The sequence below is a fragment of the Melozone crissalis genome, unplaced genomic scaffold (assembly GCF_028551555.1).
Source record: "Melozone crissalis strain CALT ecotype California unplaced genomic scaffold, PUWL_Pcris_2 ptg000006l_1, whole genome shotgun sequence".
Classification (NCBI taxonomy): Eukaryota; Metazoa; Chordata; class Aves; order Passeriformes; family Passerellidae; genus Melozone; species Melozone crissalis.
The window spans coordinates 19,893,954-19,954,901 of record NW_026535784.1 but is presented as its reverse complement, the minus strand read 5'-3'; the positions used below and the strand labels follow the sequence as shown (position 1 = coordinate 19,954,901).

At 37.0% G+C, this 60,948-nt stretch overlaps 1 protein-coding gene across 2 annotated transcripts; it reads left to right on the top strand.

Moving 5' to 3' along the window:
- Window positions 1–1,579: 1,579 nt before the first annotated feature.
- Window positions 1,580–59,974, top strand: GABRA2 (gamma-aminobutyric acid type A receptor subunit alpha2). 2 transcript variants are annotated; one of them, XM_054295996.1, is made up of 10 exons: window positions 1,580–1,601; window positions 2,219–2,307; window positions 4,801–4,916; window positions 27,636–27,703; window positions 40,223–40,443; window positions 42,751–42,833; window positions 45,761–45,904; window positions 46,720–46,872; window positions 54,842–55,044; window positions 59,134–59,974. In XM_054295996.1, the coding sequence occupies exons 2-10, from the start codon at window positions 2,237–2,239 to the stop codon at window positions 59,440–59,442; spliced, it is 1,368 nt and encodes a 455-aa protein (XP_054151971.1). In that variant the 5' UTR covers window positions 1,580–1,601; window positions 2,219–2,236; the 3' UTR covers window positions 59,443–59,974. The 2 variants fall into 2 exon arrangements, with proteins under 2 accessions (XP_054151971.1, XP_054151970.1); XM_054295995.1 differs by lacking the exon at window positions 1,580–1,601 and adding an exon at window positions 1,863–2,120.
- The last annotated feature ends 974 nt before the right edge of the window (window positions 59,975–60,948 follow it).

The window sequence follows — 60,948 nt, the reverse complement described above, 5'->3', positions numbered from 1 at the left end:
AGAGTGTTTTTCAGATTTCAGCTTTTGCTCCTCTGTCCTTATCTTTGTCGTTTTCCATAGTTTGGGCTGTCATTTTACACGTTATTCTAAAACAAAGACATTGAGCTCTCTCTCTTCTCAGTCTTACTCCAAGTTACAAAATATCTCTAAGTTGGAAGGAGCAAATTGTCTTGATTGCCCAAGTTTTTTCCTTCCTTTTTCTGTTTTTCATCCTCTACTGTGGAGTCATTAAACCATGAAAGGAGAAGGAAACAAGGACACCACCAATTGCAAACTGCAACAATTAGGAAGCAGGAACACCCCAATTCAATAGGTAACCTAAGAATTTTTTTCTTATTTTTTTCCTACTTCTCCTTCCCTCCTATTTCCCTCTCCTCCCTCCTTGCCCCCCCCTCCCTCTGTCCCCTTACATGTCTGTGCATCCTATTTCACATGTTCATGTTGGGACTGGTATTGATTCAGGACCAAACTTCATCAGAATAATTTCAGTTAAACACAATAAGCAGGCCAGTGACATTAAGAGAGGATAATTAAGATGGTGCTTTGGGCAGTTTAGAGATTGAAAGGAAAGGAGATAGGTGAGGATTGGTTTAAAATGCAAGAAAAGGGCTGAAATATTATTGCCAGCGTTATTTAATTATTTCCGAGTTAACAATGCAAAATGAGGGTACACTAAATATAAACCCTTATCTTTAATTATTAAGCCTGTCCTGTTCTACTTGTACTGGAAAACCTGAAATCAGTGGGAATGAATCCCAGCAGCGATCCAGTTACTATCAGAGAAGGACTGCATATACGAAAGGAGGGCAGCGTGCTTTAAAAGATAATACAACAGAAAGTAATGCAATTTGAGGCGGAAAAAGGGAAAAAAATACAAGCGAGGTTTGTTTCCTTGTCTGCCTTCATCCTGAGCTCACATTAAACGATAGACTTTTCTTCTCTCTGCATTCCAATTAGACTGTGCCAGTGGGCAAGCGGGGAAGGGAATGTTAATGAGGCAGCGGGAGCGGGCTGGGAGCCGGGGCTGGCGGCTCCCGCTCCCGCCGCAGTCCGGGGCAGCGCGGCGGCTCCGGGGCTGTGCCCCGCCTAACGCGCGCTTGGCCCGAGGTGACCGAGGCTGAGGAGGGAGGGCTACGGAAAATGTCTTGTACCGCTCCGGGGACCGCTTTCCGCCCCGTTTCTCGTTCGCGCACCGGCAACGCTGCCGCGCCCGCCCGCTCCGGGCTCCGAGGCCGCGGCAGCCGCCCCGGGCCGGTGCCGGTGCCGATGCCCCCCGGCGGGGACCCCGCGCCCGCCGTGTCCCGTGAGGGCCGAGCCGCGGGGGCGGCGGGCGCGGCCCCGTGACGGCCACCAGGGCAGCCCCGCGCCCCGGCACGAGCGGGCACGCGCGCGCGCCCCCGCCGCTCGGTCCCCGCTCGGTCCCGGCCGCGCTCGGTCCCGGCCGCGCCCGCCGCCGCCGCCCCGCGCTCCCCGCCGCTCCCCGCCGCCGCCTGCCCCGCTCGCCGGCGGCACCCGCCTCCCCTCCCTCCCGCTTCCCTCCCTCCCTCTCCCCTCCCTCCCCGCCTCGGCCGCCAGCCCGCCCGCCCGCCCGCTGCTCCCAGGTAGGGTCCCCGGGGGTCCCCAGCTGCGGCGGCAGCGCCCGCCCGTGTCGGGGGCTCTGCTGCGCTCCGCAACTTGTCAGCCGGCGGGGCTGCCCCCGCCGCCGCCCCGCGCCCCCCGCGCTCCCCGGCGGCGCTCCGCCGAGCAGCTGTCAAACGTGCCGGGCGCTCGGCGGCGGCGGGGGGCGGCTCGCCCGCGCTCGGTCCCCGCACCGAGCCCCGGCGAATGGCATGACTCTGCCTGCCGCCCGCCCCCCCGCCCCCCCGGCTGCGGTGTGCCGTAGTGAGGCGAGGGGTGGTTAAACCCCCATCCTCCCATACATACGGCTTTTATTTTTTGTTCCTTTTCGTCTCGGGGCTTTCACATCACGGAACAGGAAAGCATCTGATGCGCCGGCTCACATGCCACTTCTGATCATACATTGCCTCCTTGCACAGAGCAGGATCGTTGGGAAAGATGGAGATACAATAAGTTGCTAGTACCGAAAAGTGCTGCGGAAATCCAGTGGTTTCCTTTCTACAGTGAAGTGACATATTTTCCTCGGGTTTAAGTTGAAAGCACTGCTTGGCGGAGACTGACTGTGGCTGAGAGTGGGTTTGTGTTTTTCTTGCACCGTTAGGTTTTGCAAAGAGCAGCGATGAAGAAGAAGCTGGCACTCTCCGAGATGCAGTTGGTTCTTCTCGTTTTATTGGTGTGGCTACCAACGAGGTGAGAGGATATTTAGTTTCGTTGTTCAGTGCGAACATGCATGTTACAATCTGCTAAGGGTAAGCTTGTGTGAGGGGCTATAAAAGTACAGTATGTAGCAACGTAATAAAAAAATCTTTCTTAGGTGTTTGAATGCAGTATTACATAGTTTCCAGAGCAAATGCAGTAGAATGTAGTTTAAGGACCATAAAAGCCTGATCTCTTGTCCTTAAACGGTTTGTGAATTGATGCTTTATTCCACCATTAAAATAACAATTTCTTTAAATGCCTTTTTGGATCTTAAAGACTTGAGTTACTTCATGACTGTGATTCTGTACCATACAAAATGGGGAAATAGATTTTTATGAAGTCTCACTGCAAATCACTGTTCTTAAAATAATGCTCATATATTTATTAATATGGCCATGCCTTTTTTTTTTCCCTTGATTTTTTTTTTTTTTTTTGGTCAAACATAATAGAATTCAAAATGATGCTTAAGCCTAAAACCTCTAGGTGGAGATAGCATACAACTTCACAATCACATATAATAAAACAATAGCATCATTTATTAATCAACTTTTCTTATGTTGTGTAAAGTTCTCAATTTCTAAAGCGACAGCATAAGAGCAAGTAATTTTTACTACATTATACTTTTGTGTTGCTCACAGTCCCTAAACACAATAATTAATTGTAGTTTGTAACTTTGATTCACTTGCTTTGGTTGTGGCTGCAGTAGGTCTTGTCCTAATATGGTAAAGATTGGATGCTATATAATGCAAGTTTCCTATGATTTAACATGTCTCCAATATTTTTGTTTGTTTCCCAGTGAACAAAATATTTTCCGAAACAATATTTTCTATTTCACTTTATACCTAACTATGGTGCAGTAATAGTTGAGTCACAGTGGGCCAGATCCTGCAAACCCTACTCAAGTGAGTAATCTCACTGACGTCAAAGAGACTATAAGCGTTATTAAAGACTTTATGCCTGAGTAAAGTTTGCAAGATTCGACACTGATTTGATGTAATTATATTGATCTAATATTTTTAGTGGAATTTTGAGTTCAAAAACTGTTATATCTCAAAAAGAAGCTTAAAAATGGCAGAGATGTACTCTGGTAGTCCATGAGTACAACGATGCATTTTACAAACCGAGAAGGAACCATCCAGTAATTGCAACTAAGAAAAAACTGACCCATGAGTAAAATCACACACGACATTTTCATGGGTTCTTTATAAGTTATCTGATTTGGGTCGATTCTATGGTTTATATGATGGAAAGCACAGACTGCAATGATTTACATTTAAATACTTCTTTATGCCATTGAGCTGGAGACCAACATACAGCCTTGTCTTTAATCCTTTTATAGCTTTCTTTAGAGAAAATATCACCCAAATCTACTTTTGGTTTGGAGGAGGAAGAAAACAATGCTTGCTATTATGGCATTCAGAATACCTTCATTTCAAGATGATTGATACTCAAACATTTAGGGTTAAAAATTTAGGTACCTGAAAAAGATATAAATGGTAATGTGCGTAGCACATGATGCTTTACTTCCTTGATACCAATGTGCTGGTTTTAAGTAGTTAAGACTGATGAGCTCCTGTATTTCACATGCATGGTGCTTAAAATTGTTGGCACGGTAACATTTGCATGTGTAAGGCTTTCTGTGGTCTGGGTGCCCAGGTTCCAGACCACTGTGGGGCACCACAGCTGGCTGGGCAGCAGGTTCATATTCCAGCCCCTATAGCGTGTCCCACAGAGATTTGATCCATAAAGGCTGTAATGTCTCTTTCTTTATTGGGGAACTTTGAAACCGTCAGTGGTCTACAGATTCTTCTTGACACTTCATTTGTGATTCCTTTTTCCATCCAACATTTATAAGGTTTGTCTGCATCTGATGGAGTATCAGACAGCTGACAGTGTCCACAGCTACCCTGCAGCTTGCTAGTCAGCGCTGGTGTTCCCTCCCACCACCTGCTGGCGTCAGAGGACTCCCTGAGCATGATCGCTGGAGTTTTCCCTCATGTTAGTTCTTCTGGTCATGTACATTACATGACCATTGGGTGGAGGCAAATCCACAGGATTTATCCAGAGATAGAGTATGCCTAAGTGAGGACAGATAAGATAGAGCTAGAAGGAGATGGGTTTGTGCATGGGAACCCGGGTTATCAGCCCAGGAGTGACATGCCACCAAAGCCTGGGAGGCTCTTCAGAGTTTTGCACCAGTGCAGCCTCCACTAACAGTGTTTGGGGAGCTGGAAGCAGCAGTCACAGTAATGCAATGATGCATGCAAGTACAGACTACTGGAAAATGACTTCTTGGGTATTTTAAGTAGTATTCTGTTGACCCTTATATGTCTGAACTTGTTATATAGAAATTCTGTTTTTGCATACTGTAAATAATCCTTTCCTGTTGGAATGCAGCAAGTAATGGCCAGTCCGAAAAAAATGCATGTTGAGTGTATGTTAAAACATACTTAGCACCTTCTAAAATGTAAAATATCCATTTAGATCGGTGCTGGCTGACTCCCTGGAAGACGAAGCTAAGAATAACATCACCATCTTTACAAGAATTCTAGACAGACTTCTGGATGGTTATGATAATCGCCTCAGACCTGGATTAGGAGGTAATACAACCAATTAAAGATTGATTTTAAAAAATCAATTTTAATGTTCAGATTTTATGCAGTGATATTCTTCCTTCAGGGTTTTTTTTCCCCTAACAACTGGTATGCATCTTGATAAATTATTTATAACTACATTCACCCAGATGAATCATTTGAAGTTTGAGGAAGATAACATCTATGAATGGAAAGAAGGCATTTTCACACATTTATCTTAAGTAAAAAGGAAAAATCTGGTGTTTTAACATAGTAAAACAGAATGTGAACAAAAATAACATCTAAAGCTGTTATTCCAGTCAGGGAATTTTGGTTGAACAAGGAATCCAGGCTTAATTCCCTGCAATCTGATAGGGGCATGTTTTCAGAAATCTGCACAAGTGTTTTGTGCGATGCGTATAAATTTCACATTTGAGATTCGTTCCTTGGCCCAGTAAATTCAGTGAAAATGTTGTGATTTTGACTTCTTTGGAATTGGGGTGTCACTGGTAATATACATTTAATTTCTGGGCACCTTGCACTTATTTGAGCATTTGGAAAAAAAAATAGAGAAAAAGAGAATATTGAAGGACAGAGGTCTCTGCACTCTTGTGCCATGACTGTCAGTTATTTTTCAAAATGTCAGTTCACATTTTGATTTTAAAGCTGTATGCCATCTTTTGTCAGTATGTGTTATATTGGCAAGAAATTTAAATAATTTTTGTGGTGTTGAAAATATTACTGTGTACAGAAAAATATCTATGACATAGGGAGGGGCTGAATATCTCAGTTTTGACAATATTTTGTCTACTGCTATTGTTTATCTGTATTTATACTATCTAACATTAACATGTATGATTCAAATATACACTTCTACTGCCATTATTTTTATTTGTAACAGTTTTGGTAATTGTAATTTTCAACGGGGAGACTGTTTCAGCTTGGTGAAGCTAATTCCAGTACAAAATCCTTGGGAGCCATTCCTGTTCCTGTTGATTTCAGGAAGATCAGGCCCAAAGCTAGAGACACACTCCAACTTCCATGGAAATTACAATAACAGCTCTGATCAAATTAGGCATTAGCTAAAGCTCAGAGTTTTTATCCAACACTATTCCATCCTGACCTGTGGCTCTGTTGCTGTTCTGGTCCTGGGGAACTGTGGCTTGAATCTGACACAGCAGAAAGTGGGAGCTGACGCTGACTGAAACAGATTTCTCACTATGCGTTGCTTTTAAACTAGGATGTCTTTTCATTTCCATTTTTGGCCTCTGTACAGTGAAAGCTTGTGAAATATTTTATATTCAAAGATTTCTTAATTTGGATGATACAGGGGACCCATAGCACTGTTGATGCCAGAATTTATATAGTAATTTTTTTACGTGGAGTTTTGATTTCTGTTCAAAATACTCAAATTTAAGAATTTACGCATAGTATAAACATACAATGACTTGCAGAAACATTTCATATCACCAAACTCGTGTTGAATTGAGAGGGCTTTTAAAATAATGCCTTTTATTAGAAAAATAGTCAAAGGTTTCTTGCTTACAAGGGATGAGCCATTTAATGAGAACAGTCTGCAGTTCCTTTGCATATCAAGCATTTTTTTTAATATTGAAATAATATTTTTGAGAACATGAAATACAGATCTAATGGATTTTTCTATTTTTCACTAAATTTGCTTCAAAATAACCTCCCCCTTTTTCTTTATAAAGCCTCATAGATAATTAAAACATACTCTGAAAACAAAAAATTAAAGAATTAACATCTGTTTGATATTGGTATACATGGCAATCAACCCATGCAGAATATGTGTGAAATGAAACTGTGTCATGCATATTAAACCGTGGTGATTCATGACACATTACTCTTAATCCTCAAGAATACTTCAGTTGTGGATGGATGGATTCTTACAGTTTAAAAGAACACTTGTAAATGGCAGTTGTGATAATTCATGATACAAAACATACCAAACAAGGCTTTTGTACATAGTGCTTAGTAATTATCTAGCTTCATATTTCAGGAATTTTCTAGCAGTTTATTCCTTTTTCTATACTGACCTGTAGTCTGAAAAGAGATGTGGAAATAATTAACCTTCTTTTTTTTAACACTATGTGCCTAGTAAGCCTGGGAATTTCTAAAAGTGTTTTTGCAAGAGATTACTGCATTCTGACCATACCACACATCATTAATTTAAGATACCTAGTCTCAGTTTTGTTTCACTTCCCTTTGTATGAATCTGAAATAGCTCATTTGAATGCAGCAGAATGTTTACTTTGGCATAGCAGTTTGCATTGTCGTGCATATATCACTGCTATGACTGGGATCACAATCTGGCCTAACATGCTACAACAGAAATAGTCCAGGGTCTGAGATCCTTCTGAAGTCGTCTGAAAGCAAGAGCTGTTCATCAGCCCACTTTCACTTGCTGTGAAAGACATTTTCAGAGATGTCTTACAGCAAGAATTTAGCTCATTGTAAAAAACTGCTCCTTTAGTAATGAAATGTTTTGGGTTGATATTACCATTTTATCCAGTTATTGACCAACAAAAGGGAAATGTACAGGCTTCTTGAAAGTCTGTATATTAAATTCAGCTAAATAAATGTCTGATTTGGAGGTTGTTCTTGAATTAAGGGATAGATTTGTAATTCATTTTACTGGGACACAGTCTGACTACTGACAGTATGTAACTTGATGCTTTACTGATGCAATTCAAAACAGAGTACTATTTTCTATAAGCTGTTGAGGAAGGTTTAACTTTTACTGGTGGTACACCTCGGTCAGATAAACAGGTTTTGGCTGTTGGCTGTTGGCTATCCTAGCAGCTGGGATCCTTGAGTGATGTAGGAACACTACAATGATGAAATGACCTGCAAAATGGGTGTGGGCAGGGGGAAGATGACACTGCACCATGCCCTGAAGCCAGAGACATCTCATATGACTTAGCTATATACCCCAGCCTGCTGTATTCATAGACATGAGCATGGGTTTATTTGAGGGGAGATAATATTTTCTCTGTACTCATTTTATGCTAAGCACAGGATTGCAGCTGGAACACTCTTGACTGTACTTTCAGCTCTGAAGTGAACCATTTTACCCAAACATTCCATGCCATTTCTGTTTAGTCATCAAAATAAATTACAAGTTTGACTTCAAACCAAATTTTCCTGTATCATTAGCATTAATTTATATGAAATATATTCATGCAAATGGCAAGTCATACAGACCTTCATTGTTTATGACTTTCTACAAGTAAAGAAGGTATTTTCTTCTTTTTATTTGCTGTAATGTTTGCAATGCACTTAGGCTAACATTTTTTCATGAATCTTTTTCTTTTTATTAGCATGTAGAAAAGCAAATCCACACATTAATGGGCACTAAAACTAAGCAAGGAACCAAAATATCTGTAAGTGATTGAATTATCTGTCTGCTCTCCTCTGCCCCATGAACAGACATGATCATGCTGGATACTTCAGTATTGTGACTATCTCCATAAGTTATTCAGCCTTCTTTACTTTCTCACTTCTGAAATTAGCCTTTCCAACAGCTAAAGAACTTCTGTCTTTTCTACTCTCAGAAACTTATAAAACAGAACTGAATAGAAAACTAAAATGTTGGAGAAAAGAAACAAACAAACAACAAAGCAAAAGAAAAGGGAAGTTACAAGGGCAGAAGACTGGACTTCATAGCCTAAAGTTTCAAGTGCCATATTGATATTGAAAAGATCTATGGAAATGTCAGGATCCTTCTGCAAACTGTGGTCAGTCTCATCAGCTTCAGGAATGGTATTCTTATTGTAACCAAAGAGTTGAATGATGGTTGTTAAAAAAAGAGGAAGATAAGACAGTAGGTGGGTGAAAATTAAATGCACTGTGAATCTATTTTGAAGGAACCATCTCTGCTTTCAAATGTCCTGATTGCTTTAAGCAAACATCTGCATTGCATTTCTCACACAGACAGACCAAATCCTCTTTTTTTCCCAACATTTTGTAAATCAATTGAACAGGAAAACTGAAAAGAATTGAAGGGAATTCTTGCTGACTATTCCTATCAGAGAAATGGTCAGCAATGAGCGCTCGCAGGTGTGATCTTTCATCTTTGGAGAACTGGATATTTCATTGCATAGATTCAGTGTAATGGTGTAGAATATCAGACTTGGTGATTAAAAGTTTTGTGATGTGCTCACCAATATGAGCACAAGGGAAACTAATTTTTTCAGAGATTACCTTTGTCTCTTGCCCAGATCAGGAGAGCTGTATCCATATATATGTGTCTGTGTGTGTGTGTGTGTGTGTGTGTTTATCAAATAGTTGGAGGTTTTCAGTTGCCAGGAAACACAGCCATGGTCATATGCTGATAATCTGGAATATGTTGCATTTAGGGCGCTGTATTTATATATCACTGTGATTCAGAGTTTTTAATGAGCTTTGGAAGAGTTTGTAGCTATAGCAGTCCCTAGCTGGGGGACCCTAGTCCCCTAGCCAAACCTAGTGGTGTTTGTCAGCCCCAAACATGCTTAATGCAAATTCAGAGTATCATAAAGGAAGGTTCTTTGTCTATTTTTTTTTTTCTGCAGAGCACTACTAGAAATCTTCCACTACTGTTTTTAAAGGGAAAAAGTGCAGCTCCCCATCTCAGTTCTGGTTGCTTCCTTAGGCTTCCTTTGATCTAGGTTAATATTTTGGAAATGGCAATATCTCTCTGCCAGTGCTAGTGCAGAGAAATTCAGAGCAGCACTTGCATCTTCTAAAAGCCCACTGTCCTTGTAGCTATGCTGGGACACAAAGGGATAAACTACTGTATGTATGCTCCCCTTTTGGGCATACCTGGAAGGGCCACATGGAATCTGCCCATAATGGTGCTTTCAGAGGAGTCAGTGAGAAACTTGTGTTAGAGCTGTGGATAATGTATATTGGCAAAAAGCATTCCTTGTAAAAAATGGAGAAGCGATAGAGAACAGGATATGATCATCTCATTAATAACCTATCCAGGGCATGCAGACAGTGCTAAGATGCGAGAACAGAACTAACTCAGTAGCTATAAGCATTCCAGGGAATGATTCATTAGGAAAGTGGAAGGATAAGAAACCTACAGAAACCTCTTTGATACTTAAGAACAAACCAGAAAACTTGTCTAGTATAGGATAGGGCTGAGTAGCTAGACAGAGGTTATTTGGTTATTTATTTATTGAAGTCTGTGAATAAACCAACAGTGAAGACATAAAAATAAAATGAATGCTACAGCTGTGCAGGGTAGTGCAATTGGGGGAAGTGTTGCACAGAATCACAAAATAAGCTGATTTGGAAGGGACCCACAAGGATCATTGAACCCAACTCCAGGGCCTGAACAGCACCATCCCAAAGAGTCAAATGCTCTGCCTCAGATGAGTTAACAGAAATGCAGGTACTGTACAGTAGTTACATGTGCCCATAGAGGAGCTGGTCTGCTTACTTTTGTCTTATCTGCAAGGAAGCTGTGAAAGCAGATACTGCAGATTTCTCTGTAGCTCATTGGTGCTCAATGTAAATCAGACCAATGGGGTGCTAACATTTCTTTCAGGCAGATTTGATAAACAAAGAAATCAAAACCATCCAAATCCAAACTTTTTATCTGTGATGCAGTTATTCTGGGTTATTTAGGAAAGGGTTGAGAAGCAGTGGTCTTGTTGGTATCCAAGGTATTCTATTATTGACTGCTTTCCAGTAAGGCCTTTTATCTTATTAAATCTTGCAATGATTTTTTTCTATCTCAAATATACAACTACTTCTCATTCAGGCTGACTAGTTTAAATAGCTAAGTACCAAAGGAATGCAATATCATAGTTCCAAAGTTTTTATTACCCTTGTGTAATGATACAATTTGCATAAAGCTACCTGAATTGGAAATACAATTATTATTTAAATAATCTAACTCTAAAACATTTTCAGAGATATTTAAGCGCATTAGAAATTCATCCAGGATAACTTTGGGTATTTTAATGGATTTCATGGGTTTTTACTAGTGGATTTTAACCAAGCAAAAAGTTAATTTAAAATGTAGTAATCAATGTATATGTTGCTTACAATGAAAAAATTGTTATTCAATCTTTAGAAATGAAGAGATCCTGTAATACAAAATTAATAGTATTTTGGGTTGCACTTATAAAGAATATCAGGGAAATCCTTTCATGTTTACTGCTGTGATGCACCCATGGAGTACCCAGTTTTGTATATTCTTTTTATAGGAGACACACAGAGAATTACATTTCAAATATTTTCTTAAGGAAGATATACCAAAAAAAAGAGTGCCAATTAAGAGTGTCAGAAGGAAGCTATAGAGATCTCTTTTTCAGTTATATAATTACCTAAAGATATTCTGAAAATTTTGGTGAACACCTATTAAATCAATTATTATTTTATCTATTATAAAAGCATTGATGGTCTTTGACATTTTGGGTTTAGATGCATAGGATGCAGACAATATTTGGAATACACTGCCCTCCACAAAGGTGAAAAAAGTGGACCTTGGAAGATGGTTGATTTAAGGAAAAATGGCAATTATATCACTGTGGTATGACTGGCATCACTATTTAGTGATGTTCATTTCTACTTGTGTGACAACAACCAATATTTAAACAAATAGTGAAGCATAACTTTCAGGACAATTAATTGGCAAATTTTGACATTTTATTTTCAATGAAAACTAAAAACTTGGGATTAAATGGGCATGTATAACTCCTTCAGCTTGTTTGTGTAGAAAAGATTGGGACTTTTGTAACCTTTGTTCTTGAGCCCTGTAATGGTAAATATACATTTAAATATATTTTCCCTATTTTAGCACCTCTAAAGAAAAAACTGCCACAAGACATTCGTTCTGCATAGCAGATTGGTCTCCTGCTACATTCAAGGCCTGATTGTGGCAAAACAGTGTAACAATACTGGGTCTTTATGAGACATAATCTAAAAGGACCAAAAAAAGAGAAGAATTATTTTCTTCCCCTCCTTAGCTTTACTGGGCAAACTCGTAACTGTTATAGTTATATTATAACTCATTACTATTATGCCAATGCTGATGATTTTCAACAGTTACAGAGATAATGACTCCTCAGAGTTGTGGTGGAATTTCCATCTTTGTGAAGACCCTCACAATTTGACAGAATATGACTTGGGTAACTTGCTGTGTTTTTAGAGATTGCTCTGCCTTGGACCTTCCAAAGGTTCTTTTTAAACTCAGTTGTTCTAAGATTCTTTAACTGACAGCCAGCAAGACATTGAAATAATGGCTGCAGCTTTCCATCTTACTTGGAAAAAGTGAAAAGAATTTAGTATATTAGATCTTGAAGATATAGCTGAAGGAAAAGTCTGTGTAAATGAAAGTTTTAAACTGCTTCAGAACAGCAGGATGCACAGTGTTGCATAACTCTTGAGCTTATTATTCATAAAGAGCCCACTGAAAAATATAAGATTTTGGGTAGACAGGATCTGCAAAAATGAAGAGGAAATATCCTTGTTTATAGTCTTATCCACATTTTTCCTACTATCACCTTATGCTGAAGTCCTGAAAAGGGTTAAATATGTGAAAAGACAGTATTTTAAAGGACAGGCACTATATTTAATCAAATCCTTTTCAGGTTATTTCAGCAGTGTACAGGGAAGTGAAAAGCTGCACAACACCGTGCATCCTAGAGATCAACACCTCCTCAGGAGGCATCCAGGAACCTCTAATCACCACCCTTCTGAAGTGCCCCAAGATACCTTCCAAGGCTCCTCCTGTTTCATTCTTCTGTTTTTACATTGCCTTTTTCTTTTCTGAATACCTGTCTATTTTGTCCATTCTTATTAAAAATGCCCAACTGTCTTTTTTGACCAAAATTTGATGAATTTATCCAATTCCATCTAAATATAGAGTTAGCTAAGTCCAGGTGAGACCTGCCATGTAGATGTAATACAGCTGCTGACATCCAGCTGCCTGAAAGATTTCTTATCCAGTGGAACTGGATGGAGGAGGTTGAAATGACGTGAAGACAGGCTCCTAGGTGGGTAGAAAGCAAAAGCTATCCTTACCCACAGAAAAAATGGTTTTCCTGTTGTGCCAGCACAGTTCTCTGGTGCTGTTGACTGGTCTGAGACAGATCTGTTGCTTCTGGCAGTTCCCCTGACTGCATATTCCTGTTTCTGTTTTCTTGCAATGCTACCATTTCATGACTGTCTTTTAGAATAACCTTTTCAATGCACAATCTAGTGCATCCAATGTTTAGAATTAATAGTGTGGAGAGAGAGATAGAGGTATTTCATCAGAAAGGATCATAGAGGAGGACATTGTAATTGTCTATATATAAATACAGCACATGCTATTATTTTTTTTCCCAGTATTTTGGTCTGTTTTAATTATCATTATTCATGGCTACAATTAATATCTAAAAGTAGCTTCTAAATACTCCAAATAACATATATGAAGTAGAAAAAAAAGCTCTTTTTCAACAACCTAGCATTAGGGTAATACAAGCCAAGGTGAAAAAACACTATGAGCAATAAATATGGGAAAGGGAAGGAGGGCAGAACAAAAGAGATGATGAGTGAAAGAAGATGAAATTGTCATACTAACCATTGACAACTTTAAAAAAAAAAGGCAGATTTAAACAGCTGAATTATCTTTTATTCAAATATCCTTTGGAAGCTTGAAAGTAGAATAGATAAGAAATGTTATCATTATAGTGTATGCATGCATTTAAATTTCTGATATTACAGTTGTTCAACAATGAGTCATCCATCTCAAGAAACAGGTATAGAGGATGTGTTGCTGTACTATTCACCAAACTGCTAAATTAAAGCATCAGCAGAATATTTTGAATTAATACTGTCAAAAGTTTAATAAATTTTATTTATAAGAATCAAAGGACTTTAATATCCCAATATTAATCTTTAAATATATTTTTATATCTGGTTTTTTTACATGTTAATGCTCTAATGAAATTAATCACAAGCTAAAATAAATTTTGTTTACCACTGTCACCCAATTAATAGTTTGCTTTATCATGCAGAGTATTTCACCACTAGTTTGTGGAAATTGTATGTAAATCACAAAAGTATGATTCTGCTAATCTTCCAGAAGTGGTATTGCTATTTGGGAACCATTTATGTGATTACTGTGTAGCACACGGCTCCTGATTTACACTCCTTAATTCCTTGCCATATGTTGAGGGCTATTTTATAATTAGAGCATTTAACACTGTGAAAGAAATGTAAATCAATTCCCCTCTTACCTGGGATTATTGTGCATCAGAGAACATTGAACACTGCAGTGAAGTTGTGCAGCTGCAGTGATTGGATCTAGTCTGACCAAACTGCATTAATTTTTTAATGTATATACATACATACATACATACATAATTGGTCCTCCTCATGAATTTTTTTTTTTTTTTTTGTTAAACCAGTAGAGATCATATGTCCTTATCTAGTTTGTTTGGGAAAACCTGGGTGTCCCATGTTCCATCTGCTTAATCTATGTTTTTCTACAGACTGTAAATTAAGTATTTTACAATCTGGTAGTGTTATGACTAATAGAGTTGATTGAAGATAAAATCCAGTGCTATGGACCACTGACCTTCACATATGGTTCAATAGAAATCATTTAAAAAAGTGGTGTATGCTGTAAAATTTTCAAGACTGCTTGCATTTATGATCTTTGGTGTGAAAGTAGTTTCATGGAGTTACCTATCTTCATTTAGCACCTTCTTCTGTTTTAATTTAAAAAATTGCATACTGTCCATCTCCTGAATAGCAAGATGACATGAAGGCAATGTATGTTCTGACTGAATGATTGCCCTGAATGTTGCTAGTTCTTCTTTGTTTGTCTCAATTACTTGCTGCTGATTCTCTCATCCAAAAGAGATAATTGTCTTCCAACACATTCCCTCTTTTTCTTTCTTGTATACGTTCTTAGTTGTTCTAAGACAATAGGTTCCTCAGACTTTTATCAGGAAATTGGGAAATTTTTTATTATTGTTATTATTATTATTATTATTATTAATAATAATAATAATAATAATAATAATAATAATAATAATGAATTCTTGCAAGTGTGTAAGCCTCCCAGCACAACACCAGAGAGTTGGAAAGGAATGGAACAGGTGAGGAAGTCTGTGTTTATATTCAAGAATTTAGAGATGGGTTCGAGGGACAGTTCCTACCCTTAATACACCAGCATAATGTTCTAGGTGTGTCATTCTGAGTGACAGTCTAAAGGCTACTGTAGATGCCTGTTTATTCTCACTATTTGAAATAATAAGTTAAAGGCTCACTGAACAAGAAGCAGCTGAAGAGAGTTGTATTGTGGTGTATATAAATGAGAAAACCAAAGGTTTTAGTCATAGGTGCAGTGCTGTGTTTATATAACCACTCTGCCATCCTAAGGCATTCCACAGCATTTCATGGACTTGTTTGTGTCAATAGTTTTAACTGAGCATTGAACAGTGAACTTCTTTTTACCAGATCTTTAAATGTGAATTTGGTACTGCATCATCTCATGCAGTTTCTGAAAGGAAAAGGGAAGAGACTTCCACCTGGGAAAAGAAATGAATGAATAAATAAATAAATAAGTAAAGATGAGAAAGGAGCAATATAAATGCCTGTTACTTGAGATAACGAAATGGTGACATTTTTAATAATCCCTTTTCATCTGCTGGGTGCTAAAAGCTGTCAGAGAATTCTTTATGCTTTTACTAGACATTTTGTCTTTAATGACCATTAGAAGAAAAAAAAAGAATAGATAATCTGGTTTGCTACTGCATGATAATGCTATTTTTAAAGTAATTGACTGTTTTAAAATAGTATCTGCAGTAGATATTACCTGCATTTTCACAAATATTTCTGCTTAGAACAATATGCACTTTAAAGAACTGGGTTCTGATTAAACTCATATTAGGCATTGTTTCAAATAAAAAAAAAAAACACTCTATTTTTTAATTTATGCCTGTAAAAATTCCAACCTGTTGATTTAATTTTACAAGCAGATTGCAGTCCCAAATACCCAAATATATAGTCTTTCCACATATAGAAACCTGGTGGATTCTCAAAGTTCCATGGACAGCCAGAGGCAAATTCTCTTGTCATAGGCGAAAATAAAAGACAAATTTGAGGCTGCTTAATCCAAGCTCTGGGAGTATCCTGGGAGTATGTTTTAGAGGAGATTCAGGGAAACACTGTTATCTGTAAAGTAGCTTGGAGACATTCTAGTGACTCAGCTGTGGGACTTTTGAGTGCCACAGTACACTTCTTGTACACACTAAGACCTTTTTTAGTATTAACTGGATAGCAGAAAAATAACTGACAACTCTGTAGCATGTTAAAATGGGAATTAAAAATTGCTTCATTGCTGCCCATGCCAGTATTTTTTGCTTATTTGGGAGATGCTTGTTGAAGTATTAAAATGATTCTCTGTTGGATCAAGCCATGAACTCATTGTTTGTCAGGAGTCCTGTTTAGCAGGAAGCTTATTACCCATGACCATCCCCTGAGTTGTCCTGCCAGGCAAAAAATGTTAATAAAAAATTAAAGGCACCTTGGCAGCCAGTCTGATTTGTGCTGTGTCTTGAAACCATAAGTGTACTCCTTCCTTCCCTGCGTTTCAGCAGCTGTGATGCTCAGGAATGTGTGAGTGAAGTGTGTGTCTACGTGTGCTTAAGCATGCCAGGTATTTAGGGTGTTAACGTGCACACAACCTCTGGGTGATTTTAGTAATTCCTCTGGCTAGCTTTATTGAGAATATAGAGTAGTCTGGACAAACATTAATTTCCTGTCTTTCATAGTTATTTTACCTGGCTTAAAATAGGAAATGCTGCCTGGTTGATAAAAGGATTAGAACACTCTCTAATTTATTTTATTTTTTTTAATAGGGTATCACAGTCTTCTGAAATACTATTATAGAATTTCATACAGCATTACATATGAAAAATATATTTGAGGATCCTGCTGCAAAAAAGATGCATTAAAAGTGCCCACTAATATGCAGCTCTATTAAATAAAGGCACTACCTCCTTCTACCATTCGTTCCTGTCATGGTTGAATGCAAAGTACAAGGCTAGCAAAAGATAAAAGAGCTGCAGCTCCATTTTTAATGACTATACAACCCAGGACTATAATACCCAGACACTAAGCACAGACATTAAAATTAATCTGTCTGAAAGGATCTTCATTTTCAATGCTTTCTTATGTCTGTTGATCTCTAGAGGACATCATCAGACTTTGGGACTTTGAAACATGTGAGTTTCATACTTTGTTCTGATAGCTGCAGGCCTTGGGAAGATGCCAGCTTCTGGTGATGTGAGTGCTTGCCCCAGAACAAGCAAGACAATCCTTCCCAGAGCTTCATCACAGTTTCTGTCAGCTCCAGGGTGGCAACTTTTTTGCTGTGGCTGGCCAGACATAATCCAAAGGCTTCTGCTGAAGCTGGTAGTCAGTAGGCAAAGACTTTTTCACTAACTTCAGTGGGCTCTGCTACCCACATTCCTCATTAAATAATTAACAAGGCTAATAAGCACTGTGACAGTGTCTGTTTCAGCTTAGAGAAAGCAGTGTAGCCAAATAACGAAATGCTCTATGTATATTATATGTATATCTATGCTCTGTGTATATATGATAATGTATTATCACAGTTTCCTGGACAATCCACTGAATTCTGTGGCCATTTTACCAGTGCTTGATGCAGACTTCTGATGTTTTTCCAGGAAATAACAAAAATTTAGGGTTTTTTTAATGTTTAGAGTATGGGAAGGTCCTGAAGGACAGCATCCTTTCATAACTTGTACTTTCACTGGCAAGTTGACATGTTACATTATATATATATATATATATGATATGAACCAAACTGGCTTCTGAAATCTAATTTGGATAAAATCTAGAATGAGTGATCTTGGTTAGAAAAGCAGCTGGGCCTATGTAAGTGATGGGCAAGCAGATAAGCTAACAACAAAAATGAAGTTTTTGAAGAGCCAATAGCCACTATACAATAAAATCACTTGTTAAGAAACCCAGACTTGGCTGCATTATGACTGCAAAGAGAAACTGGAAGTTGCTACTTTTAAAAATTATACTGCTGTTAGGGGTAGATGTGGTTTGAAATGCAGGAGGGACTGTCAGAGTGAGTGTATCAAATGGGATGATTTATAACTGCTATGACTTGGAGTAAAGCACAGAGATTAAGCCTGAAATTAGCTTAGAAGTGTAATGCTGCAGAATTTGCCAAGGTGTTTGATGACTCTAAGTACTGAGGTCATAAAATTCCAACATTTAAAAAAAGAAGAGAGATGAAGACCTCTGAGTATAAGTTTCTGCAATCTGGAATAATTTTGGGAATTTTTCTGCCTTACCTACACGTTATGATTTTCTCTCTAGTAGCACAAATCTCTGAGCAGAGTAGACAGAAATATGGTCTCATGCGGGTAATAACTTTGCCCTCCCTACTTGTGTGATGACAGCAATTCAGGTCAGTTCAAATAATTACTGCTCTACTTTATCAAAGTCTGCTCCCTTTCAGACTTCCAGACTTGTTTGAGTGCTTTTTTTGTCTTCCTCTGTCTAATTCTTTAGAGAGTGTTGGGGCAGTCTGGTTCATTTTAGCTCCATCATGCTCATCCAGTTGATCTAAACAATGCAGCAGTCAAATTTATTACTCAGCCTGGTAATTATAAACACTCCTCATCCTGATGGAAGCTGTAGTGTCTAAAGGGACCAGAGTTAGTGCTGATGTTTTAGTTTTCATTTGTGTGACATGTGGTTTTGGTTTGCTGCCAAATGTGTTGTGTGCTAGCTAAATTCCTCTAACTTCAACATTTAAGTAATCCGTTTCAGCAAGATCACATTTCTTCCAGCCAAACTCAACTATATTTTCAATTTCATGTTTCTGTTGAACATTTTGTGCAACTTTAACTAAAAATTTCTCACACTGGTAGTTTATTTGAGAGCTGTATGCTTTAAAGTTATTTTTATCTTTATTTTTTTTCCTTCATGGTGTGTGAGGATGTAATGAAAAGGGAAGAAGGGAGATTTGGTGGATTTCATGGTAGTCTTATGGGAACAAGTTTATGCCCATGTATTTAGATTGTTCTTCCCAATGATTTAATTTACTTCTTTTCAACATTTTGTCTCTCCCTTTTTAATGGTCAACACTGATGTTCATAATTACCCAGCTTTTACAAGTGTTTATACAACCAAAGCATCCATATTGTATTAATACTTTTACAATGAAGCTGTAAATTGGAGGAATACTCTGTTTAAATGATAGGGAAAAAATCCAAAAAGCTGTCTAGATAGTTAATTGCTTTCTTAATCACTTGGCAGTCAATACCTCTGAGATTGTCAAAATGTTGCCGGAGGTGACAAAAGTCTATGAAGTTCAACAGTAATGAGTGAGAGTAAATATCTTCTTTTCGCAGTGCAAAGAACCAATTAAGTTATGCACTTTTGGGTTGTTTGAAATCTCTTTCATGTTAAAGTAGTGGCAGGATTCAGGCAAGACCCTGGATGGTTGATTGGCCCAATGTGATATGAGCTGCACCAGTCAGTACAGCGCCTTCTCCTCAGGGATAAAGTACATTCAAGATTAAACGTCTTAGTTACTCCCTACCTGATTTGGAAAAGGGTTCTGAATCCATATTTCCCACTTTCCAAACTTTTTTTGTAGGCACGGGGCTTTTGATCATTCCGAGAAAGTGGCTTCTTCCGTTGGAGATGTTTTACTTATTTATTTGTATAAAATAGCTACCTATGTGTCAGAACATGGACTGAGATCTCTTTTTTCCTGCTGCCCTTTAGAGGCATTCATGGCCCCACAAGACTGAGGGCTTAGGTTTGTCAGTTCCCACATCTCCTGGAGCCCAGATAGAGTGGAATTCATTGCTTCCAACAGCTGGGCATCCTATGTGGAACATGAGCAAAGCTGGGCGTGTTGGCACATCTCAGAGATGGTGTTGGCATAACTGTCTACAAATGTGGCTCTTAAAGTTGATAAACTGAGTAGAAATCTGTCAAGCTAAGTAATTAAAAATGCTGAAGAGGAGCAAGCAGCTGAAGCCTTTCCTTACCAACACATGTGAAACAACCAAGTTTGGGTGCGAAAACTTTACCAGTCTCCTTTTCATCTATTCACAGGGGTGTTCCCTCTCATGTCATTCCTCCTTTCCTGAAAAGAGCCATGAGAGAAGCTGATGGTCGGGTTTAATGGAAACTTCTAAAATAGAGAGCAGCTCTTGTCAAGGGCATACTCTAGTTTAAAGCAGAGACATGAACTCAGTTACTGTGTGTCAGGTTCTGTCTTGACCACAAAGGTGAATTTTCTAAGACACAGCATGCTTCCTCAGTCTTTGGAAGGAATTGTTCTGCTTTGTGTAAATAATTAGATCTTGAGTAGAGGCTTCAATTTAAGTCTGCTCTATCCCATGAGTGCTGCTAGGCTGTGGAATCAGTCTCTTGCTTGTTTTCTTGCTTTCTCTCTCAAAATCTTTCTGGCTCAGTAAATTTGTAATTATTTATAGTTTGAGGAACTCGTTGGGACTTGGTTGAGAGCCAGTTCTTTAGGCTGCTTGGCAGCATTGGGATATATTTGCCTTAAGGTGGAAATATAAGCAGCCAGGGAAATTTAGGTACTGACAATGTTAGACAGCAATTTGGGAATAAAGGGGATTCAGACAAATATAAGTGCAAAACTTAGTCATTATGATCTGGACCACAGAGACATTCAGATTAACTTTGATTGATTTAAATGGAAGCTTGGAGCTTAAATAACTTTGTGCAGCTTGTCCAATATACGTTAAGAGATAACTGAGCACCAAAATCAGTCTTTAGCACCATCCTTGAGCACCTTTCTCAAATTTGTGGAGAACGCATAAAATAAAGTTAAAACTGCACCTCAAATGTCACTTATATCCAAAGTTCTTCATTCACAGGACCCTTTGGAAATTTAAATTTGTGATATGAGATAATAAGGTTTGCAAATTAAAGGTCACTTGGGAGAGAGAGAAGAAAATGTAGTAAATATAACGTTTTATGTGTGTGATCTGCACTCTTCTTTTTAACTGAGAGTTAAGCCTCAAATTTGTCATATACATGTGAAAATTATCTTAGTAATGTGTAAATGTTCTCTCAGCACAGAATTTTTTTGTTTTTTCATTTGATATCTGGTAATGATGCTAAGGCAGTTTGCACCAGCATCTTCTACATACAGCACAAAGAGTAAATACTGATTGTGATAATATATCACATTATTTGTGTTTAAGATGTGCCTACATATCATTCTGTGCACATTTTGTGGGTAGCCTACACCTAAAAAAGCTGTTAGTTTAGCTAAAAACATATCTGAGAATGTTTTCACAAGTCATATTTTTTGCTAGAGTAGAGAAGGGTGTTGACAGTTAAGCTAAATTCTTTTTTCCAGGTTAGTGTGTTTTTCTGATGGTCAAAAAGTCTTACTCATCTCTAAAGAAACACTAATGTTTAACTGAATTATTTTCTTATAGCAAATTCTTGTCATTTTGAACAAGTTTTAATTATTTCCGAATAATGAATACTACTTTGCTGAAATAAAAGAGTGGGCTTATATGCAGCCCAAGTATTCTGTTAGTGTAAATGACATAATAGTATTTATGGCACTGCTTCCCATGGCTGCTGAATTTTGTAAGTTCCGAATAGGCCTTTGGAGGGCCCCTGATAGACTTTATATGGAGCTGTCATTAATTTAATAAGTGATATAATATCTGTTAATAGATATCAGCTTTTCAATGGTAAGTCAGTTGGGGTCTCTAAGCCTATTGGCTTTCAACTCCTGTCTTTTCCTCCAGACATTTTCTCCAGAATATATTCTTGTTCCAGTCAACACTATGAGGAATTAAGTACAGTGTCTGATTCTGGTCTTATTTACACCAATGTGAATCAAGAGTGCAGCTGTTGATATGATACTTAGTAGTATTTTACTAGAAGCTCCAGAAGTTAAACTAGTAAGCTTATTCTACATAAGCTTTGTTAAAGATGGAGATTTGAAAGACAATTGAGGCCTATATGAAGAAATTTTCTTGCTGATAGTTCATGGTTAAAGTGAGCCCATTGGAAGTGAAGTGCTGATGTCAAGGGGAGAAATGGATTTTCTCTTCTCACAGATGACTTCAGTTTATAAATTGGAAGTAGTTCTATGTAGGGCATATGTGGCTTTGAGACTGTTGGAATTTAATAGTGGATAATGAATGAAGATGCTGAAGTTGGATAAATAAAATTGTTGCATAAACCACCTAAACCAAAAATAAAGAAATGGCAGAACATGATTTTGAAATATCTGTGTTCCCATGGATTTTGCTGCTGTTACAGCTCCGTGCTGCATTACCTCCTCTGACCCCCATTCCCTGCCAGCCAGTCAGTGTCTTGAGCTGTCAACAGACACACTAAGGAGCTTGTCAGATAAGGGCAGCATGTTGAGTTGGAACAGTGTTTGATGGATTAAGACCCTGGCTGTTTCACCTGTGCAATTTCTGACTTGTATTATGAATGACATTTTCAAGGCCTTTGGGCAACATTGCCAAGCATGCCCCTGGAGACCATATTACAATGTCAGAACAATGTCAATTCCAGATAAATAATTTTTTATAGAAAAATAATTAAATTAACATCAAGCTTTTGACAGCATTTCCACAAAAACTCAGAAATCCTCACTGAAGTTTCCCATAGCACTGCAACTTGACCTCCTTTTTTTGTTGCTGTTGACATATTTATTTAAAGAGCAGTATTTTATTTTTGCTTTTTTTTTTTTTCTATGCTTTAGCAGCCTTTCAGTTACAGCCTTGCAGTGTTCTCACAGGCACTATTATTTCTACATTTAAAATAATGTTTGTCTGAATATTTTTTATAGTATACATTAGAACTGCATAGGTATACTTTAAAAGTTCTATGCCACCAAGAAGACTTTTGATGGTTTTTGATTACCTCAAAGAGATTGTCTTCTATTTTATCTGCCCAAAACCTGTATTTACAGCTTTACTGAATAAAAATTGAAATTAAAAATAATAAAAAGCCCAACCCAATCTTTCAGGCCTGTTTTCTTCTGAAAACAGCCTTGACACATTAATCAATAATATAGCCAGTTTCATGCAAACAAACATCTGGAACCTTTCTGAAGATTTTGCAGTGATCACACTCCTTTCTTCTCTTCTTTTAAACATACCTAGAGTGAGCCATGCATGTTTTGTCCCTACCCTCTGTGAAGAAAGGAATCTAGATTATTTTGGTGAGGGGGGGGGGGGAATGAATAATACTCAGGTCATTCTCAATACTCAGGTCATTCTCAAATATGGGAAATACTCTGAAAATTTATTTCAATAAATGTGATGCCTTCTCAGCATTCTGCGGGAGAGGGGGAGCTCTCAGGTATGCAGAATCCTGCATGTCCATCACAGACTGGAACTCTGTGTACCCTGTCAGGGATGCAGGCAACTGAGAAGGGACATATGAAAGAACTCGAAAAAATTTTGAAAACTGCTGTCAGACAGCAGACCAAAGGAACTCATTGAAAATTTAAATGCCCCTGTGGAATCTTAGCATTTTGACAAACTGGTAAATGCTCCTGAGGAGCCTTTTCGTCTGACTTTTCTGATCATCTCCATTACTCAGCCTGGATTGGTTTAGACTTCAGCCACTGCAAATTCCCTGCCAAGCAGCCTGCTTCAGCTGAGCCAGCTCTTCTGCTGAGGGACAAGTCAGCAGGATTTCAGACCATCAGAAAGGGTATCCCAACAGCTGGAGAGTTGGCATAAAGGAATTGGTGATGCCACTGATACCAACTCCACCTAAGTGCTGAACCACTTTTCTAATTTTTTGACAAGTCAATGATGTTGACATTTTCCAGTGTGGTTACTTAGTGTTGGACAGCTGTAACCAGACTTGGCAAACACCTGTGCTTCACCTTACTTGCACATAACTTAATCCTTCTGCCTCAGCTTCCCAAGGAAAATTGAGGATAATAAAATTGTTATCTTCATAGAGGAGTTGCTGTAATTAACATTTTTTCTTTTTAAATCCTAAATGTAATTAAAATACACAGCAAACATTCCAGCTAAGGACAGATAAGGATGTATAAATTTTCTACAATTTGTTATATGTATTGCTTTTTCTTCCTTTCTGTTTTTTGTTTTCCCCAGTAATAATACCATGTCAGTTCAAGTATGGAAGGGGAATCAGAAGAAACCAGTGCTTGAGAACCATGTGCAATGTGATCTTAATAATTACTGGGGGGTTTTTTTACTTCCATGGGATGTGCTTTTCTTCCTTCCTTTATCATTAATTTTATTGACTACATTTTGTCAGTTTTCCCTTGACTTCCATCATCTGAGAAACTGGTCTGATCTAAGTCAGATCGGGAATTTTTTTAACATTTATGACCAAAGTAAGTTAGAAATGGTGCTGTAATAGCCTTTGCAGCTACTTGTTTTAGAGTATGTCATGTGATGGTGGCAGCTACTTGTTTTATTCTTTGCCTGAGATTTTTTTCCCCTAAAAGAAGCATCCTAAATAGAAATTATATCCTTACCCTTTGCTGTTCCCATTTCTTTGTATAACTTTCAAAAGCAGTGATTCAGAATAACTTAAGAGCCCACAAGTATAAATGAATCTGCCCCTCTTCCTCCCAACAGAGGATTCTTTAAAATCTAGACTGTTTTTCAATATGGGCCTCCATTGATTTCGGCACTTTTGAAAATCAGGCCTTTTAGTTACATGCATACGTGTCACTTGAGGAAACAAATTTTATAATCCCAGTGGGAAAAGCTTGTCCTTTTCTCAAAAAAACAAGCTAGATTTTTATGCAAACACATGTTGCATTGAACATCTTTTAGCTGACTATATTCCTTGGCTTTTCCACAAGAACTGATGATCCAGAACTGTTTGAATCTCTGGTGGGCTAAGTATGATGACTGGTGCTGTTCTTGACAGAATATGAGTTATAAAAAGCCTGTAACTGTGACGCCTGCTGGATGAATTTTGATTAGAGAGCCCATTTGAAACTATGCTTTGTGCTTCTGAATTGTTTGTTTGACAAGTACATACTTCTTCAAAGCAGTAGGTACAATATTTGTTGTAAAAAAGGATGATGTATTTTTTGTTTTTGTAGATGTTGATTCAGAACCCTCAAGTTCAAAATTTTAATTCAGAGATACCTTTATTTTAGCACTATGTAAAGTAACAAGGAAGAAACAAACACAAGATTCAGGCTGCTAACACAAATGGTAACAGGAGTAATTCAAGATTTATTACATTTCAGCTTCTTTTGTCTTTAAGGACTTGTTTTCTTTAGGGTAGGGTATGAATAGAAACTTCTTAACTATGCAGAATTTGGAAAATAAGAGGTAAAAATATAAAAAACTGCCATTTCTTCCTTAGTGTACTTTTTTTAACACAAACCAACAGGGAGGATCGATAGACTGTTCTAATAGCATAAGTTGTGGTCAATATGTTTGTTCTCCTCTCTGTCTTCTCTACTCATTTCTGATGGAAAAATAGATCCAGAAGAGTTTAGCAATCATATAACAGAATATGGGAATTTTTTTAAAAATTAAAACTTGGAATGCAAGGCAAGCTTGAAGATTCCATGTCCTGTAGTTCATTCTATGCAAATATTAAAACCATTCCTCTGTGTCAAATAAAAAAATCACATACATATAACTGGTAGCATTAGAGTGAGTTTACAAGAGGACCATGTTTCCAAGCATTTGGTGGGTGGGGAGCATGCAGGTAAAGATTTGCCAAGTGACTTTGTTGCCTATAGTAGGGTTCCTTCAAGTTATACAAGTATATTTGAATTTAGCCTTGATACTCTGCTGTTGGGATACTTGATTGTCAGTCATATTTTTGTAACACCAGTGCTTTTCTTGGAATTTTAATTAATATTTTGTATTGTCATCAGTACAGGCCAAATTTCACAATTAGTCCCTGCAGCTCCTTTTTACCTCCTGAAGAGTAGCTCTCTTGTCACTCTCTTATTTCATTCTAGTCTGTGCCAGGTAACCATTTGGAGATAATAATCTTTTTTTTTTTCTGGAGAGTCTCCTACAGGCAGCATGAAGCCTCTATACCTCTGAAATGTACCTGTGGCTCCTGTAGGATACTTCAGCCATACCTCTACTTTATCTATGTTGAACAGTAAGGGCTGTGCAGACTCAGCGCCTTTTCTGTCCACTGACTTAAAATTTGTTTGTAAGAAGTTTGGAGTAGAAATCAACTTAGCTTGTATAAGGATGCTTCATAATGCATTTCAGAAGTCTCTATCATACAACTAAACTTATCTCAGGACGTGCAGAGGAATTTTAGGAGTCAATCTTTATTTATTTGCTTAAAAAGTAGACATGATCCTGGGAAAAAGATTCTTTTTGGTAGGAAGGGCTTTTTGGAGTCCGATATTTCTAGCATTTGGCTGAAAAAGGAAGTTTCCCTGCAGATGAGAGCAGATGAATATTCCTTGTCCATGTCCGGAAGTTGTCTGAAATCACTGTATCTTTGCATCTACATCCCTTTGAAAATGCACTGCTACCCATGCAGCTGCTCATGGATCAGTCCTGGCCTTTCCCTGGTGCCTGGTAGAGACTCTGCTGTCATGAGTGAGCACCACTGGTTTCTCCCAGTGAGGAGCAGGGATTGAACTGTTGGCCTCCATATAATTAGAAGTTAAATTGGCTTGTATCATGTATTTGTTAAAAGGCAGCTTTCAGGAAAACAGAAACTATTAGCTACCCACATTTAATAATGATTAAATATGGAAGTATAATCGTAATACAACAGCAGGATCACTTATACAACAGGCAGTTGTATTATTTTTGGGAATGGGAAATTCTGCAATGAGTCAAATTGCAGAATTGTTATATTCAAATTTTTCTTTTCCAATCAGCAGCTGGCTTTAAGGCAGAGAATTCCTTGTGTTGACTGTCTAGAATGCTGACTGTGTGTCTAGAATGCAGATTGTGGCTGGCAACTGCTGTTAAGAAATTTCCTGTGCATACTACCCCTCTTAGTGAATATCATTCTATTTTGAGCCTAATTGAAAACTGAAGATAGAAAACTAAGCAGTTATTTTTCCCTGCAGTACAATATCTAATATTCTGATTTCATGGCTGTCTGACTGCAATGATTGGGAAGGACATTTTCTCAAAGTGTTCACAGTACCACAGCAATGTGTCATGAGCATTGCCTATCAAGGAAAGGAACTGTTATATTAAAATATGTGCCACTTAAAAACATACCCAACTGAAAAGTAGGATGTTGTTGTGTTACATTTGGTACAGTCAATAACTGCCTTTTCTTGTCTTTTTCTTTGAAAAAGCTATTAAGAATGTAGAAAATAGCCTTCAGCTAGAAAGGCTTTAATAGGAGAGATCTGCAACAACAGAGGTAACACCTATGCAACAAAGGCATTTTGTGTTCAGGACTCCCCTTCCATGTTAAGTCCACGATGCTGGGGTTATTTTTGCTGGTAGAGAAACAGGATATGTGTGTGTAGTTGCTGGTGATTGTATAACTGAACAAGCTGAAACAAGCTACTCTGTGGGACAAATGCCTGTTTGTTAACCTCTGTGTTAAGTGGGAGAGAAACCCCCAGTATTTACAACAGGACACTGGTAAGGGGTAGTAAATAAGGAGAGAAACCTGTTCAAAATGTCCCATAATCTTACATAACAATAGAAAAAGTACTGTCAATTTAAAATGTTTGCTTGTTTTGTTTTTTTTTTTTTTTTCTTTTTATATCAGATAGTATTACTGAAGTCTTCACTAACATCTATGTGACCAGTTTTGGACCTGTGTCAGATACTGATATGGTGAGTTCCTGAATCTTTTGCATATATAGATAAATGGTGTAAGATATATATAAACTTCTTTTAAACCTGTATTCTTTTACTTATTGTGGATGGATTTGAAACAATCTCACTGAAATCAGAACATGCCAAACCTCATGTAGTTTGAAATTTGAAAATTGATTTATGGACTTTACATGATAAGTGTGCTTGTGTTAGCTGTTTAATTTAGAGCAGTAAATGTTCTGATTTTCCCACTGACTGTACTTTGGTTTATATTCTGGAGCAATCTTGATATGGATGAACTGGATTCCTCTTGCATGAAAACCTGAAAACCTGGAGTGAAAGGAGCACTCTTAATATTGGCAATAGACTGAGGGACCTGATAGAAATCAAACCTAAAACTTCTTGAAAGACCTAGCTTGGAAACTGGGTAATCAACATGATTGTGGGGTTTTACAGATCAGTCCTTGATAATTTGCATTGTTTAGTAAGCATTTAAAGAAGTCAGTGACATTAAAAAAAGAAAGAAACTTTCAGAATATTGCTCTGGATTATAAGGAATTGTTTGTATGCTCACTGCAAATAATACAGAGATTAGGGAGAATGTTTCACACTGGGTAGAAAGACCTGATGGATATAGCTCTCTAAAAGGAAAGGGAAGGACAGTCTCAAACTTACTTTACCCGTCATGCTCCTGTTCACTTGCCTGGATTAGGGGGAGGTGGTTTAATTGACTCTGGGAAATGTGTAGGAGAGAACAAAATTCTCAGAAGAGTCAACAACAATCTTTTACTTGCAAAATGTAGAACATCAAGATAGAATAAGATACTTGACTGATGTTAAAACAACATCCAAAGTAAGTACTTCACAAACTTTAGTTTAGCAAACTTAAACTTAGCCAAGCTTAACAAATCCAGATACAGGACACTTAATAAGGCATTGACAGGAATTTTTTGAGAGGAAATGGAGAAAGAAGGAAAGGATAAGAGCAGAATGATATCACCATCTGTGGATTTAGTAACAAGACTCAATTTTGATGTCCTTTGGTCTAAATGATATCTTGATCCATCAGGGGTGGGAGAAACCCACAAAACACAAATTCCAGAGGGTTTATATATGCTTAGCTTTAGATGGAATGCCCAGGCACCTTCTCTAGGGTGGGGAGTTTTATGCTGTCTTTTGCAGCACCTTGAATCTGTTGCAATGCTGTGGATCCTGCTCAGTCCTCTGGTGGAAGACCCCAGGAATTATTCTGGGGGTATTTTTGGGGTCTTTGATGGTTTGTGACATTTTCTAAGGCATGACAACTGCCTCTCAGTCAGTGCAGTTGAGCCCCTTATGCCCCATCAGAAGGGATGAACGTCTTCAGGCCTGTGTGTGAATGTCCCAGCATGTCCCCCAGGTGGAGAGGAGTTTCACAACTGAGCCACTTGTGTAAGGAAGGACACCAGCATGAAAAAAAGTATTGATCCACCTCACAGGATCTGCTTCTTTTCGGCCTCTTCCCTTATCTGTCTCAAACCCCAGCTTCTTGCTGAGCAAAGGCTGATTTGTCATGGTCATCTCCTGGTGCTCACACCCTCTGCACCTGGGCTGTTACTGTGCCCATCCTCAGCAAAGCACCTGCTGCTTTTGCAAATGGCTGATTGTTTGAGCCATTAGCCATTAACATCTCAATCTTTCACACTACCCTTGCCAATCCTGCGAGAAATTATTTTTGAAATGTTTCAAAAATTCTTTATTATGTATGAGACGTATTAAATACCACCTTGGTGTAGCTGGAGATACTCAAAATTAATATTTTTTTAAATAAGACAACGTTTCTTTTTCTATGAAAAAAATCAGGTTATGCATCATACAAAACAGGGAACATTATGATGTTATGAACAAGTTTATGAAGCTAAATTTTTCACGGTACATTGAACATTTAAAAAGTTATTTGCTTACTGGTAAGTTAAAAGTTATTTGATTACCAGGTAATCATAGCTTTGGAAAATATATTCTAGTGGGGTTTTGTGGGAGTTTTTTCCGTGGTTTGTTTTGTGTTTTCAAGCTCTGTTTTGAAAGTTATGAATACACAGGTAAGACTTCATATGAAAGGCCATGAAAGGCGATTTCATAGGAGAAATAGACTTTTGTTTATATTACCGTAAATGTTGCTGATTCTCCTGAGGTGTTTTTTTTCTGATGATTTTAGGTTTATGAAATAATTCTTATTTTGTTAATAATTTTGTAAAAAAGGCATCCACGGCTATGTACAAAGATGATATGAACATCTTGACCTTGTTGGTCTCGTAACTCATGACTTTAGAGTGGTGAAGTCTGGCATTTATGGTATTCCTGTGTAACAGGAAGATTATATTAATCCACTTTTAAAGGTGATTACTGAGCTACAAGGAGACTTACCCAAGGCTGTGCAAGTCATCTGTGCTTAAATGGAAAAGTAATGAAAGCTCCCTGAGCCTATTCCCTCCCTCCCAACACACTTCTGACATCAGTGGATAAATGTATGGAGAACTCTGGGTGTCTGTTTGCATAGACATATAGACAGTGCACAGATCTGTGCAGAGGTGTTAATCAAAGCAGAGTGCAGTGCATCAGAATGGCAGCTGTTACTCTAATGAGTAGGTTTATTTGCACATAAGTAGATAAGTAAGAGCAGTTTAATTCTTATTGCTACAAGCTTCAGGGTTAATTTAGCTTGTTCTGTTGATAGTTATAGAATAATTTTGAAACGTATGAGCAGTCAATGAGAAAATTCCAACATGTGAGTTTTGAAATAATAGCTTCCAAACCATCACATATCCTGTCGAACATGAAGGTGACATTAGGGTTTTAACCATGAGTACTTTTTCGTTTAGGAGCTGCATGACTGAATCAATAATTTAAACTATTATGTAGAGGATTCATTGATATTTTCCTCTGTAAATGCTGGAAACTCATGGATATTATATATTTTTTAAATTTCTTCCTTAAAAGGCTTTATTGCAAGAATAAATTTGACTCTTGCCCATGTCTTCTGGAATTTTTAGAAGATCCTAAGCTCAGATTTTTTCAGGAAGGTTGGTCCCATCTCAGGAAGTCCCCTGCTGGCACAATGTGAATGGTGAGGCCCTCAGTCACGTGAGGTATTTAGGCTGAACACTGCTGTTGCCCAAAACTCTGAGGATTATTGCTGCCCTTGGGATTCCTTCCACTGCAGTTTCTTACAGTAATAAGATAATCAGCTGTGTGACTGCACCCCTTTACATGATCTGTTTTGCAGTTTGTTTTTTCCTCCTTGGTTAGTATATTGTGAAGAATAATGGTGCTTGGAAGAAGAGAGGTGCTTTTGAAAACAGGAAGGGGACTCACTGACATGTGAGATGTTTAATATGCATTTACAATATGGAATAAGGAAGTGACAGACAAGCAGTGATGGGTGGATTGGAGCTAAGGACACAGTTCTCACATAGTGTTGATACACAAAGTTGATAAAATTTAATTCTAACCTTTGTTGTTGCATTGCTATGAATTTGTGAGGTGTCCATTTCCCTCACCAGCTGTTCCCATTAATGGTAATGTGGTATGGTGTTTGATCTGTGACTCAGTCATTGCTGAGTGTGGGTTTTTATTCACATTTGCTGTATTTCTCCCGTATCACAACTTTGCCAAAAAATCATTATGTCCAGGGGAATTTGTTCTTTGACTGATTTTTAGCTGGAATTGCTGTTGATAAATTCAGGAAGTAGAAGCTGAGGCTTAGAGATTTTTCTCTAAATGTGTTAGGAGTCAAAAACAGTTGGTACTTGTAGTGGATTAACATTTTGACTAAGTTCAAAAGATGCTACTCTCTGTTCTGACCAAAATAGTCAGCTACCAAATGTGTTCTCTCTTGGCCAGCAGTCAGTTGCAAACTGTGCTTCAAATGAACAAAAATATTTTGGTATCTATACCATTTGTGGCAAAGAAAAGCTATTGTATGTCAACCACTTTATCTAATGTCACATATGTAGTGCCGATATATAAGGATTTTCAAGTTCCTTTTGCAAGCTAATGAGAATCAAGGAAGGCAAAGCAAAAAACGAGTTTAAACAGATTTTATTTTCACCCTTCTGTCTTTTTGAGTTGTTGTTTCTCAGAAATGTTCAAGTTCAGTATTGTGATGCTATGCCTTATAGGCTTCCAACCCAATCAGTGATAAAAATTTATTTTGACATTAGCCCGAGAGAAGAAAAGCTGCATTATTTAGAAAAACAAACAAATGAAAAATTGGATAGAATAACTGAAAAACAAAGCATCTCTTAATTTTCTGAAGTGTTGTAGGATTAAGTTCTTGTTACAGGGGCTAATTAAAGCATTTATCATGAAATTAAAATGTTTAATATTTGAAAATTCAGAGGTAAGGGATGAACTTCTTTGGACTATAATTTGTAGGACATAAAAGGATTGAAAATTAAACCTGATTATTTTTCTATTTTTAAAAATTTGTTTGAAATCTGGTAGACTGTACCATCGCTATAAATCTACATGCTGCTAACTTGAATTTCAACACTGAAAGCTACGTGTTTTTACCTCTTTTTCTCAGGCTTGGTGTCCTTCCGGGCTCTCTCTGACACTTTGGCTCCTAAAATTTCTCCCAGAGCCATAGACATAGTGCGGATGTCTACAATTGAAAAAATTATACATATAATAAATGACACCTATTTACTCCTCAAGCAGCAGTTATTTTATGTAAGACAGATTATGTAGGTACTGAGTCCCTTATATAAGGTCTGCTGTAAAGGAAGATTTGCCAAGATGCAGCAAATTTTGCCTCAGAACAGTCTTTCTGATTGTCGTTGGGAACGGTCCTTCCTGCTTTCCTTCAACACATGGTTAGTAGGTGGCAGGACTTGAATCAGTTTAGCTTGAATATTAAAACTAAGAAGCCTTCTGAAACTTTTATATTTCAACTTGCAGTCTTAGATTTTCATTGTTATTGGGGAGTTTTGTTTATTGTAGCTGCACCTTTATTCCCAAGTTGCTTGTAAACAACAGTTTTTCCTAATTTCTTGATGATAGACTTCCTGTTTTCACTTTGAATTCAAGGAATAGGAACATTCCTTTGTATAGATCATATACACAGCTGGTATGTGTATGATGTGTATATTCATCACTATACACACTTCCATCTCATCAGTTTTCAACTGAAATGTCAATAACTGTTTCTGATTTTTCAAATACAACCAGATTAGAAATTTTCAGTGAAGGCTGAAAGTCAAATACAGAAATAAGCAGAAGGATTGTTACAGCATTCATCACTGCAATTGAGCATGGTTCTTTAGAGGTAGTGACTGAACTTGGAACCCTGTTTCTTTTTTTCTCTCTGTTTTTCAAATTTTGTCACTTCAGTTTGTTTGGGGTTTAGGTTTTGTTTGGGGTATTTTTTCAATGCAACTTATTTTTAGCTCTGTTTCAGAGTCTAATTATTAGGTAGAATTCCTTAAGAGAAGCTTTACAGAGCTGATATGATATTTAAGTCTGGACAGAATAAGGGAATGCATCAAGATGATTCATTTTTCAAATAGATTAGAAAAAAAGTACTGCAGTTACTTTTATGTAGTTATTATTTGAACTCAGTAAGAGAACACTAAGGAGTAAAGGAAATGCTAAATACACTGGAATTTTTGGGGAGAATTGGGGAACATCTAGGTTGTGTTTTTATAATTGATATATTTCTGAAAAGTCAATACATTGTTGGCTCAGGTAATTGCCTTTGCAAGTTAAATCCATACACTGAAATTTTGATGAGAATATCTCACATGATCTCTTGCAGAGTTTCTGTTCATTTATTCTGTTGGGAAGGCTTTTTCTTCTGTTCAAAGTCCTGCCAAGGGAATCAGTATTGGAGATTGATTTTTCAGAGGCTGTGTCCAAGCCTGTCACTGCCATTAGCTCTCTCTGTACCTTTGTTTGGGTTCCTGTTCCAGGCACCAGGCATCCACTTTGTTTCAGCGTTGCTCTTTCTCCATGTCTGAATAAAAAAGGGATAATGACAGGTGTTTTTATTTTCCGTGACAGCAGAAAAACGTCCCGTAGTCTCTTTTCTAAGTAATCCCTATATGTATCTTCTACAGAACTCTCTTATCCCTCCTTGGTGCTTCTTTTAGACTCAGAGTTCACTCTACATCAGGTATATGGAAAAAAAGAGAGAGAAAATTATTCTGAGAAGGTCCTTTTCATAGATGAATATGAATAGAAAGACATTCTCTTCCCTAGACGCTATCATTCAAACTGGTTAAACACATTCTTTCCAGAATTTTTTTTTAATACTTCATGTTTCGATTAAATGCCTAGACAGAAATGACTGAGTTTGACAGATTAGGCAGAAATAAAAGGCTTGAAACATGTTCTTCAAATAGAGAAAAATTGTGCTGCAAGTCCCTAGAAATATTCCACATATTCTTGATAGTATGAAAGGCCATATGTATCTGGCAGGCATTACTTATGTATTTAAAAATAAATACATGTTCCTTTGAAATGCAGTGATGGGATTGTGTTTCAATTTTTAACAGGGTTGTGAAGGGTTTTGATAAAAAGTAACCAACAGTGCAGTTTCAAACCAGAATCCTCCTTCATCAGAATATTTTTAAGGATTCTAGTCACTAGTATGTACCATCCACACTCTGAAAGACTTGAAGGGAATTTCTGTCTGTCTGCTGTTTCCTTCAATGTTCTGTCTTGTGCACACATCAGGAGGTAGGTTTTGGAGAAGAGAAAATGGACTCAGTTTATTTATCTGTGCAGTGAGGTTTGATGTTGATAGACAAGGGCTTGTACAGAGCCTGAGTAGTCAGTACTTATTCTTGGAGCATTGAGGGGGTTTGGAGGAGAACTCTTTCAGTCCTCATATTGTAAGACTGAAAGTAGAAAGTGAGTTGGATTATTTGTCGATTCTGGTAGGTGGGCCTAGGCAAAGCCCACCAAGCAGTGCAATGATGAAGTAGCTTAGGAGACTGCTGTAGTGTGTCAGTCCTTCCTTCTGCCATCTGCACCCTGCATGGATCTGCCCACAGAGACAACCACCAAGACAACCAACTAGTGATGTGATCCTCCTACTGTAAAGCTAATTTCAGCACTCACTGAAAATATCTAGTGTGCAGGTTTAATAAATTCAATTGCAGAAGTTGCATCACAAACTTAAACTCGTCACAGCGACGAATACCAGGTTATGGTAAGAGTGCATATAATAGGCAGATTAATTTTCTTTGACTAATTACATTTTTTGAATCTTCTGTCTAAATTCCTTCTTGGTTTTTCTGAAAGTAATTTTGATGCTTAGACACGTACATGTTAGTATTCTGCTGTACCAGTTACATACCAAGATTGTTAATGTTTTTAAAAACATTCAAAAGAAAAATTACACGTTTCCTTAAGGCAGATATGAAAACAAGAATGTACATTTTAAGAACTAAAATGAAGAAATTGTACTGCTGTAAAAATAAATATTAACATGCAGTCCCCATATTAGCTAGGCAGGATTTAGGTCCATGAATCTGAACTGTCTCATCAGTGTATCAACCACAGTATTTCCAACTGTTTTAAGGACTCAGTGGAAAGCTATATGTGCCATTTCCCCTTTGCTTGCTTTTAATTTTTTTTTATTTGCATTTTAAATGTTTTATATTTTGCAGTATTTAAAATTTGTTTTTGTGGTTATATATATATGTCCATTATTGGCTATAAGAGTGGTTAGGAAAAAGACAAATATACTTTAGATAAATTACTCAGAAAAATCTTTACAATAGGGAATGAGGAACTCTGGCTTGAACTATTCATTAAACAAAATGCTGTGTTCCAGAAGGTAATTAATAACATGTTCCATCTGCTTCAGGACAATACTGCTTGCTAATGGACACTTACAATTTTTGAGATATTTGGAACACATCCATCTTTACTCCAGATGCTAAAACTTCCAAAATATACTAACCATTATTGGAAAGGATGAAAGTACATTTTTTGTTGCTTGAACAGATACAAATCTGGCCTTAGCAAAAAACAAAACAAAACAAACAAAAAAAATAAAGACTGTCATGTAGTGGGGAGGGATTGCTTATACTCAGGTCAGTTAAAGCTTCAGCCAGAGACACTATTATCTTTTTTATGGTGCGTAGTGTTATGCACAACAACTGCATATTAAAAGAGGAATAAAATTTCCTTGCCATTTTATTATTCATTGAACTGGCAGAGGGTCAAGTGCTTCTTAAAACTCCAGCAAGAATCTCATTGCCTGCACCTAAAATTTCATGTAAGGTAGTATAACACATATTTGAAAGATTATGTTTAATCATACTGCATTAGAGTCTGGCTGTATAAGCACCATTTTAGACACGACACAGTAGGCAGCACTTTCTTGTCTAGAAATGATCACAGGACTCCTCTGAAGACCTGGAAGTTTTCTCCTGTGGTTTTGTGGATATACTGCACTATTTACTGCAGAGTGCTTAGGTCATATCCAGAGAAAACAGGGGTTTTTCATTGGAGAATATTTGCAGAATGAAAGAAATATCAGGTATTAATTTCAGTATTTTTTCTGAAGTCCAGATTTGCCATTGTCATGGACATTAGTCTTGACTGAAAAGTAAACATTACACAGCATTTATCACAAAGTTATATATATCAAACATATATAATAGGAATTAGTCTCAAAATCTTTATGTAGCAGCTTTTTGTAGCTGGCTTTTTATCATATTGATTATATTCAATGTACTTCAATTCCTTCCTGTTTTTTAATTTTTTAATATGGTAAAAATCAGTAGGGATATTCCTGGTCATAAGTAGAATAGATTTGGCACAGAAGGGAACATAGGGTCAGTGAATATAACACTGGGATGCAAAGGCAGGGGTTGTATGTTGCCTAAATAATCATTTTAAATGGACAGTGACAAAATTCAGATCCTAATACTTCCATTGAAAAAAAATGCAAAGAAGTCTGTAGAAAGATAAGTTAAGAGCTATGAGATTTTACTACTATTGTGGAAAATGGAAACAGAAGGTGTTTGTCATCATTCACACCAAACCTTGGTTTATCCTGTTTCCATCTTCTAAATGAGATGTTCTGAAATAAAGATCTCCAGCACAGACTGGAGGGTGTTACAAACCACCATAAAGGTGAGGGTAACTCAGGTTCTTATTAATTGGTCCTGGGAGCAGATTAGGATGAAGCAACACTGAATGACCAGTGTTTATAAACACATACATACATACACATATATATGTGTGTGTGTGTGTGTGTGTGTGTGTATGAGTTAATTTTGGAAAGTTTTGGTTGCAATGGAAAGGGGGTATGTAGCCATTTTGGTTATTAGTATCAATAGCAATATAGCAGTACAAAAGCATAAAAATAACACTGAAGAAAATTTGTAAGGAAATGACAGAAAGAGAAGGAAAGGAGAATAGAAAGATATCACCACACATGGATTCAACAAGGCTTGATGTAATTTCAGTGTTTGTTAGTCAAAGTGATGGCCACACTTTTGATCTGCCAGGGCTGTGGGAAGACCATGAAACATGGAGTTAATATGTATGTCAGTATTAGCAATGGGTTAATGTATGTTCAGGTTTACATGGGAGTGCCCAGACACCTCTCCTGGGGAAGGGAGCTTTACACTGTCTTTTGCAATATGTGAATGTGTTGCATGTTTGGATCATGTGCAGACCTCAGGTGGAAGACCCCAGAAATGAGTCTGGCAGCTATGGCCTCCCCCTACCAGCCCCAGCCAGGGCTTACTTTCAGCACATCTGCAGAGTTGGCTTTTCTTGTGGATACATTACTTCAGCCTTGTCTACTCCTCCTTAGACCTGAGATAATGGGACAATATTAGCACCTTTATCTTATCTCAAGTTCCTATCTGGAGGCTTAACTTACTGTCCAAATTTCCAGGAATTCACAGAGGCATAGTGGGGAGAGGGAGAGAGGGGGGTTCTGTGGTCTCAGAACAGAAGAGCAGTTGCTTTTTTATATGGTTTGCCATAGTGGGCAAAGTCCTTTGGTGATTACCTTAACAGTGTTTGGGCCATTAACCATTACCTGTGGATCAGTCAGAGGTTTCCCAGTAGGATCTTTCAAGGCTGCAGCTCATTTTACTGCTCATTCTTTCCTGCTCATTCTACTTCCTTAGCTGTTGCCATGCAGCAGATGCAGGGTTTTGTGAAATGTTGCTGTTTTGATTTAGTAGCATTTCATGTCTGCTTTTTTTTCTATTTTATTTCTCTTGTAATTATTTTTATGAATGTTGGAAGACAGTAGAAAACCAGGATCTTTGAAGTTCTTTATTGATGGAAACATTGCAAAAAGGTTCAAATTTATATTCTAATCATTTATGTGCAGAGGTGTTTGTCAAAAGAACCTGTAGGACGAATCACTCACTCTTATTGAATTTCAGTGGAATTTCAAAGTCTTAATCCCTTCAGGCTGTTCTTCCCAATTCTTTATACCTCAAACATCAGTCTTACCATAAAAATGATTTATTGGTAAAGCCCCTCAGATGAAAGGTACAAGGAGACTCTTAGGGCAATTTTCCTTTAATTACTGGGTATTTCTATCCATATTTCATGTACTCCCCTGCTGCTCCTGATCCGCCATGATATTATGCATTTTGTCACTTTCCCTGGTCTGCAACTGAACTGATAGGTAGCTTGTTATTTGTAAATGGGATTTTAAGCCACATGATATCTAAAAAATAAAACAACATGTAAAGCAGCAAATAAAAGAGGACAATTAAATGTGATCTATCATAAAGAAGTGAGCAAACCACTTGTTATGAGGCGGTGTCTCTAGCAGTGATGAGGCACTGAACAAAATCCAGTATAATATCAAAGAAATGCATGTTTTAGAGGTTCATAGTTTTGTATAAAACAGATATATTTGCTAAAATATTATTAGAGAAAATAGAAAATGAGATTAAAGAAAACCAAGCAAATAAATGTTCAGTGTACTGTCATGTTAGTTTTATTTAAGTTTATTTTAAAATTTTAAAAATTTAATTAGAAAAATGACAGAATTTATTACATTAATGTATTATGTATATACCTCTTGGTATAGCTAAAAACTGAGCTTCTGTTTTTTGTCAGATTAGTTTATAAGTATCCATAATTTCCAAAATATCTCTTTGCATCTGTCGCCGTTCATAAAGAGAACTGCTTTCTCTCCTGCCCCTGTCATGCGCCTTCACATTACAAAATTCTCTTTCCTTTATTCCTCATTCTCTCCTCAGCCTCTGGCCCTGACCTGGAAAAGGTCCTCACAGCTCTTTGGCTTGCACACCAAAGGAGCTAAAGAGAGCTGTCACTTGTCTCTGTCTAGTCAGCACTCCTTTTGTATTTCTGTATGATTGATGGAGAAGAACCCTAAGCCTTGTTAATCAGCACACAAGGGAGCCAGCAGAAAATGACAGAGGCTGATAAATTCCTTGAAGTCACTTTTATATTGAAATCCCTTGAAAATTTCATATTGGTTAAATTTTATCAGGCCTTGTCCATTCAAAGTAATTTACTTGAAAATGGCCTATGCAGAGCAATTGCAGTAGTACAGACTGTTGCAGCATACTAATATTTGGAAGTCATGAGACCACATTTTGTACCTGTCCAACAAAAGAAAGTTGCACCAAGGTAGCATTTGCCAATATGCTGAATACAGTTTGCTTCCAACATAGTTTTTAAGCTCTCCCGTATCCAAGTTTTATGCTGGGCAAAGCAAAGCACTAAATCCATTTGCAGTTTCATTTTTGAAGATAGCTGATAAATTTACATTATCAATGTTTAATCAGTTTTTTGTTTGTTTGTGTTGTGGTTTACCCCAGCCAGCAACCAACTAAACAGCAACAAACCCACCAGATGGGATACCCAGCCTGTTGACACAGGCGTCTGGTCTAGGTCATCAGTCTGCTTTTGCTTGCATCCTTTTTTCCCCGCTGTACTGCTTCCAAGACTAGGCATCAGGGTGATGTTCACCAGGCAGCGTGTGTCACCTGTTAATCATCACCTGCTGTTTCCTAACTAGGTACTTTTGTTCATAAAATCCACACCACTACAGAGCCTTACATTCCTCTTCGGAAAAATCTTGTATCATTCTGTTTGTATGTACTGTACCCCTTATGGGTTGCCGTGTTTCCTTCCAGGCTCAGCCATTCTCCATGCTCTTGAAATGCTGAGTTACTCTACAGGAGAAGATGCTGAAAGAAGTATTTAATCTTGTGTATTTTTTCCTTACTTTCCTTCCTTACTGTGTTTGCTGTAATTATCCAGGTCACAGATATTTTGTACATCAGAAACATATATAAATATTGAAAGAGTTCAATATGAAAACAACACCTAGCAATCATGAAGAAGAATGCATACCCTTAATAAGCTGACTTCCTGCTTATTATTCTCAGTACTATACAATTTTTTTGTGATGATTGTTCTCCCTTGACAATTTTGCGAAGGGAATTTTGCAGACAAAGCTTTTCTATTTTTGTTCTCAGAAAGCAGATTAGTGTTTCATTGTGTCAAAAAAGACACGTATTTATTCCATTACAGGAGTACACGATAGATGTGTTCTTCCGTCAGCGATGGAAGGATGAGAGATTAAAGTTTAAAGGCCCAATGAACATTCTTCGACTGAACAACCTAATGGCCAGCAAAATCTGGACTCCAGATACATTTTTCCACAATGGGAAGAAGTCAGTGGCTCATAACATGACAATGCCAAACAAGCTTCTACGAATCCAGGACGATGGGACACTCTTGTACACCATGAGGTACGTCTGTTCATCTCTACTCAATCTATTTCTTGATGGGATTTTTCCATTGAACAATTAAATCAGGTTTCAGGAGAACTCTCCTTTGTTTTGTTTTTCTCTAAGCAGAAAGAAAGCTAGAAAAATGTGTGTTTTGTTTCCAGTTCTGTCAAAAGTCTTTTGGCTGATAATAAGTTAGATCAGTTTTCCTATGTGTGCCTCAATTTTTGTAATGCATTGAAGATACTGAACAGATTAATAAAGTTAAGTGAGACCTTCAGGTAGAGTTTACCAAGTCTGTTTTAGAATGATTAAGATAATGTAGGAGTTGACCTATTACTGCAGCCATTATACTGAATATATGAGCCCCTAAGCAAATTTTTTATTAAGATCGGAGGAATAAAAAAACAGAGCAAGAAGGAAGAGATAATAATATCTCAAATTCTTTCCAGCAAGAGCTAAAGGGAAAATATGTCTTACTATGTAATTACTGTTTCTTTATATATAGTTACAATATTTAACTTTAAATTTTAATTTTTTCATCTTGTGCATCATTTGTAGCTAAGATAAATATTTCAGCTGGTAAAATGTATTAAATTTGCTTAGAAAATAGAATATAGAATATGAAAAATTATAAAAATCATGTATACACAGATATTACTAGCATTTTTAAAGGACTGATTTCTTCTTTGGTAACTCTTTTGGCCATAATGTTTGTTACCTATGTGAATTTTTTTGAATATTTTACCCAAGTTTCCAGAAGCCCTTGACTTAGATTTTTTTCTTTTTCTTGGAGAATACTTAATAAATTGAAGTTGTCGTGAAGGCTGACTTAAAATCCCCAGCCTAAGTCAGATAGAAAATGTGAGCTTCAAAGTTAACATGTACTCTGCTACTTTCTCCATGCAGCCATGCCAGCATCCCTGAAACCCGATTTTACTACACAGCTCTGAAACCCTTGCCCTATTGAGAGTTGATGAGTAGGCTGCTGATGATATTGGATGTTGTAGTGCTTGGAGAGATTCAGAAAAGTTTGCTTGAAGTAAATTCAGGCCCCCTGTGTTGTATTTTTGCTTTGGCTCAAATTAATATTTGAGAATAATCTGTCTAAGCTGATGGAAATTCTCTTTCTCCAGAGAGTATAAGAATCATATACTATAAATTATAGGAAATACTGTTTGAAACCATTATGAAGCATAAGCTGAGTCAGGTTAATTATAATTGACTAAGCATTTTTGTTACTTGTGAGTATGTTGCTTCTCAGGGTATCAGATTAATGTGTACACTGATCTGTTTTGCCTAGATTTTAAACAGCTGTTTTTATCATGTCTACATAAAAATGATTGTGTGATTTACATCAGAGGCTCATGCAGTTATTTCCTTTGCCTTCAGCCTGTTTGCTGATTCTTATCTCCTGGTGCCCCTTGAATTCAGATAAACAATCCTGGGGAGTGGAGAAGTAGAAATATGAAATATTTTTTGGTGGAAGGCTGGGAGAATATGGCAGAGAATACAATGACTAGGAACCACTGGGAATACAGAAGAGAATACATCAGTTACAGAAGTAACTGATGTTTGGGGCTGGATGAAGAGGAAGAAAAGGCATACAGAAAAAAATCTCTACCCAGAGAAGACTTAAAGGATAGGAAGGAGTAACATAGGGTTTTTTCTTGGCTTTTTTAAAAAACTAAAAATAATGGGGAAGTCCATGAAATGCTTTCTTCAAATTGTTTTAAATTATTTTTTATTGTGGTAATCCCCGTAGATGATACTGGGATATTTCACAAAATAGGCAAAAGTGGATGCTTTGTTAACATACTGTCACACTTTACATAAAGAGTAATCACTAGTAACATGGAGAATGAGCAGCAGCAATCTTTTGAAAGAACACAAATATTTTTTCTCTGTATCTTCCATTCAAACTGTGAAAAAAATTGAATTCAAAAGACTCAAGTAGGGTTCTTGGGCAAGTTAATTGTATTTTAGATGCTCCTTTAAGAGCTGTAGGAGCACACAAGTACCACAGAATATTATGAGAAGAAAATTATTTTTCTTAACAGCCTGGCAGTACTTAATTTGTATTTTTCTTTAAATGACCTTTGTTCATAATTTTGAGGTCAGCTTTTACAGGTTCTTGGTATGATAAGTAAATGCCTTTCAAAGGAACACATAAATTGGAAGAAGTAAAAGTAGATTTAAATTCTTGTTAGTTTAATATAAAATTTCAATTTAGTCTACTAAATTGGCATGAACTCTGTTCATTTCTGTGGAACTGATTTTCTTGTCCTGCTAAATGACTTTAATGCATAGAGATCTTTTGCCTTTTAGGCTTACAGTCCAAGCTGAATGTCCAATGCACTTGGAGGACTTCCCTATGGATGCTCACTCGTGCCCACTGAAATTTGGCAGCTGTAAGTATATAATGGGAAGTAGAGCCTTTGATTAGTGAATATCTAACATTTCTCAGCATAATTTTGTTTCAGTAAACTGTTACATGAGAAATGTAAACCACAAGATGGGACTTAAAAAAAAAATCACTGTAACCTGACACATCAAAATCTCTTTTCTCTATTCAAGTATTGTGTCTTCTAGTGTATTTTAAAGATTTCACTACTCCAGTTAACAACAAACAGCCTGCACCTGATCAACACTGCACTGGTCTACTTTCATTGCAGTGTGCAAATCACACTGACCAGCACAGAACTGGATGCACGTAGCCTGTGTAGCATTAACAAAGAGCAGATAGAGGAATTCAGTGAGTGGGTTTTTTAAATTTATCACCAAAACTTAGTTTCTCTTTATTGTTAATGATATTTCTAATGTTCTTATTCAGTGAAGGCAATAGTGAATGGCTTCATGTGATGAAAAATTTCATTCTTATTGCATCTGCATGTTACAAACAGGTGGAATTTGACCTAACTGGTATTATTTTTAACAGCAGCATTATTTCACTTTCTTAGATTACAGCCATTCTTCTTCTTCTTCATTATATATGTTTTGGACGTTTTACACTAAAAGCTTTATTTTTTTTTTCCTTTGGCTGCAGCCTACATTCTCTGCTGGGCCCAGGAAAGGAAATTGGGTTTTTTTGAGGAAACAAGTTAAAGCCCTATAAATTCTGGCTGACTTTACAATAATTGTAGCAACCACAGAATACAAACCAGGGGATATGCTGCCACTAAGGACCTCATTAACCACATGATGCTTGTCATAGCACTGTGCTATGACAAGCACACTGTCTCCATCGTGCTCCAATATCCCTTTTCCTTGGAGTTTATAGCAAATTAAACAAAGCCTGTGCTTCTGATGATGTTACCACATTTGTAGGAAATCTTAGCTATGGAGATAAAAGATCATTAAAATGAATATTATTTGCATCATGGAGCCTTCTCCTGCCCCCTCAATATTATATTTGTAGTACATAATGCAGCCTAAATAACTAACACCAGAGATGTGAGCCAAAATCAGCTACTGACTAATAATATTGACATATTGTACCCAGCAAGGCATGTTGGATTTATAAGGTGTTGCAGGGAAAAAAAGACTCCTATGTAGCCTCAAAGCAATTTGAAAACTCATGTAATAATGGAACTGATACTCAGGCCAAAAGACTACTTTCTTTTGGAGCAATTTTACATTGGAAATCCTTATTACTAGGTGTATTAGACTCTGTGTGAATCACTCCTTTTTTTGTCTTTTTTTTTGGTCCTGATTGTTTGTTTTTCTTACCAGCCTGCTCTTTTTTTCTCTGCCTATGATTTTCTAATAATCAGAGTAATTCTAAATGTGAGCAATGTGATTTTAAAAAGTGTATTTCATTTCCCTCAAAGTCACCCGTGCCTGTTGGCACATTCTCAGGTGGCACTTGCTTCTGTTCATTTTGAATGGCTTCACACACATTTTATTTCTTTACCTAGGACTCAATTCTAGACAACTGTCAATTTTTCAGCTTTTATTCTGGGATAGAATCTGAATGATGAATAGTGGTGAAAATAAGCAGGAATCCTGAGGATTTTGGTTTAACTAAGGCAAGTTTGCCAGTGGTATATATTTGTCACAGCTCTTCATATGCTGCTAATCTTATGTTGCTAGGAGGATCATCAGCGTGTATGAATGTCTCTTTTTGAACATAAGAGAAAAGCCACATTGAATGTATGGGAGAGGCTGTAGCTTAATAGATTGCTTTTCTTTATTCTTTTCAAAAAGTCTAGCTGAAAGTGAAGAGAATGGAGAGAAATTAGCAATTTGCCATACTGCTGGTTTGCATTAAAGCAGAGATATTTTTGTGTAAAGCTGGAAGGATACATGGGAAGTGCTAAAAATCTCTACTTGCTACCCACCTGCTAGATTTTGTTAGTCATGCAATTTATGGCTAGTTGCATGAAAAAGCTACTTTCTGAGCCTCTAGAGATTTCTCAAGTGAAAATGTTTGCAGACCAACAGTAATGATGCTTTACTTTTTAATTGCACTGCAATTATGGTGTAGGATTTAAAATGTACTTGTCTCAGTCAATCAAAATGAACACCCAACTTCTTGGGTTTTCATTTTTCAAAGTGGTTTACCCTTTTTCTTTCATATTCCATTTGTTAATAGCATATTAGACTGTAAAAACTTTCTGGACATACTCTTTTTTTTTTTCCTTACTTATTGGAGAGGCATTAGTGCTGTTTAAAATACAGTGTTGATTTGCTTTCATACCAGTTTATTTTGAGAAGAGACCAGGCTAAATGTATGTTTGATCATGAATGTACTGAGAGAGCAGCCTGTTTAATGTTGGCGTGTCCCCCAAAATAATGGACACTGGTGAGATTTAAGAGGGTTGGCAGAAAAAGGTACCAGGGTGTTTTCACTGCTGGCTTGCCATATTTAAGTCTGGATTTCAACTAATAATAAAATTCTTGTGATACATCCCCGAAGTTGAGCATGGAGTCAATGGAAGGTCAGAACTATACAGGAATGAATTTTTAAAAATTTTGTGTGTCCTAAATCTTGCAAATTGTTCTTCTTTTCATCTGTGTTATCACAAATTATAGGATAAATATAATATCTAATCTCTCACAAGTCTTTTAACAGTGTAGAAGAAATGTTGTTTGTAGTTTAATAGAGAGAAATTGTGTTTAATAAGATCACAAGTTAGTGCCCTGTTCCCATGCTACAATAGGCACTTACTTTATAGTAAAGCTATTTTAAATGACCAAAGATATTTTTACCACACGATTTTAAATTCTTTGGGGTGAGTTTTATTTGAAAAATAAGTAGTTCTTGTAATTCTGTGAGTTTTGATGGATGCTGTTTAATTTAAATTGTTGATGAAATATTTTACCTTGTTTCCCACAGATGCATACACAACTTCAGAAGTGACATACATTTGGACTTACAATGCTTCAGATTCGGTGCAAGTGGCACCAGATGGCTCAAGACTGAATCAGTATGATCTTTTAGGCCAAACAATTGGAAAAGAGACAGTTAAGTCAAGTACAGGTTAGTAAAAAAAATTTTGAAAGATTTTGGAGAAAAAGGCAGTTACTGGCTGTGAAAACTATATTCCAGGTGGTGTTACAGGCTTCTGAAAAAGAATGTTGCAAAATGGGATCTATTAGGCATGTACTGTGCAAGTAACACAAAACAGCACTTCACTGATTCTTTCAAATTATAATTAGCTGGTGATAGCAGAGGTGAAATTGCCCTCAGTAACTGTTTGTAAAAATGCTAGATCTCTGGAGCTCTGGAGCTTCATGTTTAACCCTAACATTTGTAAATCAGGGTTGAGATATTTGTTAAATTTCATGGATTTCATTTTTTCATGGATTCATTTCATAGATTTTGTCTATTAAATGGTAAAGCAGACAGGTTTCAACCATGTTTCCCTTCCATCATGGTTTTGACATGAAGCACTGGACTATTCTACTAGACTCTAGACTGTTTTCCTGCATGTGCCAGGCCAGGACCTCCATGACTTCTTTCTAAGCGTGATTAAACTCTCAGAGAGCTGTTGTGTGAATGCAGAGAGTTGCTTAGAAGCAGAAGACTTCAAGGCTGAAGTACTTCTCAGTGCATACAAAAGTTCCTGGAAGTTCCTTGACACTTATCTTTCATGGAACACAGTGGGAATAAGAAATAGCTGTACTCAAAATCTTTCTTACGTTCTACAGGATGCTTTCTATTACAAAATACCTTTGGTACAATATAACCCTAGGACATTTGTTTCACATAAATATAGCAAATGTTCTAGGACAGAGGAAATGGATTTTCTTAAGATGATAACCTTTTGTTTTTTGTTTGTTTGTGGCACGTAGGTGAATATACAGTAATGACGGCTCATTTTCACTTGAAGAGAAAAATTGGTTATTTTGTCATTCAGACTTACCTCCCCTGTATCATGACTGTCATTCTGTCTCAAGTGTCATTCTGGCTGAACAGAGAATCTGTACCTGCCAGGACAGTCTTTGGTGAGTATACTGAGTAGCAGTAGCTCTGTTTGCAGTAGCTGAAGATGCTAGAAAGTACTTCTGAATCAAAGGGCTTTTTCATTCAGGTTAAAGTGTTTGTAGAATGTGATATGATTTCTAGTCCAAACAGCTTTCAACTGCAACTTACACATCTCCTGAGAATCCCAAAGGTCTTGGAAATTAGTACATACAAGCAAACTGTCCTCATATCCTTGAGTCTTAAGAGGAAAAAAAAAAATCACAGAATAGAAAAAGATATTAATGTTTGTATTTAAAAAGTAAATTTAGTAAACTTAGATTATTTTCTGAAATATCCTCCTTACCTTGGTATTATCCAAGTATTCTGGTACTTGGTAGATAAGCAAGTTTCTAAATTTATTTTTAAATTAGGCAAATTAAATTTGAATTTGTTGAATTATTTGTGTTAAAATTTCAAGCTGAAGTTCTTTTAAAGAAACCCTATTCCGGGGGTTTGGGCAACACTTTTTTGCTAATTCAAATTGGAAATTACTGTGAGGTCAGTTCAGCAGAGCAATAAGATGGTGTTTCTCAAAGTAACGTCTTTCCTATTTGCAAAGCAAAGTTCATTTAGTTTGTTTGCTTTTAAAGAAAAAGAGATTAGCAAAATAAAATTATTTTCTGTGTGAAATCACCCATCAAAAAATGCTGCATAAAATCATATGCTTAGTCATCAGTGAGTGCCGTGTACTCTTCAAAAAATAGGCCAAACTCAAATGCATATTAAATATTATGCACAACAAAGCATTTACTGTCTCTCCTGGTAGAAAACATGCCACACAAAGCACTGTGAAAATTGCAGGTTTGAATATGAGCCTTACAGAAGTCAGATGAAGTGGTTCAATGGTTTCAGTGGGACCAGAATTCTACCATGGTTTTCCAGGCAGCTATCAGGCAGATTCTTTGCCTTTCTTCAAAATCTTCTGTGAATTTATCTATTTTGATTATGAAAATGTACACTCCTGTTTTCCAGCCCCACAAGTACACTGTAAAATCCTTCTATATCTCTGTCTTTGCTCTTTTCTGTATCCACTCCAATGCATATAGGACAGTGTCACTGGTCTCTCCAAAAAAAAGTCTCACATCTGCTCTTCCTAAAATGCTCTTTGTGTTACTGTGTCACTGTTAACAAGGCACTCCATGCATAACAAGACCCTGGGATAATTTTCCTGAAATGTGTCCCTTCATGCACACCTGTTCTATATTATTGATTTATTTTCTGTTTAATTTATAATTTTTTTAAGAAATAAGTAGTATCTGCATGGCAGGCTGCTGCTTTGCTCTCCTGGGGTTTAGTGTAACATGGATAATGAAGTGTCCTGCTTCAGGGCTGATTCAGTCTTGAGGAAAGTGCATAGGAGGGCCACAAGAACAGAATCACACCACTCAGCGACACCAAACCTGAAATCTCTTTACTAAAAACAATGAGTTTATTGCAGACATGGCAGTTTTATGCTAGTATTTTATTCCTGCCACACAGACATGCACCCTGTATGCCGTAAGGGCTCTGTCCCCTCCAGGCACCCTTAACCCAGGGAAACAAGACACATCCAGGCTCTGCCTTTTGGAGAAACCTCAGCCCTAGCATGCAGCATTTGCTCCTCAGGCTTAGCCTTTTTCCTTGGGTTGAGTTGGATTTTCCCCAAGGAGCTATTTCATAACATTCTTTGGCACTCTAGATGAGATTGAGCCAATGGGCTCCGTAAATGCACAGCCCCAAGTGGATCTCCCAGGCTTTCTCCATTCCTTCTGGCAGCAGTTATCACTGGGATTTCTGATACCCCCTGGTCTCTTGCCTGAATGTGTTACAAAAATGTACAGTTAGTCAGAGTTTCATAACAAAGTTCCTCTGTAGCTCTTTAGTGGTTTTTGAGCGTACGGAAATATTCTTGTCAGTTGGAGTTGGGCTGGTACACTCAAGGTTTCATCTGGGTGATACTTTGGAGTAGGCTCCATCCAGTGACAAGAGAAGCTCATGCTGCAGTCACATTAATGAAATGAGCTACATTCAGCAGAGAATATAAAAATTTTAGGGGGTATTCCTTTACATTTTATTGATCATACTTAATTTTCAGTTTTTATATGGAGTAGTCACTTGTTAGATACCCATTTTTGCATTTTATATCAAATATATCAATTTTAAAATATAATTAAACAGAAGTTATGGGTCTGACAAAGTTTGAAAATCAATGAGAAATTTATTTCAATGATCTTCTTGCCAGCTAAGGACCTACTACAGGAATACTGTTCCTTTCAATGAAACATAGCTTCAAGTTATTCAAAGCACCACCTAGCATGTATTATTTCATGGGTGAAAGAAGTTACTTTTCTTTTCCCTTTTTATTCTCTTTCTTCAATGTGGTTTCAAGTTCTAGGTCAACATTAGGGGTTGGTATAATGAGGCTTATTTTATAGTTGAGCTCTTTAATCCCCTTTCTTTTTGGCATCTATTTAATATTACTATATTGCTTCAACTTTGCTTTAAATTATTGGAAGAAGAAAGTTTCGTCATCATTGATTAAATAAGTCTTGAATGTGTTTTCTCTAGCAGATAAATCTGATTGCATTCCTAATGAAAGAAAATAGGACTGGTTCATAATGCCTTCATTTAGTGCAAGATTACAATCTGTTTCATTTACTAATGTGTTTATTGTCATGCATTTAGTGTCAACAATATTAGCAAAACTAATCTTGTGCAGCTTATTGGATTCTTGCTTTGTTTTAATGGGTCATAGCACTTAGAAGCATCACATGTGTTTGAATAGCAGCATTAGATGCAGGTGACAAATCAGAAATTCGTTTTCTTAGTTCTACAGTTATCTATCCTTTAACTCACATGGAGCATCAATGAGAATGATAAAATAAATGTAGTTAGGTATATAATCTTTGCTAACTGAAGCAGGAAAGAACAAAAATTCGTCTTATTGTTTATTATATTTAAATTCACATAGCTATGTTCTTTTGTCAGTTCACTGTGATAATTTTATTGTTGCTCTGAGTTCCTGTGTCTGTTTTTACTTGTTATTGATGTGGGTTCTTTCCATGGCGTGCAGTCCTTCAGGAGCAGAGTGCTCCAGCGTGGAGCTACAGGTCCTGCTGGAAGCCTGCTCCAGCACAGATTTCCATGGTGTCACAGCCTCCTCCAGGCATTCAGCTGTTCTTTTGGGGGGCCCTCCGTGGGCTGGAGGTCGATCTCTGCTCCCCCATAGACCTCTCTGTGGGCTGCAGGGGCACGGCTGCTTCCCCAAGGCTTTTACCACAGGCTAAAGGGGGATCTCATCTCTGGTGCCAGAGCACCTCCTCCCTCTCCCTCTCCACTGACCTGGGTGTCTGCAGAGGTGTTTCTGTCACATATTCTCACTTGTCTTCTCTGCCTGCAGTTGTGTCTGCTCAATATAATTTTTTCTCCATCTTAAATATGTCATCCTAGAGGCACCGGCAGTGTTGCCCTTGGGCTTGGCCTTGGCCAGCAGTTGTGGGTCCCTCTTGGAGCTGGCTGGCTTTGGATCTCTCAGGCATGGGGGAAGCTCCTGGCAGCTTCTCACAGAAGCCACCACTGTAGGCCCCGCTACCAAAACCTTGCCATGCCAACCCAAAGCAACTTTTATATTGTGACACTACAGAAAGAGAAACCCAAGAAAAGTTCTTGGAGAACTTTGAAGATTTGTTCTCTGGTTATTTTTACATGGGAATTGAATAATAAAGACCCGTCCTTTTGAGCAATTCTATAAATACAAAGTACATTTTCCCATTTCATTGAAAAAAAATCTCAAGTGTCTTTATTCTTCTCTCCTTCCACATGCTGCAGATTATCTTTTGTGCATTTAGAGATATCCCACCACTCACACATTTCTGTTTATAATTTCTTAATTGGGAATTTCTGCTTAATGTAGATATAATTATATAGTGATAGGCAGTGGGTAGTGGAAAACTAGCCCTGAGTAAGAGACTGAGCTGGTTACAAACAAACCAATATGTCTCCTCAACTTAGTTGTGTGTGAAGTCACTAGTTCATATTCCAGGGGTGGCATAATTGCATGCAGCTTTTCCTGGAGTTGGGGTAAATAGCATTTGCCATTTGGCTTTGGGAATAAACTTGTCTGTTGCTCAATGGGACACTGTGTTCCATTGCTCAGTATTGATACAGTGAAGCAGCATGGTGCCAACTTCACCATATGGATACGAAGCTTACCCAACTGATTGAATTCAGCTTTTCTGGAAATAGATTTTGTTATAGTTCTTGTCTCCCAAGCTATTTAAAAAGGCTGGTCAGTGTTGTTATTTTAGTGAAAAGGGTAGACAGAGTGATGAGCTATTTTCTGTAATCATTCTCTCAATGGTTGTTCAGATTTACCTGCTGGCGTTTGAGCAAAAAAGTACACTCCTTTTGTATTGCATTCCCTCCTAACACATATGCATTGACTAAATAAAAGCAAACAGCATCCTGTGTACTGAAATGTTATGGTGCAATGCTTTAATATCATGCTAGATACAGAATTTTTAAACTTTTGTTTACACTTCTATTTGGTCTTGGAGTGATAAAATGAAGTGGTAATCTGTATCTCTGAAATGGTCAACAATCTTTCCTTTCTGCTGTTATTTGTATTTATGAATCTCTTTGGGTTTTGGGCCAGGTTGGATATCTAATTACCAAAACACATTTGCAATTGCTGTTAAAAAATAGAATAAGGAAATTAATTTCCTGAATAAAAAAAAAAGTGATTTATCAATCCTTTTGTGATATGTTCTTCAACCATTATGTGTAACTAATAAGTGTGGGCATAAAGTAGTTATCTTGACAGATTTTAACTGTATTATATATGTGTTAACTCCTCCAATTTCCACTCTCTGTTTCTAGTTAGACATTTCTAGCTTTTCAGATTACCTCTTCCACTGTTATAAGCAAAACAGAGCTGCTACTTTCCAGAGATATAAGTTTAGTGCCAGTGAAAAGTGTTGAATTTGCAGCTCTGGAGATGTATTTTCTCTCTCCAGTAAGCAAATGCTGTTTCAAAAGCAGCACTATAAAAAAAAAAAAAAAAAATTAAAAAAAAAAAAATCCCAGGCAATCAAATAGCTCCAGTCTTGGCTGTAATGGATAAACCTGTAGTGACAGAAGATATTTAGCTTTGTAGGCATGCACTGCTGAGAACAAACCTTGTAAGGATGTTTACTGCTAAGTAAAAATGCTCGGTCTTCTTTGGAGAAAAAAGGTGGTTGGATGGTTTATTTTTTTCGATCTTTGATTTCAAAGACAAACTGATGACTGCTCATGGTCCTTACAAAATAATACGTGACTTTCTTCTGGCATCATGTGTCCTGGGCTATAGAAGAGAGTTCTTGCCTTGTATGTAAACTGATTTTTCTGCATCATAGTGAGATATCATGCAGTCTTTACATAGCCCTTTAAATGTTTTTTGACCACTTCATTGTAGGGGCTACAATCTACTTGGTAATTTTATGCCAATTTTAGTTCACTAGTGTTATGAATTAGATGAGCAATGATGAACAGTTTTGTTCTGATCAGTGTATGGGTTTTGTGAGTTTTTAAGTTAAACCTTTAGGAAATAAATGAGTTTTGTTTTTTCAAGTTGACCATGTTCTTCCACATTAACAACTTTTCAGTCCTCTCAGGTTTAGCCATGGCAAGGAGGCAGGTTATTTCCATTCAGTCCTTTTTCATAAAGAAGACTTGATAAAACTGATTTTTCAAATAAACTATAATGTGCAAAATCATCTGTCTTTTCTCTGAAGAATAATAGCAATCTAAAAGGACTAGAGAATCCTAAACTGACAGATATTAAGATGAAATTTTCTGTCCAATTTTTTCCCATTCAATTCAGGTTAAATGACTGTGCTAGCTTGAACATCACTGAATTTATAGAGTGAAGGAATAAATGAAAGTATGTTGGCAATGGTCTGACAGTGTGCTGCTTGATTAGCATTTGGGTCACAAAGTGGTGTAACTTGCTGAACTTTTTAGAGAAATTGTCAAGTGGTAGCATGTGGTAACAAGATATAAATTCACAATGTTTTAACTGGGACTAGGAAAGGTCAGCAGTAAATCTTAAATCAGATTTCTGAAGAAGTCAATGTGGTTTCCAGAAGATTAATTTACTCTATAAAGTGGGATTTAAACTGAGTAATACCTTAGCAACTGTATATATTTACATGTGGATAAGGTCACCTTATATCTGAGAAACACTCACTTTACTGAATCTCTGTACAATTATAATGGTTTATCTGCAGCTCAGAACCAGTGTTAAAATTTACATGTGATAATTTTAGATGTAAGATAGGCTTTCTTTTCCCTGAGGTGCTGAAATTAATTAAGCCATATGTTCTGTAAGCATTAGGAGAGACTAAGTTCTTTACAAAATATATTTTGCCTACAGATTTTCGTACTGTTCCGTGTGATAGCTGCTTCCTTTTCATTGTATAGCCTAGTAGATGCCAACAGTGTCATGGCTGATTCCAGGCCATCCACTTCTTTAATTTATGGAGGCTGAAAAGCAGCAATTAGAGGTTTATGTTTGCTAAGGAGTCTCCTGTGTGACTCAGCAGGATGCTTCTGTGTGTTGTTTTCCCTGCTGCACAGACCTTTGAAGGCACTGAGGCCGAGTCCACTTAGCTTTGCTCTGCCACCCTTTGTGGCACCTTCACAGATGGAGAATCTTTACTGGAGGGACGAAAATTGTGGAGTCTGAGGAGGTCTCAGTAGATGCAGTTTCTGTCTCTCTTCTCTTTCACACAGTGGTTAAAATTGCTTCTTCTCTTGTAGCAGAAGGAGAATCAGAGCTCTGTTGATCCTCCAGAACCCAGGTGACAGATTGCTGACAGCAGAAGGTCTGGCTTAGGGAGAGTCACTTTACTTTCTCTTGGGAAGCCTCCTACACCAGTTTTATGAGTGTGTATTTGTTGAAGCTGTGATGTGCTGTTACTAATATTTCTGCCATGGCATCTCCTTTGCTGTCATAGTGGAGTGTAGGTTTGCTGATCTGTGCTGAGTACATCACTTTGTGTTGCCTTTAATTCTGCAGACATGCTTAATGGTGTGCCACAAAGGGAATAGTTTGGTTTGTCTACGTGTGATTCAGACTGAGGTGGGAGAACTGATTTACTTAAGGAATGGAGACTGTATTTATGGCTGTGGATTTCTGCTTGCTAAATCTGACTCAGACAGAAGTCCTTCTCTTCCTTTCCTTCCATGTGTCTTCTTCCGGATTCTTTTGGGAGGGACTTTTTTTTTTTAAAACTGGATCCTTATTATGTAAAAAAGTACTGCAAAGTTCTTTTAGTAACTGCACAGTGAATGCACAGCCTTCCTGTATCACCAGCTCCTGTTTTCTGACACATAATACAGTTACAATAATCTGTCACTGCAAATCAGTGCTGTTCTAGAATACAATCCATGTTACCTGAATGAGAACTTACACTGTTTATGTCTTTGAGTATGTCACTGAATGGTTAGTAAGACAGCAACTGTAAAGAAAAAAAAATTCTCATTAAAAAAGTGTATTTGTTTGGTAATTTCAGTAAATATGGGTGCCAAACCTGCAGCCATTGCAGAGAAGCCAGCTACCAAACATTAACCTATTAATCATTATTGCTCTAATGTTGCTAAATATTATGAATCTGTGAAGAAATTATTAATTTTGTTAGTTACAATAACCTATCCTGCCCTGACAAGTTAAGAAAAATTATTTTCTGTAAGTAAAATCATCAGCTCATCTAAAAAGGAAAGTCTAGACAGGAAATTGAACTGACTGATCTGCAAAGGAAAATCCAGATACAACATTTAATACAATTCTAGCAATGTTTGTCAGCAACTTTGAAAAAAAAATTTCATTGTGTTTCAAAAGCGTACCATGTATTTTTTTTTTGGTTTCTTTTGCTAACATTCAAAATCCAAGTGAAATTGTTGATGTTCTATTTTTGTGTCCCCCTGCAGGAGTAACAACTGTGTTGACAATGACAACACTGAGCATCAGTGCTCGAAATTCACTCCCCAAAGTAGCATATGCAACAGCTATGGATTGGTTTATTGCTGTTTGCTATGCATTTGTATTCTCTGCATTAATTGAATTTGCAACTGTAAATTATTTCACAAAACGAGGATGGGCCTGGGATGGAAAAAGTGTAGTGAATGATAAGGTAAGTCCTAAGGAAATTGTCCTATTTCCAGTCAATTACCTAAATCAGCTCTAATATATTGTTATGATATTTTGCTGTATAACAACAAAAAAAAGCTTTACATCAAAAGAATGTACACGTATTTTCTGTCCTGAACAGGAATATTTCTGCCCTTATGCTAATCTCATTTGGTCTCACTTATCCAGATTTGGTTATCAAGAACCTTATCTTTTGGGAACTGCCTGTCTTGTTTTTTGACTCCTCAGATACAACTGTTTATCTGGTTATTCATAAAATTTAATCCAGATTATATTGGTGGATCATTCTTTGTATTTTTTATTCAGTTGAACTGGAAATAAAAAGAAAAAAAACCCAGAAATATATAATGTAGATCAATTTTGTAATAATTAATAATTAATAATGGTATGTAAGGTTTAGAAAAGCAAATTAATATCCATATATGTTAGTACTATGAATAACAAAATCTAGAACTTCTGAACATTTCCACTATTCTGAAACTTACTGCTAATGATAGCTAGACATTAATTTTAAAACCACTTTAGATAGCAGATGTACAAAATTCTTCACCTATGATGTGTTGATGCTTTGAGTACACAGAAACACAGTCATGCCTTAATTTTCTGGTCTTTATAATGGTGTAGCAATGATGGAATCAAGTTTTGACCTGATAGAATTTCTCATTTCATAAAGAGAATGAGCTAGTGATTTTTGTATTTGCAGTTTAGAACTGTAATAACACAGAACAATTATTAAAGCTCACTCATTTTGACAGACTTAATATATTTTATCCTTTTTTCCTATTGTAGTCCTTGATTTTACCAATGAAAACAGATTTCTTCTGAAAGATACACAGACTTCTGTGATCCTTCCTAAAATAGGATAGAATTTTATTTGCTTCCTAAATGATTCTAGTAAGTGTGGAGCAGGTTTCATTAACTGATTTCTCATCACTTTGAATGCATAAAGAAGCATGCATAAAGAAGCAATTCATAAAGAAGCAAAATGTTCAGTCAATAGTAAAGGAGAATTAGAAGAAATGTTCATTCTTCATAATTCCCTGTGACTTCTGGAAGGGCATGTGTTATCCATGACTTCAGGATCTGTTACCTCCTGCTAGAAGTAAATCAGGGCGAGTTTATCAGCATGTCTTGAGTGAAGCTTTTCAGACTGGCACATTGCCCTGTGTGCCAGTTATTGCCAGTATTACAATAATGGTAGTAATATTGTAATTGTAATAATGTAGGGAGTCCTTAAAAACTCTCTGATCATCCTTTGGTTATTCCTTTAAAGTACAAGTGTTGTCTCATGATCTTAGGAGTGGCAGCTCTTTAAAAGCTAGCCGGTATTCCTTCCCTAGAAGTGAAAATAGCATCCATTACATTTTAAGATTTATATACCATCCATGTGTCCAGTTCTCTTCTTTCTTCAAACTAACTTAACAAAAAGATAAGCTTTTAACATAGTCATAGTTTCTCAGAAAAAAAGTATGATTCAGCTTTATTATGCAGGTCTCATTAATGATAGTACAGATACCTTTTAAAACACACTAATTGTGTCTGAAAGGAAGGACTTATAGATGAATTTAATTTGGTAATATAGATGAATTAAATTTGGTAATTTGCTCTTTTGAGCTGAAGGTATCTGTACACCTAAAGCCAGACTTACTTTTCACTAATTAAAATGCAATACTTTTCACTAATTAAAAGGAAATGTTTCCTCAGTGACAGTTGTCTGTGTTCACATTATATGGAAATTCTTCTCTAAGTGCTGTTGACAGGGAATTTGCCTCACAGGCGGGCAAGTGCAGGAAAAACCCACATATTTGATCAGTTATTTTTCACATGCCAGTCGATAAGGAACAATGCTGAATTCCCAGCTGGTTCCCAGATTCTCTTTTTATGTGACACCATCTCCTAAGACAAAATATTATAGGCACAACATCCAACCATGAAGATCTTAGCAAGATTTTTAGATGGCCCAGATAAATATCGAATTGGATGTAATTTAAAACCAAAAATTGGAAATTGAATAGATGCCTCCCAGTGGAAGTAAAAAAGCTGAAATGCACCTATATGAGAAATGTCACAAGAATTCCCTTACTTGTGTCACATCCATCAGATTAAAAATAAAAACAAACCCATACAGCTGATGATTTCTTATATGATCCAGAAGTTAGCTATTTTTTCATCTGCTTAATTCTGTATTTTGTGGAAGAGACAGACTAAATCTAATATTTATTTGCTTGTCTCTAAATTGCATACATATATTTTAAATTACATTATATTATTGTATTGTTTTATATATAAATGATGTATATGTATATACACATAAATAATATATATTGCTTCCTGAGAAACTGCCTTCCATTCTTTCTTGTAGGAATTCTTATTAGAAATTCCTTAGTCTGAGATAGCTGCAAAGCATTGGATTAATTTACAGCATTACAGTCTTATTGCAGAACTAGTCTGTGAACCTATGTATTTGTCTAAACCCCCAAGCCTGTATTCATTCCCTATACATCCCTGTGCCCATGTGTCCACATGGACTCTCCAGTGACCTGCCCCTGGCTGAACTTTAGCCCTTTGAAGGCATACACAGTCCCATAACAACACAGAACTGGTGAAGTTGGAATTGACCTCTGGAGATCATTACATTTATCTCCCCTAGTGCAAGCAGGGTCAGCTAGGGATGGTTGCTCAGGGTCATTGTCCAGATATTTTTTTAATATCTTCAAAGATGAAGATTCCACAACCTCTCTAGGTAACCTATGCCAGCGCTAGGTCAAGATCATAGTAAAAATGGAAGGTTTTTTAATACTTAAGTGGAATATTCTGTATTTAATTTTGTGCTCATTGCTTCTTGTCCTTCAACTGTATTTCACTGGGGAAAGTCTAATCTTTATTCTCACATACTTACATACATTGACAAGACTTCCCCTGAGCCTTCTCTTTTCCAGGCCAAACAGCCCCAGCTCTCTTGGCCTTTTGTATTTCAGGTGCTTCAGGCTTTAAATCATCTCCGTGGTCCTTGACTAGACTAGTTTCATTATCCCCATGTCTCTCTTGAGCTGGGAAGCACAGAGCTGGATCCAGCACTCCAGATGTGGCTCACCAGAGCTGAGCCAAGGGGAATGATGGCTTCCCTTGGCTGGCTGGCAGCACTCTGTGATGCAGCCCAGGAGGCTGCTGGCTTTGTTTCTGTGAGGGCTCACTGCTGGCTTGTGTTCAACTTGGTGGCCACCCAGACCCCCTGGGCTTTTTCTACAAAGCATCTTTCTAACCCATTAGCCTCAACCTGCACTGGTGCATAGCTTATTCCTCCCCAGGTCCAGGATTTAAATTGCCCTTTTCTGAGCTTCATTAAATTAATTCCATCCCACCCCACTATCCTTATCTTCTGCTGTTTTTTTTATGTTCTTAGTCCTGTTTTCATCATTGTTATGCATTTTTTTAACCAATAATTTATGAAAACCAGAAATAGTTCTAGGGCTAAATCTCAGCTCAGTTCCAAAACTATCAATCTGGATTCCTTCTTTCACTTAATTGCAATCTCTTACTGACCTCTCTATATGTGTGTCTATGTATATATATGTGTAAACACATTTCTCCAGAGTCTCTAAAAAATGTAAACCCTTAACTGAAATTCATTTATTTATTAGTGGTGTGTTATGACATGCCTAAACGATAGTCATGCTAGTTTTATGTGAGAAAGGTGGCCTAATTTTAATTTTACTACCATGACGGGTAATCTTCACAGAAAACATTGTAAGGAATTTGCAATTCTGCTGTAAGGAGACAGATGCAAAGCCACTACAGAAAGGGCAATTCTTCTCCAGTTATGCTTACCGTCACAGTAACAGAGACTTCCTCACATAACTTAGCAGGGCATTTGATGGTGCAAGAGCAATCTTATGTCACCTCAACCTTCTTTTTGGATAGACTGGAAATGTCTTTTTTTATATCTGAATTTATTGGCATGGTATTTATTTTAATATGCTCACTTGTTTCTTTTACTTTTGAAATTATGTTTTATTAAGTCTATTCTGGCAAATACACATGAAATATTTAACTTCATGCTGTCTTCCGATAGAAAAAAGAAAAAGCATCTGTCATTAAGAAAAACAATGCCTATGCAGTGGCTGTTGCCAACTATGCTCCAAATATTACCAAGGACTCAGTGCTACCAACCATCTCGAAGAGTGCTACAACTGCAGAACCCAACAAGGCAAAACCAGAAGCGAAGCCACAAGAAGCAAAGAAGACATTCAACAGTGTTAGCAAAATTGACAGAATGTCTAGAATAGTGTTTCCAGTCTTATTTGGTACTTTTAATTTAGTGTATTGGGCTACATATTTAAACAGGGAGCCTGTCTTACTTGGCTTTGCACCATCAACCTAAAAGCTGACTTGCACTGAGGACTTCAAGCATCATTCTAATCAGATAGGTTGTTCGCTATGTACAGTCCGACTAATAACTGCTAATCTGTGAACCATTCTGTACAGTGTGTATATAAATGTCTTGTCTGTGTGTCTCCAAAGGAGGGACACAGCGTTAATTCATGGGTCTGTAAACAGATAGCACCCATGGCAAATACAGCCAGCTCTTTAAAAGTTAAACCCAGGGGACTTCTGTTAAACTAGGATTCAAATATACAGAATTATATTCTCTCCGTACAATGAGATGAAGATGTGATCCTACATAATTATTTAGGAGCAGTATTTTTTTAATTTAAAGTTAAAATATTTTTCTATAAAGTAACTAATTCTACTTTAGTGAAAGAAACTGTCATTTAAAAAAAGTGATTTTTTTAAAAAGGTGTAATTGTTTCATACAATAGCAGTACCCATGTACATAACAGAGTACGGAGGTCGTACAGTTCTGCTCTTCAAAACATTCTGGATACAAGTTAGATCACGGAGGTAGTAAACACTCTACTAAGTTTCTTACTTCTGTCCTCTTTGAAGTTGTTAATAAATTCATCTAATTGAGTTCAGGGAAAAGGGTAAATCCAATTCAATATCAACTGACTTCTGCTAGTAAGATACTTATTTTTTCAGTGTTTATTTATTCAATATTACTAAGCGGGATTGTCTGGTTCAGCAAAGCTGGATTTTTTATCAATTATTATTTTTGATTTTGTTCCTAATTGAATTATTTTCAGGTTTCTAGAATCACACAGAAATTTTTCAGGTTTAAGTTTATCAGTAATATAATATACCTTTTTTCTTTGCTTAATGTTTTCCTAAATCCTGCCATTACAATATTTACCTGTATTTGTCCCAGGAAGCACTGTTTTCAAGGGAAACAAGAACCATTATTTAAGTTCAGGAATATGTCCATATAATAAAATTTACTGCAGCTTTTGTAAATTGCAACTTTAGATTTCGCTGACATAACTTTACAACAACTTTGTATACTAGAAATGATTTTGCTAAGATTTGAATGTTATTTTTTTAATAAAAGGTCATGCATCATCAGTAGGCATCAACTGTATTTCATATACACAAATATAAAAAAATTGGATCTGCCATTGGCAATTTTATAAGAACATTTAATACTATCAGTAAAATTGTTTTTCTTCTGAGACTTTGCAAAGATTCTTTATGCCCCTAAAGGCCTGGTAAATCATAGCATAAATAATAACTGTGTACTGTATTTAGATTTTAGTATACTTGGCCAATCAAAAATATTTTGATTCACACATACATTAGCAGTTATTAGTTGACCTTTAAAAAAGAAACACCTTTATGATGATGTCTTCTAGTAGAGACATATGTAGTCGTATAGTGTCATTTATTGCAGTTTTGTACAGTAACTTGAGTATAGTGCATAAAATAGATATGTTCAGAGTTTAAAAAAAGTTGTACAAATATTTCTAAAATCAAATAAAAGAGTATCTTAAGA

Bases quoted from the DNA above. Each gene is read 5' to 3' on its own strand.
- GABRA2 (XM_054295996.1), top strand. From the start codon at position 2,237: ATGAAGAAGAAGCTGGCACTCTCCGAGATGCAGTTGGTTCTTCTCGTT. The intron at 4,917-27,635 runs GTAATACAACCA...TTTTTATATCAG, and splicing joins CCTCAGACCTGGATTAGGAG to ATAGTATTACTGAAGTCTTC. The intron at 40,444-42,750 runs GTACGTCTGTTC...TTTGCCTTTTAG, and splicing joins ACACTCTTGTACACCATGAG to GCTTACAGTCCAAGCTGAAT.